Raw genomic sequence first — 60,936 nt, forward strand, 5'->3', positions numbered from 1 at the left:
ATACTGCAGTCGTGCTTCTCTGATATCTGCAAAATTCAAACGAGTAAGAACAACGGATTGCAGTCCTAAACACCTTTAGATAAAGAAAGTACGTCCCATGTTAACTTACACACAGCAAAGGGAATGAACCAACTCCTGTAGATCATCAACTGAAAAGCCAATCTGATCTAACAGAACATGGTAGTGAGTCTGCCTTGTTGTTCCCTGACAAGTTACATCCAAAGGCAGTCAGATCTAGCATGCGGCGGCAATCCTATAGATACTTGGGCAAAGATGCTCATAAGGTTCAAAGAACTGTTATGGTAGTAATTGAATGTCTTCGCTGTCTCAGGCAATCTTATATATCCCAAGAGCAGTCAATAAGGGGATCGGAAATCCACAATGTAGTAGAAAAGGAATATGAATATCTCTTTGACTTGGTGCACAAGAAACAAAAGCAACCCCCCGCCCCTTCAGCAAAGCTTCTCGTGCAACTAGATTAACCCACCCAGTTCAAATGAATAAACGGAAAGAAGTATATTGAAATTACTTCAAAACAGAGGACGAAATGGATGCTAAAAAGAGATTTTGTCGAATAGCAGAAGATTTGTTTCTATTTTAATCACGTCTATTCTCTCTCCCGATGACCCAAACAAGAGCTAGGGCAGCAGAAGGCTTCTGTGGCAATTTGGCCTTCTTTCCCGTTACAAAGGCAAAAACATTCTCCAAAGGAAAAATCCAAAGAACTTTGCAGTGTGTTACAAGTCTGCTGTTCAAATATTTTTAAAGCCACATTTTCATATTTAATTGAATCTATTGGCATCCAAAATGTTGAGACTTACTATCATCGCAGCATGTGCACACATGTAGAAGTCATAGTTTGTGGGGTGACAAACGCTCTTATCAACAACGGTTCCTGCAGAGAGAAAACCAAAATGTCTGGACGAGAAAGAAACAGATCAACTTCCATGTTCCGCCATCACAGAATATGAGAATGCCAACCTGGGGGAACATTATCAGGAGATCCTGCTCGGAAAAACTTCCGTGCGGTTTCTTTTCTGTGCAACAATCACGGTGAACTTAGGAGACCAACTTGCGTCAAGGTACTTGCAGGCCTGTTTAACATAGTGAAGAGAAACTTTGTTTGAAACTTCTACTTCTGAGAAACAATCAAAACTTAGAAAAAGCTTAATGTCTATGAAAGGTATCATTATAGAATAAAGGAGAAAAGAAAAAACCTCAATGATTTGTTCCAGCTCGATGTTGAGAACTTGATTAAACTGTGACTCGCTGACTCCATCCCTTGTTTACACCCAAAAAAAAAAAAGGCAATACCAAAAAAATCCAGCCAGAATATAAGACAAGATGGCACTCTAAAAGATAAGAACAATATATTCGAATAAGCTCACAATCAAGTTATTAGGTTTGTTCAGATTGAAACTGGGAGGTATAAACAGCCGCAAATTATAACTTCATCCAAATTCCTGATGAAAGAGGGATGTTTCCGGTTCCAGTTACAAGTAAACTGTGATCAGCAAAAGCTCCGTATAAAAAAATTGTTATGCAGGCATCCCAATATAAACTTAGTATGAGCCAATAAATTACTCATGGCAACTGAAAAAAAATGTCTTTTGGGATAACTGGAATACTGCAGTCCTAACGCTTTCTCAATTGCACAAACCCTAGAGACTCAAATCAACCTCCTTCTTCCTTCGTGACTTGCGCTCACAGAAACAAATCAGGGGCGCCGGTGTTTTTTCCAGCGAAAACCCTCCGATGCTTAAGTCAGTACGTGGGGTTTCGGGAAAAACATTGTGTTTTAGACTTGTGCAAACTAGTAGCAATTGACTGAAAGAAAAGTGTTTATAAGGAAATTCTGGAATCAAATTGGCAGAGTTTTCCCCTTTTTTCCTTTTTTTCCTTTTTTTTTTCTTTACCTTTTTTCCGGGTTTTATAGGCAGTCATTCAATATCTCTAGAATATTTCCCACGCCCGTCATACTCGGGCGATTAAGGGTCCTTTCGGATCTCAACAATCGAACGTGGGCAATCGTGGGTTGTCGTGTTTTTCCGCAGTTTGGGGCGTGGTGAAACTGTTGCATTCACGTGGGATCGTGCCCTCTTTTTGGATGTCTGGTTTCTGGTCGGTACATGTCTCTGGTTGGTCATCAATTATACCACAGAGAAATACTTCAACCTGGAGTCTGCTCATACTCCTTAGCCGAGGAGACCTGTCCTCACTCCTCAGAGTATTGAGGAAATAGGGACATGCCTAGCTGGTGATCCTTTACTACCCAAACAATTACCTTTTCAAATATTTGCTAATAAATCGGTAGAGAAATTAGGAAAACTTTTTTTGTCAAAATTAATTAATTCTTGTCACAACTCATCAAAATACTCATGTGTTAAATACTTATAAAGACGTAAATTATTAATTTACTGAAATAATAGGGGATTTTGATTAATTATCTTCCCTAAATCAATGTATCAAATCAAATGTGGATTAAAAAAAACCTTAATAAAAGATACAAATTAACTACTTTAGCACAAGCTTGATGTTTTTTACTAATACAAAAGCTTCTACTGATCATTAGAATCATAATCTTGTCACGTTAAGAACTATATATAAGAGAGATATGCACGTAGATAAACAATATATAACAGTAAAAGGAATTTGGAATCACGCTTGGAAAATTTTAATTCCTCTACACCTAGCAGGCTAGCTAGCTAAATTTTGAAGTAGTTGTTGGTTGATTGCTCCAAAGGTTTGAACAAAAGATTTAATTCCATAATTGTTTGGAGCATGCTCCAGGTATATTCCAAAATTTCACAATTTTCTTTTGAAGCCTCTTGTTATAAGAAGAAGAACAAAAGCGCACATATTAAAACTCAAGTGTCCAAATGGGTGTGGCAGTACTCCCAAGACAAATGATCTTGAGTTCTTTCTTTTCCTTGACCGCATTGGCGGCCTTTATCTTAATGCTTTTCATACATTTATGATTTAAAAGAAACAATCGACAAGCATATACATGTGATGGATTAAGAATATGATATGAGCACACAATCAAAAGCTATATTATTGAATGAAATCCAACTTTAATGAGAAGAGATATTGAGTATATATTTTAATCTACAAAAATCTTAAAATATAAGTGGAATCTCTCTGTAAAATGTCTTGGATGAAATTTAAAAACAAAAATTTAAACTTCTTTACTTACAATACTGGCAGTTGATGTTATTCTGTCGAAGAGAAGTTGTTATAATGAGCTTGAAACCAATTCAAGATGTTGCAGAAAGAGGGCCTCAAAATTTCATGGTAAAGCCAACGACAAGCATCCATAAACTTTCTGTTATATTGATACACAACAATGATAATAACAGCACAACTCCATGCATTGTAAAAAATGATTTCACCAACTGATCGTGTGAAAAATGTGGAGACCGGTGAGACTGCAGAAAGAGATCATACGAAAACAGCAATAAGGCTGCATAACGGTGAAGAATTTGCTTGATTGTGTTGAGACTTATAATCATGGCCTCAAGGGCTACACATGCAATGCCATAGAAGATTATGGCCTGTAGAAAATCCCACAAGCTTAATGTATGAGTTTCCTAGAACGGCTTAGTTATGCACGGTACATTCATGTCCACAGTAACAACAAGAGTTCCAATGAGATAATGGAGAATTTTCGAATGCATAATCGATGAGAAGAAATTGCAACCATTATAAACCCATCAGAACTTATATATGTACATGTTAGTATTTTCAAATTTTCTTTTACTTGGTGTACATGTCCCCTTAGACGTAGAGATAGTTTGACTCGTGATTAATGCATTTACATCTACAGTCAACTAAGTTCAAATAAAATAGAAGGCAGAGTTTTTGAGGGCAAGGTACACTCAAAATTAATTATAAAATAATTGTCACTACGCACTACCTTATTATGTAAGTATAAACAAAGTTACAAGAAACAAATGTTCCCAATCTTACAAATTCATGAATATATTACAGCGTCCCATGTTTAAGGAAAACTATTACAATATTCACAATTCACTACTAGTCGGATTGTACGTCACTACGTACTAAATATATCAAAGAATTCATACTGTCACTCAACGCAAGTTTTAAGTTATTTAGATCAAAAGCTTTGACTTTAGTTGACCAGAGCTGAGATCATAAGCAGCTGGCCTAACAGAACTATTTTCAAAACTTGTAACTCGATCAAATTGGGGAGTTAGAGAGTGACTAATGACTCGTTGCAAAGCTTCTAAACAAAAAGTAATGAAACCTAGCTATAATCAGGAAGACCATTAGCATCTTTTGGGAGAAGCTGCCCAATATCACCTAGAGGCTGACTCTGCCAAGTAAACTCTTGAAAGGAAAAAAAAACTCGATACCTCTAAATTAATTATTGATTTAATTTAGATTGGAGCAAAGAGTGCAGATAGACATCCTTGGAATATATACTAAAATTCAGTTTTAACAATCTAGCTAAATGTCTTTAGTCTTAATGAAGTAATTTAATCATCTTCTTTTGAATCCCAACAATCTAGCTACATCAGGAGTAAAAATTTTATATATCATGGTGGAGGTTTTTGAAGTTTTAATATTGATGAATGAGCCCAACTTGATATATTTGTTGTGACCAAGATGAATGAGCTGAAGCAAGTAGTATCTGTTATGTTTAGTAGTGAGATTTTGGTTTCTTGTGGACCAAGAAATCTATTGCTCTGTCCTTGCAGCTGATATCAAGTCTCTATTTGAACAAGGAACTTTATTTTGATATATATCAAGTATCGTAAATATGGCAGGCCATCTATGAAAGCTTGTCATTAACTTTGTTGCGACGACACAATGAAGCCATTTTCCACCAACATTTGGAATTGATTAACAACATCATCTTCTGCATTGAGCCACGAGGATCGCAAGTAAAAATGTGTAACATTATCAAAACTATATTATTGAATGAACATAAACTTCTAATGAGATCAAATATAGAGTATACATTTTGATCTTATTGAAATCTGAAATATAAGTGGAATCTCCCTGCTGTTACCCTTCTTCAATTATATCGTCGACTGGCCTTTGCTGTTGTTCTGTGAAATAATTATTGATAGCTTGAAACCATTTCAAAATGTCATCGTAGATCCGACGACAAGCATTGATGAACATGCTGCCATATTGATAGACAACAATGATAATAGCAGCGCAACCTAATGCAATGTAGCAAATTATTTCAGCAACTGAGTGAGTGAAAAATGCGGCGATCAATGACACCGTAGAAAGAGACCCACAAATAACAGCAATAAGACCCCAAAAGTGTGAATGATTTGCATGATTTCGTTGGGCTACAAATGCAATACACTGGACGATTATAGCCACAAGAAACACGTACAAGCATACTCTATGAGTCTCCTTCAACGGCTGAGCTATGCCTTCTACACTTGCACCCAGAACAGCAGCAATGGTTGCAATCAGATATCCAAAAACTTTTAGGTGCGGAATCGTGGAAAAGAAATTTCCGTTTCTGCCAAAAAATCAATAGACATTCATGCTAAGGGTTATTTTTTCGGGTTCGAAATTGGAGGATTGAAAAATTGTGAACACTGCAAAACCATCCAAATTTATTTATGCCCTGCACATTTCCCTCTGGAACAATGGTGGAGAGCCATGTTTGTTAAAGTCAGAAGCTTGTTTTGCGTTCTCTTGAATGCGTTTTCTGCAATTGATCGTTTGTTGTGTTTAATCTTGATTAATTTTTTTGTGTTATTTCTTGATTAAATGGTGTTGATTTATCACCTATCAATCAATCATCCTGGGGTGTATCTGAATCTGATATTACTTCATATTATTATCACTATAATGGCTAAATAATGTTATCCGAAGAAACAGAGCAGGAACAACAACAGCAACAGCATAAGCAAACAAGCCAAACAAACCTCATATATATTACTGGGCTAAAAAAAACTCCTATATATTCATCATACTCTGCCAAAGCAGAGAGAACAGAATAAAAGGAAAGGAGAAAATTATTAATTCTACAAAACCCCAAAGAAGAGAAATTAAACTGATGGCCTTTGTTACGGAAAAAACGAAATTAAGAATGTAATTTAGCTTCTTTCATTCATTCTCAGATGACTGCAACTTAACATGATTCATGTACAGCTCTGAAAAACAACTCAAAACAGAGATACTAAACGAACCAAAGTATAGATGCACAGTAGCAGAAGCAAGCAGCGGTATACAAACCTCATGTATATTCATCGTACTCTGCCAAAACAGACTCAAAACAGACATACTAAACAAACCAAAGTGAAAAAAATGCAAGGAAAGTTTCCGTACCTTGAAGGATTAACGTGCTGTTGAATGGGAAGATCCATCATATTGATTTGAAAGAGAGAAATTTATATAATGTGAATAACCATTCAAATTTTAATGTCCATGGTTTTGCAGTGAATGGCGATTCACAATTTTATATTTATGAAAAACTTATATATTACACTGTAGTCTCCGGGTTTATTGTAAATGATGGATTGATTACGCACACAAGAGATGCCATGACGCAAGGCCGCTTTTATTGTAGAAAGTGATGCCGGTGCGAATGACTATTCAAGTCGATCCCAGTCAACGCGATTAATGAAAAATGTCCACATTATCTTTCCCTTCAAATTAAATTTATTTATTTATTTTTATTTTTTTGAAGAGCCCTTCAAATTAAATTAACACTTTATCTTTCCACTTTTATTCATTGTGAAAGAGGAACCTAGCTTGATTTAGGGTTATTACATGGTGAATCTCACTTAAAGGGCTAATTCATGTTTAGCTATCAGCGCTGGCTATTTAGTCCAAATATTAATCTAAAATTAATAATCCTCTTTTCAACATGAGTTTAAGATAAAATACTCTTTATTTAATCTAACATTTTATTATTTACCAAATTTAAAAAATTAATTGCGCAATTTATTTAAACTAGACGTTTGTATTATATTAAATATCAAAATTTATTCATTTAACTTATTTTAACATGTATTTTATTTAAGATTAAATCAAAATTTTAATTCAACAATTTATTTAAAATAGTACTAAATATAAAGATCAGACATAAAAAAAATTTATTCACTAAAATATATTTAATCAATATTGAATATTAAACATAAAAATTATTCAATTATTAATTTACAATAATAAATTATTCAATTATTAATTTACAATAATAAATTATTCAATTATTAATCATATATTAAATATTAAATTCAACGTATAATAGTATAATTTAAAGGTAATTATACTATTGTATTTAAATAGTTATTTTATCTTTATCGGATTAAGCTTACATAATCATGTTCAACATTTGCAATAAACAAAAGACAACATTCTTTATTATTCAATCAAGTATAATCTAATTTTTATGTAAAAAAAAAAAAAAAAAAAAAGGAGGCTGTATTCCAGCTTTCCTATTTTTCAGATCAATAAGTCAAATAACCCTTTATCGGCAAATTATGAAACGAATGCTAACTAATTTGGGCCAGCAGGCTTGGGCTCTATTCACCAATTCAACCGATCCAATTTGCATGCGCAACGCCAACACTTAGGTTGCGCCATTTTGCACAAATTTGAAAGAAGACGGATAGGCCGTTTACAAACAAACGACGAACTAGCGAGCCCTACGCACGACAAACGACACTGTGGCTCGGCCTCAAATTTGAGACCACAATTCAACACTTGACCTCAAATATATACTTCATAATCCCCGTTAAACCGGTGCCCGTGGCTGCTCTGTCCAAAGGAATTTTTTTTTTTTTTGTTTTTTTTGAATAGCATGAGATTTTTTTTTTATTATTAGTTCAAAACCAATTCAAGATGCTTTAGAAAATTGACTTCAAGATCTTTTGATAAAGCCGACGACAAGCATCTATAAAAGATCTCCCATTTTGACACACAGTCAGCAATGATAATAGCGGCGCAAACCCATGCAACTTATAAAGTAGTATCACCAATTGAATGAGGAATAAATGTGGAGGCTAATGAGATAGTAAAAGGAAATCTAAAGATAACAGCAATAATAATTTCTTCTTTCATAATTTGACTTATTGATGAGCAATAGATTAATCACATTCCCGTAAAGTGAAGATATGTAAGTTATATTGTATTTAACATTTCATATTACTTAGGTGGCGTTTGTTTTTTAACTTAATGATTTAAAGTGACTTAACTTAATTAATTAAGTTAATTAGAAGTGCTTGTTTTTATAACTTAATGAGACTTTTTAGATAATTTTGACTTAATAAAATAAGCCAATTTTTTTGGCTTTTTACTTAATGGAGAAATCTGAATTAAGTCAATTATTTGCTAATGTCAAAAATATCCTTACTTTATAATTTATTTTTCATGTCTATCCCAAACTCACCCATAGACATTTACCCCACATAAAAATATCCTTATTTTTTTCTTTCTTATATTATATACGATAAAATTTAAAATTTATGGTATTTTATATATTAAAATTCTAAAATAATTATGTATTCACTTGAATATAGCTTTACTTATAAATGTTAAAATATTGTGGTATTTAATATATTATTTATTTAACATTCAAATTTAATAAGGATACAAATATAAAAATATATATTTTTAGCTTTTTAAGTTGAAAAAAACAAACAACTTAATACTTATTTTTTTAGATTCAGACGAAAAAACAAACATATTATTCAGATTCAGACATTCAGATCTATTCAGAATTCAGACTAATTCAGGTCTATTCAGATTTCAGATAAAAAAACAAACGCCACCTTAGTATTAAAATACTATTATTATACAAATTCACGTTTAGCAGTTAAGCAGATTAGTAAATTTGTGATCCGTAACTCGTTAATGAAACTCTATTCTCATATCTTGTATAACCGGGCAATTATATTAAACTATATATATTCTCCTTCAATCCTTTCTCATCAAAACAAACTCTTCTAGCTCCTTCCACATGTGAAGAATTTATATTATTTATTTTGCGGTGACGGAAATCTATCATTTCGTGGATGGTCTACCAAGTCAATTTTACATAATCTGATTCCAGTCCTCATTGGTATATATCCTGGGAGCCAATGCTCAGGGTCCAATTGAGCCTTTGCTCAAAAACCGTACAACAAAAATGTAGATTTTTTTTTTTTTTGGTCCAATTAATCTATTGCTTCGCCCTTGTGGCTGATATCAAGTCTCTAATTCAACAAGAAAATTCTATCTTTTTAGGTATCATAAAAATGGCATATCGTTTATGGATGCTTCTCGTCAGCCAACATTTGGAATTGGCTTCAAACCAACAACATCATCTACCCGACACATCGCAGCAAAGGGCCGCAAGCAAAAGCGTATAACAACAATTAATCAACAATTTAACATCTTTATACATCAACGGGATATGCCTAAGAAATTAATTTCATTTTTAATTGTACGCAGCTTGTAGAGAAAATTAGATTTGATTCTTTATTTATATTCGTTAAAATATATGCAACTGTTTCTAAACTGATTTCTTATGACGCAAATCTGATTTCTTCGTCCGTGTTTCAAGGTTTGAACATTAAGTAGAGAACCAATTGAAAAGGAATAATAAAATTTCGAATGTAAATCCTTATTGATCGATCAATCAAGATGATTATTTTTTCTACTTCACCTCCTTTTCTTCTTCTTCTTCTTCTTTTTTTTTTTTTTTTTGAGGAGTTCTTCTTTTTATTTAATTTAACTTAGTGGCCAATGTTTTTCCCTGACCCCACACGTATATAACATCGAGAAATGCTAAACGTAGAGAACGGGGAGAGAATGCCGAGAGAAACGGTAGCTTGTGATGTCGTTTCGAGTGCTCTCTCGCCATTCCCCACATGACCCACACTTTTCTTTTCTCTTTTCACTTTGGCCCCCACATAAACTCCACTCCACTTCTCCTTTTGCTCTCTCCTCACCTGAACTCCACTTTCCCTTTTGCTCATCCTTTTCCCCCACGTGAACTGTTTTGTTCATTGCTAAAGCAGAAGTAGTTCATCACAAGAGAAAGGAAACGACATCAGCATGAGTAGTTCATCACAAGCCATTACTTCAGCTCAACTCGAGGCCGAGTTTCCTCTCACTCCTCTCCCCCTCTCGCTCCGTTTTTCCTCTCACGTCAGCAGCAGCAGCTTTACTAGGTCTTCGTCTCCCCTCTCGCTTCGTTTTTCCTCTCACTCCAGCAGCAGCTTCGTCTCCGTCTCCCCAGCTTCGTCTCCGTCTTCCATCTCGCTCCAGCTGCAGCTTCGTCTCCATCTCCCCTCTCGCTCGCTACTCCTCTCCCTCGCTCGCTACTACTCCATATCTACTCGGTGGTCGCTGCTCGGTGGTGCTGCTTGCTGGTCCTCGTCTCCCTCGTCTCTCTCCATCTCACTCTCTCCGTTTGGTTTGTAATTATTTTTTGATAATTAATTTTTTATAATTGTTGGTAATTTTATTTGGCAATTATTTTGTTCAGTGATTATTTTGTTGGGAATTATTTTGGTAATTTTATTGTTGATAATTATTTTTTGATAATTATTTTAATAATTAATTTATGATAATTGTTGGTAATTATTTTGTTGAGTGATTATTTTGTTGGGAATTATTTTGGTAATTGTATTGTTGATAATTATTTTTTGATAATTATTTTGATAATTACTTTTTGATAATTATTTTTGGATAATTGTTGGTAATTTTGTAAGTAATTATTTTGTTGAATGATTATTTTGTTGGGAATAATTTTGGTAATTGTATTGTTGGTAATTATTTTTTGATAATTGTTGGTAATTTTGTAAGTAATTATTTGGTAAAAATTATCGATTGGTGAAAATTGTCGGATTAAGTTTTAAAATAATTTTGTTGGTAATAATTTGTTGTTTTTTGTGGCAGTTAAAGTAGTGTAATATTGACAATGTCATCTAGCACAAATGAAAGTCGAAATTCACTGTTAATATATAATGAATGTGGTGGCCAAATGGAGCTATTAACATCAAGTGCTATAAAGAATTCAAATCGCAAATCGCAAAATTTAGAAATGTAAAGTATGCATAAACTTTCAATTGTTGTCTTCATTACGTTGTTGATGTAGCAAATGTTGGAAACTTCTACTTCCAGATCATTTGTACGTCATCAAATAAGAAGGATAATGTGGTTGCAAAGCATACGGAGTAGTTGTTGTAATACACAAATAATTAAAATATAATATGAGATTTTAGAAATTAAAAAATATAAGCATACACTAACAAATTGTATTTTTCAAAGCTTATTTGATGTCAATTATAAAGAAATGACTGATAAATATAGTGCACAGTATATAAATACCTACACAAATAATATATATATATATGATTGATAAATATTTAATAATACTTTTAGTTTTGTATATTCAAAATAAAAGAAAAGTTTAACATAAAAATACATAAACTTACCACTCCTGCTGATGCCGTTTCCTTTGCACTTGTGATGAACTATTTTTGCTTGAGCAATGAGCAAATCAGTTCACGTGGGGGAGAGAGCAAAATGAAAAGTGGAGTGGAGTTTACGTGGGGGCCAAAGTGAAAAGATAAAAGAAAAGTGTGGGTCATGTGGGGAATGGCGAGAGAGCACTCGAAACGGCAGTACAAGCCACCATTTCTTTCGGCATTCTCTCGTCGTTCTCTACGTTTAGCATTTCTCACAACCCAAAGTCGATTGGATTATTTATCCTCTTTTTAGTATGAATTTAGAATAAAATCCTCTTTATCCGTCTTTCACTTTTTATTTAATCTAATATTTATTATAAATTAAATTTAAAAAATTAATTGCCTAATTTTTTAAACCATAATTTTTTATTTATATTAAGTATCAAAATTTAGTCATTAACTTATTTTAACACGAATTTTATTTAAGATATGAGTCGTTAGCTATTTAGTCCAAATATTAATACAAAATTAAAAATCCTCTTTTCAACATGAGTTTAGGATAAAATGCTCTTTACCTATCTTTCCCTTTTTATTTAATCTAACATTTATTATTAATTAAAATTAAAAATTAAAAATTAATTGCCTAATTTATTTAAATTAGAATTTTAATTATATTAAATATCAAAATTTATTCATTAACTTATTTTAACAAAATTTATTCATTAACTTAGTTTAGCATGTATTTTATTTAATATTAGTATCAAAATTTTAATTCAATAATTTATTTACACAAGTATTTAATATAAAGATCAAATATAAAAAAAATCTTGAATAATATATCTTTAGGTCAGTATTGAATATTAAACATAAAAATTATTCAATTATTAATTTACAATAACATTGAATATTAAATATTAAATTAAAAAAATTAGTAGTATAATTTAAAAATAATTATACTTCTGTATTTAAATAGTTATTTTAGCTTTATTAAATTAAGTTCAACACATTCATGTACGATATTTGTAACAAACAAAAGACAATTTTATTTATTATTCAGTCTAATATAATATAATCCTAAAAACTTGTAATGTAAGCACAAAACCAATGCCGGTTGTATCTCATGATTGAAGCTAGCAATCATTATATCTTCAATTTCAAAACCAATCTTAGAAGTTTTTCACTTTCCTCTAATTAGCGTTTTGGTTTTTTTTTTTTTGTTTTTTCATAATTGTTTATATATTTTTTATTATACCACAATATAAAATTATTAATTTTCTCTTTTTTCTGTGGGACCTACTGTAGTGTTATGTGGTTGGCTCACTTATGCTTTTGAGTAACCAATAATAAGAGAACTAAGCACGAATCATTAGTCGCGGTGAACACCAAAACTGACATTTAAATTTTTCCTTAAACGACCGTTACATGAAACTGTATGCCCCCATTAAAGAAATTAAAAAGAGACAGTTATGATATCTTTACCTGACTATGGCAGCATCATCCTTGTTTGGAAGTGGCTTAAACAAGGAATCTATCATCTCAAGCTTTGCTGACTGGCTGCGTACAGAAGCTCTGTAACGGGAAAGTATTGGCCAATTTCTGGAGCTAATAACCCAAGAATCAAATTAAAAATAAGAAAAGAAACAAAATTTTCCGATATTATGAATTCTTGCTTGATATACTGCCAATGGGGGGTACTATCACTTTCTGCAAGCTAAACAAACTATTACATCCTACCGTAGCTACGGATGGCACGTTAGAGTGTCCAGGGGAGCCATGTGACACATCCATCCCAAAAATTATCGTAGGAACCTTTGAAACCAAAGAGAGATTTTTTGACTGCTCAATAGCCAACAAAGTATTCAAACCACCAAGCTGCATAAAAGCACCAACAATGAGAAGGATAACAGAAACAGAAAAGCAAACCATGACAAAATTAAAGAGGAAAAGAGATAAAGGTACAAGCTAAAAACACATGACAATTAAGCGAAAATAACTGAGAACAAGAATAAGCGGATCAGTTAGCTCCCTTTGGCAATTGGCATTTATCTTCAAAAGGACATTCATAAGATCATGTTCATTGACCTTAGTTGGTGCAAGGCATTGATTGAAAATTCCAAATTCTGAAAGAGTCTTTCTTTTCCACGAACCTTGGAGATTAAATTATCAGGGAAATAAGTAATAGACATCTCTGCATGGATTAGATAAAAATGAGTTAATAATAAAATGCCTAACCGTATAGGTCAGAGTCCTTTTTGTCGGGTAGGAGACAGAGAAGGAAGCAAGGACATTTTTCAAACTTTTGCTTCATTTCTACAAACATCCTGTCCACTCGAACAGGAGCTGGTGCCCGTCAGCCCGTCGAAACTGAGGATTCTCTTCAAAAACATCCAGTGGGGGACTTGTGGACTACAAAATGAAAATTGCTTATTCCCCGTAATAAGATTTTACGTAATGCAGCACACATGTATGCATGAAACTTACAATTCCCTTCATTTCTCCAAATCTAATCAAATCTCTGCACAGGCTACGTATATCACAACGAGCAGAAAATTTTACCACTGCCCAGTGATCAATTTTCGCTGCTTGAACAAATATCTATGAAGAAGACAAATAAAAAAATTGCAGCAACATTAAGAGTTATCCATGTGAGCATGGCAGAATCTAGAAGCACCACCTTATTGTGGAAGCTCCACCGCCCATTTTTAGGATGATAAGCTCCCTGTTTTCTGCCATCAACTACTTTTCAAGAAATAGAACAGCTTCAGTAATACGCAGCCAGAATAAGGCTAATAAAGATTTTCAGAGAGTGGCCAACAAAACATAAAAGTAACTGAGATAGATACTATACCCTTGGGGCAGATAAAATGCGTCCTTCAACTTTAGCAAAACGGCTGTTGATTGAAATGATGAAACAAAAACAAATGTTATGCCTTTAATCGTGCATTTCCAAATAAACACATATTTTTAGTAATTCCAAAATTTACCATGATCTCCCATAAATCCGACCTTGGAAACTTGTTATGGAGCTTTACCGAGTTGTTACAAGCTTGATCTAGCTTCTGAATTCAGTTTCCCTTGCTTCAGCTCAAGGATCGGCTTGCTTCAAAATTTACTGTACATACACACACGGGAGACGAGAGGGAGAGGGAGAGAGAGAGAGGTGCACTGCACACATGCCACTGATTTTTCAACAGTTAACTTCCAATGGGCTGAAGTTACTTAAATACAGCGGTTGAGCACAGGGACCCCTCATGTGTTAGTATAAAATTGCCCATCCCATTATGGGCGAAAATAACACAATTAAGGATATACTTGTCCATAATATACTACTGTACAGGGTATGTCAAAATTGCTCAACAATATTTGACTTTAGTCACGTATTAATTCGGTAAAATATAGAAAATAATTAGAATGATTTATGTCAGTCCACATAATGTGAGAAATAAATCTAACATGAAATGGCACAAGAACGCAACATTGGCTAAGAGTCATATTTGTTGCTTCTCATTACCTGCGCATAATGCTCCATTGAATCCTAAATAAGCAACAGTTTGAGGAGGGGACAGAAATGCTAACGTAAACAAATGGGAAAAGAAACCTACGTCAGTTATGATCTTCATCTTCTCCTGTGGCTTCTGTTGTGATTTTTCCACTAGTGCAGACCTTTGGAAAACAGTCAATGCTTTTGTATAGCGTTGTAAGGAAAGCAGGGAACAGGGCTACAGTGGAGGAGAAGAAAAGATGCAAGCTTATTGCTATATTAACCAACAAGAAAGTTCTTGGACAATCTAAGCTGCAAAATCAATTTTTTCCAATAAGAATAGATCAGGTCACCTCAATGGGAATGTAGGTAGGTTTTCTTGGCTTGCCAACATCAATACATGGAAAGTCTCCCGAAAAGCATAAATTGATGCGGCCATGGTTAACAAAATAATCGAAAACGGTTACATCAACACATTTCACATCACCATTTCTATCTTTAACCCCTGATTTCCACGAGAACCTACAAAAAGAGGAGCAAAAAGGAAATCTTGCAGCATAATGCTTGAAATAAAATGTCATATTAACAAAGTATAGGCATAGCAAATAAGATTGGAAATAAATCAGAGCAGTGATGACTTACATCTGCCGTTTGCATGTGCTGTCACTCAATCCAGTGATCCTATATTCTCGATTAAAGGGATGGACTCTTATCCTCAAATTTTTTAGTGTACGTTTAGCCTGTTAATGAAAATATGCGGCATGTTTTAAAAAATGGTTTGCCAACACAAAAATAAAGCTTGAGCTCTGTACCTTTGCCCAGTGAAGCTGATAACAATCACGCACATTTTGGTTGGCAATGAGAAAATCAACGAGTGGTCCAGGCTTTATAATTGTTGTAGTCGATCCATCTGTCATCAACTCAAAGGATAAGCAAATATAAACAGAACACTCAGTCCAGTTCCTGAAAATTACAAGGGAAAGAACAATTTGCTAAAACCTTGAAAAGTGTTGAGTGAAAGTGTTAACTTACCAATATTCAGAGACAGTCCTCCTTGTGTGGCTTGAAAACTTGAGTGGAAGCCCCAGCAACCAAGAACACCACCTCCAAGGTCAAAGAAACTCCTAGGTTCATTCTGAAAGAACGATTGACGTACAAGGAAGCAGCCCCTGTAGGAAGTGGCCAAGAATATTGAGATACTACGATGATCAATCATGCTAAAAAGGGAAGCAATTACATTAAGAGTCACTGTTTGGCAGCATGCTGCCTTAAAATGATGTCTAATACTCTAAAGGCCTCTCGAGAATTCTGTGATTCCTGACCATGCAGAGCAGCAGCAATCGCCGGCAAAGGAATTTTGGCGGGAAAGCTGATCTCTACTTTAAATGTTTTAGATTGGGATACCCGCCTTCTCTTTATCTCTCTCATTATTGCTACCATGGCCATCAGGGCTGTCATTACTAGTAGTTCTGGACAAAATAATCTCACCAAGTTAATATACGATGACATACTGTGAGAGATCTAGTGTAAATCTTGACAAGAAGTAAATTCATGCTAGTTACCTATATGATAAGAGATTATCAAGCAAAACCAGGAACTCCATTTTTTTTGTGGGGGAGGGCACCGATTGTAAATAAGCTCTTTTCTCCATCATAAGCAATGTCTTTCTCGTGCCAATTGCGCCCGGTACACCTCCATACTTCAAAAATTATCTCAATACCCTAAAATCTGTTTTTACCAAAATTTTCATCGATACCCTTTAAAAATTGATAGGAAATTACTAAGTTATCCTCATTTTAAAACATTTCAACTCAACAGACATCACCTCTCCCTTCTCTACTAAAGCAAAAAAACACTCATCTGCTGCAATTCCCTCCATTATCAAACTCAAACAAACAAACACTGCAATTCCTTCACCGGCATCACCTCTACCGAAACAAACATTCATTCTCCATACATGGTAAATCGAACTTCAACACGAGCAAACTAAGCCTGAGAAGGGGAAGCTGCCACAACTGAGAAAGCGAAGCATAGTTCGTCACTACATAATCGCCGGAGAGAGTTGATCATTTACTACAAAATTGTCAGAATGTAACTAGTTGAGACAAGTAATTCCATGTAATTACTTTTCTTGTTAATATTCAAGGGAAAAAAAACAAAAAGCTAGGGTTTTATATTGAAAAAATAGAGTAATTAGTTGTGGGTCTCTCATAACATGTTCGAAAATAAATTTCTAGTTGTTTTGCTGCATGCAAATTGTGAAAAATTAATGGATTGTGCTGATTATAATTTTGTTATGTAACACAAGATTTGGTCGTGTAAGGTTATGTAAGATTCAAGGTTGTGTATTACACGACATTTATGTATTGCACGATTACACGACCTTCATGTATTGCATGATTACACGACCTTCATGTATTACACGTTTACACGACCTTCATGTATTGCATGTTTACACGACCTTCATGTATTGCATGTTTATACGACCTTCATGTATTATACAATTACACGATCTTCTTGTATTACACAATTACACGACCTTTACCTTGTGAAATGTCATTAGTTAGAGAGATTCTTAATTTCCAATTATAAGCCATGGTAAGTCATGATATGTCTAGTTATGAGTGGAAATATTTTATCACTGCGAATGGTGTTCTTATGTGTATAACATTACATTAATTTCCTATAGTTGATATTTTTTTTTCTTAATTAATTTCATGGATTAATTATATGCAGGCATTCCTCATGTATGCTTGTATGCTTGGCCAGAGGAAGAAAGCACTTTGAAGATAAAAAAAAAAAAAAAAAAAACTTTTTAAATGGTTGTAATATGTTTAATTGCGACTTTAAAATTACACGAATTTTTCCATTAATCATTAGATTAATTTAGTTCTTTAAAGACTTAATTTGTGCTAAGAATTTATATTTGCTGCTATGCAGAAAATGTCAACAAAAATTATTAAAAAAAAGAAGTGAAATTAAATTGGAATCTAAAAAAATTCCACATCATCATTGGTTTGAATTGTAACTGGTGGCATAGGATCAGATGTCTTAAGTTTGAACTTCATTGTGATTTCGAATTCCGAAGTATCTATATCAATAACTTCAACTATCTTCTCCACCAATTCGGCATATGTTGTCGATCGTGGTATCATTATCCCTTTAGCCTTTGAACATTTGAACTTATACTCGTCATTTTGCTCAATCCATTCACCATTGAAGAGAATAGGCACACGTACCAAAACCATATCTGATGATACAATAAAAACAATAATATTAAATTTCATATACAAGTAACTACACGACCTACATGACCTACACGACTATATTACTTACACGACTATATTACTTACACGACTTACACGACTATATTTCTTACATGACCTACACGACTTACACGACTATATTACTTACACGACCTACATGACTAACTATATGACGTACACGGTATCAAAAGAATGCATGACTCGAAACATTTTCGCCATAAATAAGTTATATTGCTGAAAAAAATAATTAAATAACCTACATTGCATATATTTCTACGTATAAGAAAAAATGGTAAAAATAAAACATTGTAATGTGAGGAAAATTTCTAAATTTTCCTAAAAATTAAAAAATTTAAAACCCAACAACATTAACATACCTTATTGGGTTGTTTAATAAGCAATGCACCTTTAAAGAAAGAGTGGGTGTTAAAGAAATGAATACATAATTGTATTTGTGTAAGAAGTTATGAGAGATTTTGAGAGATTCTAAGAGATTTTGAAAGAATCGGCAGCAAAAATAGATTTTGGTGAAAGAAATGAGGAAAGAAATATGAAGACAATTCATTGAGTGAATTTGATGCATTCATTAAGGGTATTCCTGATTTTACTCACATTTGTTAGGGTATCCATGAAAACCAAAAAGAGAGGGGGTATTTAAATAATTTTGAAACTATTAAAGGGTATTTAATTAAAAACCCCGTCTTTCTCAGCAAGATCAGCACTATTAGTCTCACAAACTTTATCAATTATCTTTCTTCAGATTCCCTTTGTTTCAACGGGACAGCCATCCTCATAGAACAAGGCAGCCTTTTTCAGTGAAAAAGAAAGTGTTCAGCATCCCGAATCTAGAGGGAGCTATCGAAACAAGGACAGAGGAAACTTACACTATAATGAAAAATGTGGCCACTAGCACCGGTGATGCTGACTTTGAAATGATTCGAGAGAAGAGATGTTATTTCTCCTTTTGAACCAGAAGGCTTTGATATTTTTTTAGTCACCTCAGGACCAGTTACCGATTTAATCTGTGAAGATTCTACATTTGGTGGGATTTCAGAGGGAGACGGACCGTGAGCTTCTGAATCTTTAGGAAATTTCATTATAATACCTAACATGAAAAAGATGAAATATATTGGGACATGAAACATAAATAATGTCATTGTATAAATTGCCATTGTACAAATTGAGGTCAAAATACAATTAAGCTAAGAAAGCAACAATCTAAAGACATGACTTACACCAGAAATCAAATTGAAAGTTGTAAGGTGGGTAAGGCATTATATTGGTCAAAGAAAAAAAAAACCAGTATTGTAAACCATTTCCAGAATCAAGCTTCATATTGCCAATTGAAAAAGACAACCGCAAGGCATGTAGCTGGCTAAGTATGAAAAATGTCCAACACATGAAGCATCTGCAGTGAATTTGATATACATGTACATGGGAGAGTAAAATGGTGTAACAGGTACCATTTAGAGACACAGTGTTTACAATCCGAGCTCATTATACAGCTGGGCAATGCCTGATAGAAAGTTCTGTAAACTATCGTGGAATTGAACACGCACTACAATAACAAAATCAAATCTAACCGCTTGATGAGAGGAAGGACATTATAGAAAGTGTCATTTCGAGGCTCTTTCCGCACCAGAACACTTAAAAATGACCAATTACCTTAGCAATTGAAATAGTAGGATTGTCAAAATGACACAGTTTTTATCCAAAATGGTTATATCAATACCACAATAGATAATAAAAACAACTCTAGTCAATGGGATGTAACACTGGAACAGAGCATGAAACTGTTGCAGAAATCGACATAGCAGCTATATTTAACTTAAGAAACATAACTCAAGAAACAGATCACACATCAAAAGAGGCCTTAATTTCTTGAATTATTCTTAGGATGTATAAAACAATTGGGTTGAAAGCTAATTGAATAACTGAGAAGTAGAACAAGGTTAGTTATGATGCACAGAATGTGTGTTCTTTGTGACAAATAAACAATTAACACACCAGAGATGCTTCCCTTTTGTACTTTCTTCAAGATTTTGTACGTTCAGATAAATCAAAACTGAAACACTAGCGTTCAAGTTTGAAATAAACAAAACAAATGGACGAAAACGTTCCTCATTCCACAAGAAATATAAGGGTATTCGAGTAGCTTCAAAGTTCTGCCTCTGAAGAAATGACAGAGATGCTGCAGCACTTTCAGTTTCACTTTCACTTTATTTAAAAAAAAATGAAGAAAAAGAGGTGCTATGCTGGTCATAAGACATGCAAAGTACACCAAAAATGGAAAGCAATACATTATGCATGGGAACAAAAAAAACGTACAGAAATGAACCGAAATGCAGAACAGTGAAGAAGCAGCTAAGTTTTTTTATGTTGAGATGAATAAGCAGAAGGACTAAAATGTAAAATGGACAAAGCGAATTGAACAAAACTAGCTAAAAGATGAGAAAGGAAACCTAATGCTTAGCAGATGCTCTGAGGGATGAGGCATTGACCATTTTCATTGAATATAAAGAGAAGGAGACGCACAGAGCGTCGCAGTCAGAATGTAACAATCATTTTTTGTCTTTTAACATCAAACTTTCATATTGTCTTTTAACAGTCAGAATAGAAGATTCGGCCCGCAGTTGATAGAGGAAAGACTCGATAGATTTCTCGGGAGTAAAGACTGGGAACAAAGCCCCTATAATCTGATTGTTTCCAACCTTGATACTTGGTGCTCAGACCACAGCCCTGTCATGCTAGAAATGCAAGAAAGGAATAAGTTTGCCTGGTACAAAAAGAATTCCAGCCCAAGAGTCTTTTATGAGGATATGTGGAGCCATTATGAAGTTTGCAAGAACATAGTGAAAGAAGAATGGTTGAAGGGTGGCAGCTGGAGTCAAGGGGATCCGGTTACAATCTTTAAAAAAACATCCAACAACTGTCTGGCCCAGCTGCGGATATGGAGTCAGAAAGAGTTCGATGGGCAAAAAGAAAAGTTGAAGCAACTGAAGAAAAAACTTTCAGAAATGAAGCACAATTTCACGCAGAGGGAAGAAGTGAGTGAGATCAAAAGCACGGAGGAGCAAATTGAAAAAATGCTGCTGGATGAGGAAGTGTACTGGAAGCAAAGATCCCGAGCAGACTGGCTGAAGGAAGGAGACAAGAACACGAAGTATTTCCACTCAAAAGCTTCATCTAGGAAAAGGAAGAACCGAATATGGGGGGTCATGGACCAGCATGATGTATGGGTTGATGATAGAGAGGGGGTCGAAAAACAGTTCTGTGAGTACTTTGCAAGTTTATTTACAACGTCCAGCCCATCAGAAAAGCAAATAGAGGCTGCTCTAGCAGGATTAAAGCCAAGGGTCACCTTAGAAATGAACAACCAATTGGATTCGCCTTTCACGGAGGAGGAAGTCTCCACAGCTCTTTCCCAAATGTGTCCAACCAAAGCTCCCGGACCTGATGGACTGCCAGCAGCCTTCTTCCAAAAGCACTGGGACTCGGTAAAGCTTGGTGTTATCTCCACTTGCCTCCACATTTTGAACGGTAGAGGTACAATTACTCCCCTTAATCACACTCATATTGTATTGATCCCGAAAATTCTTAAACCCCAGAGAGTGACAGATTTTAGGCCAATAAGCTTATGTAATGTGATCTATAGGATTGTCACCAAAACAATTGCAAATAGGCTGAAACAAATTCTTTACGAGGTTATATCCCCAACTCAAGGGGCATTTATTCCGAATCGTCTAATTACTGATAACATCATAGTCGGTTATGAATGCCTACACAAAATCCGACATAGTAAGGGGAAAAAACATGGGCTGGTGGCCCTTAAGTTAGATGTTAGCAAGGCCTACAATAGAGTGGAGTGGAACTTTTTGAAACAAACAATGTTAAAGCTAGGTTTTTCAATCAAATGGGTGGATTTAATTATGCATTGTATCACAACAACATCTTTCTCTGTTGTTATCAATGGAATGGCTATAGGATTAATCCACCCACAAAGAGGGCTTCGACAGGGCTGTCCCCTCTCCCCTTATCTTTTTTTAATGTGTGCAGAGGCTTTCTCCAACCTCCTGGTACAGGCAGAACAGCAAAGGCACATTCATGGAATTCATTTCGGCAAAGATGCAAAAGTCTCCCATTTATTATTTGCCGATGACAGCTTAATCTTCACCCGAGCAGCAGTAGAAGATTGTAAACACTTGAAGGCTTTATTTGAATGCTATGGGAAAGCTTCCGGGCAAATCTTCAACTTCGAGAAATCTTCGATGTTCTTCAGTAAAGGCACAAGGAATGATCAAATTACAGCCATAAGCGAGATTTTCCAGCTTAAGGTGGTCTCTCGGCACGAAAAATACTTGGGACTGCCCTCAATGATAGGAAGGAAGACAAAGAGTTTCTTTAACGAAGTTAAGTTAAGGGTGCTGAATAAAATCTCAAGCTGGCAACATAAGTTCTTTACAAGTGGAGGAAAAGAGGTGTTGATTAAAGCTGTTGCACAGGCTATTCCAACTTATGCCATGAGTGTTTTTAAAATTCCTCTAGGGCTGTGTGAGGATATCCAAAAAGCAATGGCAAGGTTTTGGTGGGGAACAAAACAGGACAGAAAAGGTATCCACTGGGCGTGGTGGGAAAGAATTAGTCACTCGAAAGCTAGAGGCGGAATGGGTTTCAGAGATCTCTCAAGCTTCAACCAAGCACTTGTAGCAAAGCAAGGGTGGAGAATTATGCAATTTCCAAGCTCGCTGGTGGCAAGAGTCTTAAAGGCTAGATATTTTAAACATACGGGTTTTATGAATGCTGGCCTGGGATCAAAACCGTCGTTTGTTTGGAGAAGCATAGTTTGGGGAAGACAGGTGCTTCACAAAGGAGCGAGATGGCGAATTGGGAATGGACAGAATGTGCTGGTTTATGGAAACAATTGGATCCCCAGACCTACAACCTTTAAGCCAATATCAGCTCCTTCGATGGGGGCTGACACCACAATAGCGGAGTTAATAGACGAGAAGCAACAATGGAGGGAAGATTTGATCCTTCAGCATTTTAGGCCAGAAGATGCAGAAGCCATAATGCAGATTCCACTTCCAAAAAGACCAAAAGAGGATCAGTTGATATGGCACTACGATAAGAAAGGGTACCAAGTTGCTATGAGAATAAAGTTCCCTGAGGACCCAAGCTGCTCAAATCATGATCAAAACCTATGGCGTTTTATCTGGAAGCTTGCAATTCCAGAAAAAGTGAAAATTTTTTTATGGAGAGCAGCTCACGATTTATTGCCCACAGCAAAAAACTTATGGAAAAAAAAGGTTTTGCAGGAACCAATGTGCCAAAGTTGTCACTGTCTTGTAGAAACGGTGTCCCATGCCTTGGTAGAGTGCAATAGGGCAAGGAAGATCTTGAGGTACTCTAATCTGGCAGAGGAATTGCGTGGACTTCACAGGTGTGACATTGTTTGGATGCTGCAATTTTGGCCACGACAGCATGCTAAAGTTGAGGGAGCTGAAGTAGCAGCTTTACTATGGGCTATCTGGAAGGCAAGAAACAAATGGCTTTTTGAAGGGAAAAAAGAAAACCCTCTCAGAGTAGTAGCAAATGCAGAGGCGATAGTGGAGTCTTTTAAAAAGATTAGACAACCGGAGATGGTTTATAAGACAAAGGGGAATGCTGAGAGGCAAAAGCAATAGAGTCCTCCTCCAAATGGATGGCAAAAAGTTAACGTTGATGCGGCTGTGGATGTTGAGAATCAAATGGCAGGGTTGGGGGTTGTGGTGAGAGACTCATATGGAAACTGCAGAGCAGCTGCAATTAAAAGTCTAAGGCTTCCTGGTAGTGTGGCAATGGCGGAGGCAACAGCTATGGAATGGGGCCTACAAGTGGCTAAAAAAGCTCATATTACTTTTGGAATTTTTGAATCAGATTCATTAGAAGTTATTGACTAAATCAACAAGAAGTCCAGTAGCTTAACTGAAATTGGATGGTTGATCTCTGACATTCAGGAAAATCTGCAGAATTTCCAGAATTTCAAAGCTCAACATTCCCCTAGAGATTGTAACTATGCAGCTCATTCATTAGCAAAGTTAGCTTTGCAAAAGAAGGAAATTGTAATTTGGTTGGATGAAATTCCACCGGAGATTATGTACTTGTTCTTAAGCTAATCAATCGAAAGGCATACTTTCTTTTCACAAAAAAAAAACAATCATTTTTTGGAAATACAAAAAGCTGATAATTGAACTATGCTGGTGTAGGCTACTATAGGTGGCGTTTTGTGACAGAAAAAGCGAAAAAAGCTTATGGTATTGTTTCAAAATATTAAACCATAAGTAAGTTAACATATCAAGCACAGAAAATAATCAAATAGACTGCGGATCTTCTAACCTACTCCTTGAATCTTGATAGCTTTATTCATGTAAATATATAGGCAAAATTCTTAATGCTATTCTTGGACCTATTATTTAATGGATTATCACTTCCTTCCATTAAGAAAGTGAATAAATTCCTTTTTATCTTAATCTTTTCAATTTGTGAACACTAATTATATCATTATTGAATCCTTCAGAAACATGTGAGTATTTATAATCAGCTTAGCTATGAATTAAAACTTAATACACATATGCGAAATCTAGTTAAATCTTGAAACATGTAGGTGAGCTACATCTGAAAAAGAGGGTTCCAACATTTAGTGCTTCTCTGGGTTCTTATTCTTAATGCTAGTTTCACGGAATGGTTAAATTCCTACAACAAATGTGTATTAACTTGGGTCATTTTAAGGGTTGGACTCTGTAAATGTGTAGAGATGGGTTACCTTCCCACCTATATTATATGAATTGCGAGGTTGGTTTTTATTAATATAGCTTATTATATATGAGTGAAGCTAGACATCCTAACATTTAAATCTTAATTTGAGTCTCACCTAATTTATCATTCAACTATTGAATAGTGACTAATAAATTTATAAGTTATGAAATTCATAATCTGATATAAAAGTGACATAAAATATTAGACTCAAATTGAGACTCAAATATTAGAATAATAAAAAATATGTGTATAAATTAAAATTCTATTTTCAAAATTTATGAATGGATTTGTTGAATAATTGAGTGTAGAGAAAAAAATATATGGGTTTAAATAATTCTATCCTTTGAGAAAACTTATGTGAGATCAGTCCTGTTACGGTGGCATGTAATATGGTCTCATTATAGGATCTATTGATTTTTTAATATTAAATTTAAAAATAATAATATATGACCCCTCAACTTATTTCTTTAACCCACATTATTTTTATTTTAACTTGAAATATCTAAAATATTCTTCTCTCTCAATCTCCTTCACCCTCCATTTTTATCCTTGCCAAACATTCATTACAAGTTCACAACAATAGATATTTTAGACTAAAGTTTAGTACACTTTTGTTTATTTTATTGCTTGCTAGCTACACCAACACCAACAATTGGCAATCCTCCTCCAAGGTCTCTAATATTTTATTTCTTTTTTTAAAGATTGTATTGAATTAGATTGAACATATTTATTTAATTGGGTTGGATTGATTTTATTTAAACTCATTCAATAATTAGTTGGGTTGCATTTTCAAAAATCTTGTTCAACCCAACCCATCTCCATTCTCCAGCCAGAACCGACAGGGTTATGAAGGGAATAATTTTAAAAGGTTTGGGCATAAGTTGATGTTTTCCAAAATAGGGTGGTGGTAATTTGAAATTATCCAGGAAAAACCTCACCACTTCCACTTGACCTTTCTCGGCCCTTAAACCCGTAATCAAAACACAAAGCCGAACGAAAACTCGACAGCTCAAGCTCCTCACGCCGCAACGCTCGTCGCTCTCCACAAGAACGCCGCAAGCTCGCCGCTCACCTCCGACTGTGAGTTCGTAATAAATTTTTAGGCATTATTTTGGCTTGAATTAAAATTATCGAAAAAGAAATCTCACTGGCTGTGTTTGTTCATTTATTAGTACAATAATGTTTCTTTTTAATAGTCTAATTTCGTTTCTAGAATTTATTAGCTCTTTTCAATTTTATCAAGTTTAGAGTTAATATCACAGAGTTGTTTCAAATTGTTTATCAAAAATATGAAAGTTTGATGTTAAAAGACAAAGACAATACAGTGAAGAAAATTATTTCAGTAGTGAATAATTGATTCTTTTAGGGGAAAAATAACCAAAAAAACTTATAAGATGTTTATAAAAGATATGGATTTTAATTTGGTAAATTACTATATCTGTATCTTTATGATTGATTTACTATTTATCATAATGAACCTAAACCTGTACTCTCTTATTTACAATCTTATGTTTTTGTTGTGCTGGTTTCAATTTTGCAGCAACTAAGATACCAAAATTTTGTACGGTCGTTAGTGAAGCATCAATTTTGGAATACATTGACAGCGTGATCTCAAAATGTCTTCTCTTAGGAATGCACTTCCTAGAAGGGCTCATAAGGAGCGAGCTCAACCGTAAGTGACACTATTTCCTTTTCAAAATCTTTCGTTTTGGGAAGTTATTTGGAAACCCTTTTGAGATGAAATATCTTTGGTCCATGTTAGGCAATCGAGGAAGAAATTTGGGCTTCTTGAAAAGCACAAGGACTATGTTATTCGTGCAAAAGCATATCACAAGAAGGAGGAGTCTATACGGGTAACATTCCTACTGCCACAATTATGTCTTAATTCCTGCATTGTCATTCTTCTTTGCTTCTATTTACCTGTTAGATATTGTCCATGCTTGCACATGGCTGTGTTTTATTCTGTGTGGTTGCTTACAGAGACTCAAAGAGAAGGCAGCATTTAGGAACCCGGATGAATTTTACTTTAAAATGATCAAAACGAAAACTGTTGATGGAGTACATAGACTAGAGTAAGTTTACCATCGCATTGCTTTTCTTCATAATAATTTCTTCTTCTTGTTTACAAATTGTGATTGACTGCCTGGTCTTATTCTTTTAGGGGTGAGGCAAACAAGTACACACAGGAAGAACTAATGCTGATGAAGACCCAGGATATAGGATATGTCCTTCAGAAACTGCAGAGCGAAAGAAATGTTAGTGATTGCTTCTACATTGTGTTTATGGTGCATATAAGGATTGCCTTTTCAATTACATTTGCCATAGTTATTTAAAAAACTATCTTTTGGTGCAGAAAATCGAAAAGTTAACTACTATGTTGCATTCTCTTGATAATAATCCATCAAGCAGACATGTTTACTTTGCTGAAGACAGGTTTGTGTTATCAAAACTCTCATTTTTATGTGAAGATGATAATATTCTTGACTTGTGTTAATCTTTTATATGGAGAATATATAGATTCTCAATAAAGATAAGAGTGCTTGAATGATTTTTACTTTAACTTCTGAATTGTTATGTGGTGATCCCCTCCCCCTTTTGTTCTTAATTTTAATACTGAGTTGGAATACCTGAGTCATGGAATATTTTTCAATGAAATATTGTTACACTGCGTTTGTTGTAAAGTCTGGAGTATTTTTCGATGTTTTGAGTTGTCTGGTACAATTAGTGGTCCCATTTTAGCTTGAATTTGCTACAATATGTTAAACAATCTGTAGATCCTTGCAATATATTATTTGAAGTTGGAATGAATATTTGGATTGCTTTTACCCTGTACTTATTGTATTTTGTGCAGGGAAGAGGCAAAAGAAATAAAATCTCAATCTGGACGAAAAGATGCATTGCCTGATTTTGACGACATTCCTGATCACATTAAGAGGTAGGTGCTGAATGTTTAATGCATTGTGTTGGACAAAAGTACTTTCCACAACCTGAGCTTATTCTTGTCTGATGATGCTCAACCAGAGTTGTTTTCAAGTTCTTCACAGACTATGTTGCATATTTTCTGTTTGCAGGAAGACTGCAGCTTCCTATAGAGAACTAGAAGGGAGGAAAAAGAGAGTACAGGAGTTGGAAAAACTGTATATGGATATGTCATTGCATAAGGAATTACAGGTATAAAATGATCTCTTACTCCCTTTCTCTATCCGTCTATTGTGTTGGACTTGGACATAGACATTGCTGAGAATATTTCTCCTTTTCTTTAATGATTAGAAAAAGGGCCGAAAACGCAAACTACGTGAAGAGGAGATTGTTTGCCCAACCTCCAAGGCTGTATATAAGTGGCGGTCTGAGCGGAAGCGGTAAAGAGGCTACATTTTGAGGGAATTTGGTCAAATTAGCCCCGTCCACTTGTTTTGTTATGAGAGGGATTTGTTCCGTAGACTGATAGCCATGTGCTGGAGGCTGAATTAGGACCAAGGAGTTTGCATGAGTATTCGAGCTGATGAATGATGATGATGGGAGTGGAAACTGGAAGGGAGTACTGAATAATTTCAAAAATGTAATTCTAATAATTTCCAAGCGTAGACTGACAACCTAATGAAATTTTTTAGTGATGTTTCGGCTGTAGTTTTTGTCGTATGGTTTGACTTCAATGAATTGTACCTTGAAAGTAATACAGGATATTTTTCGTTAGCGCTGTATTTTAATTGAATTTGGATTGAACTTATGGGTAATGTGTACTTATGGAACTTATTTTAACGTGGCGGTTGCTGCTGGTTATTCACGGTTTGGATAGTTCTTCGCGCGCAACACGCTGTTTCATTCACAATTCATCACATTATGTCCATTTCATTTACAACACCTGACACATGAAATGCAGGTGGCAGCAAGACACGTGGCTAAAGATACAGTGGTGAAATAATATCTCTTTTGTTATACGAACGCCAATGGAAATTTTAAATTACAAGGAAAATAGAAATGAAGCAGCGGCCACCGAGTTGCATCATATCAAGCTGTATTAAATATAACAATCATCATGATAGTACCTAGCTATTGTTTAATATCACTACAAATTTTTCATCGAAAGCAGGCGCAGAGTCTTCAAGTATGATATTGTTTCGAGTCATATGTCCTCACAAACAAAGGAAATATGAAGACCACCTTATGTTTTTAATCCAACTTGAAGAATACCTAGTATAAAGTGTGGTTCTATATCATCTCAAGAATTTGGCAGCTACATATTCTGCAATTGCCATGCTTGAAGTTAGACCCGGTGACTCAATACCAAAAAGGTTTACAAGACCAGGCACCCCATGAGTGTCTTCTCCCTGTATAATGCAAAAGTAATTGTTTCGTTGTTACTAGTTAAAGAACAAAGACAAAAAATCCAACTTCCTTAATAAAAATGAATTATATATATATGTGCCGGTCATTCTATGTACTTAGTTCAATAGTTCACATATAAGGTAATATGCAAGAAATAACCTGGATTACAAAATCGATGGGAGACTGTCTAGGTCCTGAAAGTTTTGGTCGAATCCCTGCATAACTGGGCTGTAAAGATCCATCTCGCAGGTCGGGGTAGTACTTTCTTATCTCTGGATAAAATCTTTCAGCACGATTTGCATTTACAGAGTAGTCAAACCTGGAATAAAGACTTTAACGAGTTAAATTATAAGCAAGCAAAGCATCATTGAATTATATGAACACGCCACAAAAAAGAACATTGAATTATACGAACACGCCACAAAAAAGAACATTGAATTATATGAACACGCCACAAAAAAGAACAGCATTCTGAGATCCTCTGTAACAGTTGAATCCAATTCTATTACATGGTAAAGTATAAGGATTACATCTTTTGTAGATGGTTAAATTTGTTTATTGTCTCCAATTTGATAAGAAACATATAAATCAGCAGACAGATAAACGAAACGCCTCTTGCATACTCAAAAAGTTATAAACTTAGCCACTTATTAATCACCACGCCTTCTCCAATTTCAACACATCAGCACAATTGCATATGAACTACATGAGACCCTCCAAATAGGTAATCACAAGTGTATTTCAAGCATTTACTAAAGAGGCAAAACAAAAGTGCTTGTTCCACATGGACCTCACTACACATAAGATCCATACATGAGGCTGATGAAAAAATGGGCAAACAATGCATTGAGCACTTCAAAGAATTGTTGCTTATTCAAAGTCCAAACCACAAGATATCTGCAGCCAATTCTCTCCCATATAACATTGCAAGAGAACTTAATCACGCTACAAGCAATAAATGATGGAGAGAAGGAATAAGAGACTAGAAAGTAAGAGTACCTATTCAAGAAACTTAATGTATCATCTATGCCATCGATCCACTCAACATCTGGGCCGAACTTGATCTGGCCATCCAAATCCAGAGTAACATGTACGCCAAGGCCGCCGTCCTCAGGTATAGGATATATCAAATGTTTGAAAGGAGCAACTTTAGTATTTGCAAGGGAAAAGTAGCAACCACGGGCATAATAAGCAGGCGGAATAAAAACATTATCTAGACCAATAAATCTCTTCACAAGAGCTGGGGCACTTAAGCCTGCAGAGTTCACTACAAGCTTAGGAATAAGTGTAAGCTCCGGCTGCAACGGAGATACACCATCCCAGTTTTGAAGATTTTTGCTTTCAGATATATAAACGTTCATACAATTTCCTTCAAGATGGCCACCAATGACTGATGTATTATAAGAGAAAGTTGTTCCATGATTTTCGGCTTCCCCCTGGACCCACATTGGGTTGTTATCCCTGTCAATACGCAGTCATAACTTATACAGAAAATGTAACTCAAAATTGTATTCGAGCATGCATGTAATTAAGCAACTTCTAACTAGTATTCAAGCATGTATGTAATTAAGTAACTTCTAACTATCATGGGAAAACGCATACCACTAGGGATAGCATTAGGGAATGACTATCAACAATCCCAGACGCAGGTGACAGTAAGGCCTTCACACATTGCAATTCAGGTTCCATTTTCATGGCTTCGAAACCCTCCAACATCCTGAGGCCGTGAACACCGTTTGCAGTTCCGCGCTTCATCAGATCATTCAACTTTGGAATCTCTAATGGTCTAGTAGCAACTATTAGTTTTCCAATCTGGTTATGAGGGACCTCATGTTCAGAGCAATACTTGTACAGTAATTCTCTTCCTCTCACGCAGAAAATTGCCTGCAATACACACTATCTGAAAGCTAAGCTGCTAACAACCCAAAAGAAAATGAGGCTAAAATTCAAAGTAGCGAGCAAAAACCTTGACCTTGAGGGAATTGAGAGGATAGTAAATGCCGGCGTGAATGACTTCGCTGTTGCGAGAGCTAGTGCCGGTGCCGAAGGTGGGACCCGAATCGAGGACCAGCACCTCTCTGCCCTTCAACGCCAGCTCTCTTGCAACCGCGATGCCCACAACGCCGGCTCCAATCACTACACAATCAACTTTCTCTTTCGCGGCCGGGGCAGCGGCGGTGGTTGTTGACATCCTCCTCAGGCTTTTCAACGTGTGTTTCAGCATTTTCTTCTGATTACCAGTACAAGCCTCAGTTGGGATTATGATTTAGGATTTGTGATTTGAGTTAAAACTTATGTCATCCGCTCTTTCGGTTATTCAGTTCAGCTGGAGCTTTTATTTGCACATCACAAAACACTATAAAATTTTGCATCAGATACGACCGGTCGTATAAAAGTTAAAGACATTGCATTCAATAGTTGCGAGAATTTCCGACATTACGTCTAACTGAATTTTATATAACCGACAGGCGTAAAAACTTTGCCCGACGGATATTATAGATGACGCGTCGTTTATATATTTTCTAAATTGACATGTCAATTATTTATTTAACATAAAACCGATCTGTCATAAAATAGTTTACCAGACAAACGACTTAACTACTATCATCCACCGTTACAGTTGGCGCCAACAGAAGCGAATGTCTAAATCCTTCTCCTTCATTTACAATTGACACACATATACATACGCAAGCTCTCCGAAATGAAGCCAATTTAAAAACTGGGTTTGGGTGTTTCAAACAGCGTCTAATTTCTTGTTTGGATTTGTTTAAGTTGAAGGGATGTGTCAGCTAATTATGAATGGGTATATTAAGAACCAAGCTGATCACAATTTGGGCAAGACAACCTGCCAGTGTTTCATTTAATTGTGAAATATTCTGGTTACATTATAACAGATGCTAATCATGGCAGAGCTTTAGTTATTCTATTACTTTGTTGAAGCTCAATAAGCTGATCATAAGGTTCTGCAATTTTCTCTTACGTATCGTGCAAACATTATGGTATAAAAGTTTGATTTACGCTAGAAATCTTAGCACTTGCCAGGAGAAAATGAAAACATTTATGTTTTACATCGAGTCACTAACTGGCGCTGGATTTTGATACTCATAACACAGGCTCGAATTACATTTTATGGGATGACACCAATACTGGTAGGCATTTGCTTGTAGATAATTAGCAAAGATTCTATGTTAATTTAGCCAATGAATGGGTTTCGATAATGGAGTCTTGATTTGGGATATTGCAGCTGAGTTTCATTTGAGATTCATTGTAAACTGGTGAAAGCTATGCAGGTAATAATTAATGAAGAAGTTTTTTATTCATCCAACTGTTGCGTCTTTGATGGAGAGGTACTTGTTAGATTATTCTTTTCAGGTCACTGAGTTCCACAGCTTGCAATACCAGCTAATTGATAATGGTGTACAACAAGTAGCCTAATACTAAACCCATCAAGCTCAAATCAACTGCTGTAATGACTAATCGATCACTAGTTATGCAATTTTCATACTGAACGATGAAAAAACAGGTCTATGAACTAGGTGATTCTATAGCGGCAGTGGCTTGCGGGCTCGGTGGAGGTTCACTTAGTCGTCAATGCTGGAGTGAATGTGATGCTGCGGGCAGTAACTACCCTCTTGAAAAGATTATTTGCTCTCTTTCAAACTTGTGACAGTATAAAGGATGCAAATTGCTGCTGCTCTGTAGCTTCACTTGTTCTAGAACCTGCATTGCGGTACACTGCTTATTGGTGCATTTGAAGTGTTCTATGAAATAAATTAGCTAAATATTCTCGATTTAGATCTACTCGAATCAAACTTTTGGCAGCATATGAAGGCCTTGATATATTTTTCCGAAAAAATCTTTATGTTGTCGATTTAATTTCCTGAAGTAGGTCCTATATGGAGACGATACTACAATATTGATGTATGCGTACTTCATCTTACATGAGTACATGCCATGATTTAATGCTTAAATGATATTCTCTTAAGTTACAGAATATGGTGAAGCATGATTCCCTTCTATATAGCTCAATTGTAGAGAATATTTTTTTTTTTTCACGTAATCCCATGGCCACGGGCAGTCATATTTCTCGTGAATTTGGCTAGCATAGGCAAAGCTGCACAAAATTTTGAGGAATCTTTAATTTGAAGTGAAATTTGCTTAAAAGTGCTGCACCTTGAAGAGCATTAACCCCATTCTTGATATTTTGGCTTAGACATTAATGTTCCATACATATTTGACGTCGAAGAGAAAAGTGAAGCAAGTAAATCTATGGAGGATGGAGCATGAAAAGTAATTAATTAAAAAAAGAATTAGGAATTAAGAAAAATAAAAAATAAAAAGTGGGAAGTATGAAAAGACAAAAGTTACTAGAAACTAAGAATTAAAAATCAAGAAAAGTCAAAAGTGAAAAGTAGGAAGCATGAAAAGACAAAAATCACTCGGAACCATAAACCAAGAATAAGTCAAAAGTGAAAAGTGGGAATGATGAAAAGACAAAAGTTACACGGAATCAGAAACTAGTAAAGCAAAAAATAAAAGAAAACATGGTATGCAGTACACAATGGAAGCAAAGTGTAATAAAAATTCGAATTAATCTAGAAGTTTGGGAACCTACTTTAGGAAGGAGACAAAAATAGACTCTAAGTAAAATTCTAGTTAATTAGGAAAAGTCGACGAAGTAAGGAATTATGAAGACTTAGGATACTCAAAAAATGTATTATAAATAGATAGCTCTAGAGGTATAGAAGACAAGCCAAAATAAATAAATAAATAAATCAAAAGGCAAGTAGCAAGAAAGAAAAACTCCACGATAATCATTATTCAATAGTGAAATTTGCTCTCTTAACTCCTCAGGACATAGGCTAAGCGCTGAATCACATAAATCCTTAGTGTTTTGCTATTTATATCGTCCCATTTATTCAATTTTTTCGGTTGACCAAAAATTAGCGTCAACAATATAAATGGCACTTCGCCCCTGCCCGTCAAGTTTACAAATATCGAAGGGGGGGGGGGGAGTTTGAAAATTTATTAAGAAAACTGATTAATAAAAGAATACTACAATCTTTAGGAACAAGAATAATAATACTGAGCACATTCGTCTGATATATTAGATGGTATGAAAGTTAAATAACTAAAGTTTTTAAATAACAAGAATTTACCATTAAAAAGTGTAATATTTGATAATGCATAACTAGATATGGTTTCAACAAAAAAATATTGAGTTGGCGCAACATGAGAGTCTAAACGCATACATGTCGAGCTAACCGGGAATGCGGACCCAATAAAAACAGGAAAAAATAAAAAATCGATATTATGTATAAACATTAAATTGAGATATATTTTAATAATTAATAAAAAATAGTAATAAACTAATGGGCCATGTTGACTGATCTTTTAGAAATTGGGCAAAATCAGGCCCAGTCGAAATGGGCCTAAATTGCAGCCCCGCAACTGACAAAGTAAAATTAGTAAAAGAACCAAACGGAAAGGAGGAAGACACGGAGACGGACACAGATTGGATTAGACCTACCTGCAGTGACAGTGAGTGAGAATGAGAATTCCAAACCCTAGAAGAGGTTCCTTCTCAAACACACAACAAAACCCAGATAATCCATTCAACGTTCAAAATTTGTCTACAGTTTCAATTATTTTGAACTTTTTGAAGAGACCCCAAGCGTTCCCCTTTTTGCTCTCAATCTTTGTTTTGCTGACATGGCTCTCTCTCAGATTACAACACTCTTCTTCCCAGTTTGAATTGAACAAAAATAACCATGAGAAATGGAGCAGCACCAAGGATGATGATGTGAAGGCTAATTTGGTCAGATTCAAATCTGACCATCTACCTTCTTTGATTCTCAAAGACAGGCGCGGTTGGTTACTGAATCCTATCTCTCTTGCCATTGATGCTGGCGTTAAAGGTATTATTGTGTTTTTATTCATGGTAATTATTATATGTCCGGGATTTTTCTCTGCTAATCTAGTAATTGATGGATTTGATAATTTTGGAGTAAAATGGAAGTTTGAGATACGTTTGTAATGTAATGAGCTTGCATTGTTTTGTTTCCTCTCAGGGGGAGCGGTGTCTTGCGTTTCTTTACATGTTGGCGAAATTCAACCGGGTGCTTTGAGGGGGAATCACAGGCATTATACTCTAAATGAGACGTTTGTTATTTGGGGAGCTAAAACAAAATTCAGGGTATGCTTCTCTTTGTTAGAAGGGTAAAAATTTCTATTTGAATAAGGATTTCTAGAAAAATGTTTAGTGTTTACCAAATGCTTTAGCGCACTCAAAATTAAGCTGGGCTCTCAAGTTGAATAAAGTTTTTGTATATTGAATTTTGAATTCAATATTGGGTGATATTATTATTCCCTGACTCATTTAAGAGTTTTATATCCCATCATTATGGTGATTGACTTGACTTTACCATCTTAGTTGCTATGGTTCATCAACCACTCAATAATGTCAAGTTAATTGCTATAGCATTGGGATACAGAAGTTGTAATAAGTTGAGACACTAGTGAATATTTGATCTTAACATGGTATTTCAATGAAATCAAATCCCTTTTAAATAAATACAGTTTGCTGGTCTTACAAGTTAACTTTTTGGTGATATTGAGGTTCGGGGGGTGTTAGGTAACATGTTAATGCACGTAAACATTGTAAAAATATCTGTTGGAAGTTTTTTCTATGAACCTTTTTCCAATATTTAAGTTCACTTTATACTTGTTGCTCCTGGGATGAACAGCTTTAGTATCAGTTGCTTTTCTTTCACCAAAGAAAGAAAGAGAACTCAGTGCCTCTGCAAGACTAAAATTCAAATTTTTGTGATGGTTTGCTGTTGTATCTTAATTGGCGATCTTTCATTTGTGCATCTCTGAACATGCTTGTCACATGAGTTTACAGTTTTATCGGGTGGAGTAACATGACCTGAAATTGGAAAACCGATGCGGGTCTTCTGTAATTTTCTTATAACAACAGGCTTTATTTATCTTTTATGTTTTGTTTGTTTCTTTTTCACCCAAATAATACTAGGAGAAAATGAAACTTTCTGGTAAAAATTAGCATATAAATGTATGAATTTAGGTGTTTCACATAAAAATGATATTATATTATATTATGATACATGTCCTAGTTTCATATTTTTCTCGCGGTTCTGCAGCTGGAGAATAATCAGATAGATGATAAAGGTTATGCTGAAGTGATAGTTGGTGCAGATGAGGTTGCTATTGCAGCTAGCCCACAGGGAACAGCCCATGCTTTAGCGAATGCTGATTTGATTCATAGTACATTCTTTATTGGGTGCCAAGACGGTGTGATAAACAATAACGCCTCAACTTCTGATTTTAATGTTTGGAAAGATCTCTAATTGTTGCTTTTTGTCATTAATACCTGTCTCTTCCCTAGTTCATGATTTGTAAATAATATGTTAAGTTGATTTGTTCAGTATGAAACCACAATGTAGGCTATTTTGAGATGAAGATAATATGATGAGGTGAGTTTATGTAGCATATATGGACACAAGTTACTGTTGTTGTTGCCCAAAACAATTCTTTTAGTTGCCATCATTTTTGCACAGCACTTGCCGACTTGATCTGTTACTGGCTGAATCTTGATCCCCTTGGCGCTCGAGTCTTTTCAATGTTTCAGGCATTTTAGTTATGCACTGCTCGTGCTGCGCATCCTTGCTTAAAAGCGAAATCTCATTGCTCATGTGGATAATCTTTGACGACAGTTTCTTGGAAGCGACACAGCAAGCTTCCTAGATCGTACACGCAATGCTGTTATAGGGCCCTGGAAAGCTGGAACTATAGCTCATTTTCTTCCTTTGTTATTTACTATTTAGTTTATAGTATTATACTATATGGCTAGCTTGTGCGTAGAAGTATTGAATTTCTTTGAACCATACGAAAGCAGAGTTTCCCACAAACAATCTTTGTTAATATATAAAAAGAAACCTAAAAGCAGTTGGGTTATATAACTTTGAATTCGTAAATTACATTAATTAAACATTGTCTCAAAAAAATAAAATAGAATAAAAATATGTAACCTTCGATTCCGAAGCTTAAAAGCCAATTAACGTAATACAGAGGATTGCTTGACCCAACATGCAAGTGAAATAAGGCAGGCACCTGATTTCAGCGACTATAAACTCTACATGAAACCAAGCAATGAGAGATATATATCCCACTTTGTAAATTAAGAGGTAACAAATTGTGTTCGTATTAACTTGCAAACAATGGAGACCAAGGGAAGCAAGAGAATCGCTGTTCTAGTTGGATGTAATTACCCCAACACCAAGAATGAGTTGCATGGGTGCATAAACGACGTGCTGGCGATGAGGGATGTGATAATCAACAGGTTCGGCTTTGATCCGAACCATATCGAGCTTTTGACCGATGCGCCGGGCTCGTCGGTGATGCCTACGGGGGCTAATATTAAGGCAGCTCTTGATCGGATGGTGAGTAAGGCTGAAGCAGGTGATGTGCTGTTTTTCCATTATAGTGGACATGGTACAAGGATTCCTTCTTTGAGGCCTATTTGGCCTTTTAGGCAGCAGGATGAAGCTATTGTGCCTTGTGATTTCAATCTCATCACTGGTATGTCTTTATATGTACGTGTTTCTTCATATGTTCAAAAATTTATCACAATTATTTTTTTTTTTAATTTTTGACGGAGCTAGGTTTTGGGGAGTACTGGATAATAACCAAAAATAAAAAATAAATAACGAATGCTCATGCATGTATCTACACTTTGTTATGCAGATTTGGACTTCAGGCAACTAGTGAATCGGCTGCCAAAGGGGGCGAGCTTCACAGTCTTTTCGGATTCGTGCCACAGCGGGGGTCTTATTGACAAGGCAAAGGAGCAAATTGGACCTTCTTCTAATATTGATCAGCTGAGAAGCAAACAATTACCTGCCTTTAGGCCCAAGACAATTCCTTTCCAATCAATACTCGAACATCTCTCATCTGTGACAAAAATAAACACATCTGACATCGGCACCCACTTGTTAGAATTCTTTGGAGTCGATGCCAGCCTCCGATTTCGGCTGGCACCAAATGAAGTGATGGACTTATTTGAGTCGTGGTCGTTGAAGCCAGATGATGGAATTCTACTAAGTGGGTGCCAAGCTAATGAAACTTCTGCTGACATGAGCCCCATGGAGAAGGGAGGCAAGGCGTATGGGGCATTTAGCAATGCGGTGCAAAGAGTGCTGAAGGAGAATTCTGGTCCATTGAGCAATAAAGAAGTTGTGTTAATGGCTAGGAAGATTTTGAAAGAGCAGCGATTTGAGCAACATCCTTGTTTGTATTGCAGTGATGAGAATGCCGCGGCTACTTTCTTGTTGCAGCCGGCTGAAAGCTGATCGCATCCGGACTGAGATGCTATTGAGTGTTGTGTTTATTGTTTTACTGCTCTACCAGCGAAACAGATAAAATTTGTTGTATATTTTCTATATGTAATAAAAGGGAAAACTAAGTGGTGTGCTACAATAATGTGCGAAAGATAATTCTTCAGCAAACGGCTATGAGAAAAAACCGTCCTACCAAAGTCAAACTACAAGTGCTTATCAAATATTTTGATATGATAGATAGCTCAAAAACTAAGACAAACGGAGCTAAAATCATTTTTCCAAGCTCTTTGACTCTTGTTCTTTTATCTTCTCTTCAATCATTAGCCTGCCATCAGCAGCCATAGCTTTACATCGTCCTTCTTCACCAGTACGCCGACATTCTCTATAAGCGGCCATGTAATCATGGCCACTCCAGCGCTGAGGATGTGATGGTATTAGTTACTAATTACGGAGCACAACCGCAAATCAAAAGACCTCTTCTTTCTTCATGCTCTAAAAAAATCCATTTCTCTAGCGTTTCTAGTCTATTTTCTCCTTCTCTTATAACCCAGTAGGTCTTTCAATCCATTTCAACGTAGGAATTACATTATATAGGCCTCCAAGAGAAGCATAAACTACAGAGCTTGTCTATCCTGGGAAACAAGCCATTTCAAGCATTCATATCCATCGATTGATGACTTGATGGAAAAGTTTTTCTGTAAAGGTTTTAGTTATTATCGAAGGATTAATTTAAGTAAATGAAATTATTTGTAAGTGTAATGAAAGAGGAAAAATAACTAAAACTCCTCTTGTTCGACAAAGAAAAATTAACATTTTTATTTTAAAATAAAAAAAGGTGGAGGGGTGGGCAAATTCGACCTTTTTGAAGTAAAATGAAATGAATGAATTTTATGCTAATTTTGATGGAATATTATTATGGTTATGAGAATTATTGTTTGATTTAAAACATCATCTATTTAAAATGGTTAATTTTGTTAAACAAAAAAGTTGGGGGAACGTCCAAGGATCCAACTCGCCTTTGGAGTAGCAGTGGGCAATTAAGGGCCCCGTTGGGAGAGTTGGGCTGCCACAGCCCACTTCCACTCTCTCCCTCAACTCAAATCTATTTAAAATGCGTTTGAAAATTGCGATTGTGCTACCCTACCTGTTTGGGAAAAATCTCAAATTGCCCCCAAGTTATATATACATATATAGTGCTTGTCTATTGAAGAGTATAAAAACAAAGATTTTGTGTGTTAGTGAAAACTGTATTTTTTTATTTATTAGTGTATTAAAATATGTGTTTTTTTTATTTTTTATTAGCATCTTCATTTTATTAGAGAATATATATATAAGAAAATTCTTTTGAAACATTCTTTAGTTTCCTGTTCATTTTCTTTTATTCCTAAGAAAATAATTAAGAGAAATAGTGCAGAGGATTCTAGATCCTTCAATGATGTAAATGATAAGATTGCTGGAATGTAACGTGTCTTGGGTTCCATCCAACAAGATGTAACAATGTCTTATATACATGTACAAACTGTAGAGCAAGTTGACGATCGAGAACAAGAGAATTGATTAATTAAGACAGTTTAATTTGGAAATGAAGAAAATTAGACAAAAGCGATAGCTAGTAAGCCAAGTGATGTGCTAGAGCAATAACACTTGGTGATGAAATTGTCTCTTCTGACTTGTCTATCAGGATTACGTAGTGTGTTGAAACCAGGAACTGTATATAAGATATTATCTGAAGAGCCAATTACTTGCATATATACATAATATGATTAGGGGCAAAAGGGATGTAACATTTCTTAATTCTTTTTTTTTCTTTTTCTTTTTTCACACGCATTTGTTTCCTAGAGCAGAAGATCATCATATTCCTACATAATTTATTTATTTGGTGGTGGAATGAACTTTTTGAAGGGGCAGTGACATGAGCTCCTTAAAGCGAAGGTAGTGCCCTGAAAAGCTGAGGTATATGCAGTTTTGCACCATGCATGCTCGATCATGAGATCGATACAGTTGCATCAGCTCAGTCATATTGACATTGCACGAGTATTGACTAATGCACAGTTTGGTATCCCAAGAAAAAAATATTAACATGCACTAAAAATCTTTTGGATAACGGACATGCACAATTGCATCACCTGCTGAGTTATCTTTTCAAGAATATTATTGGTCCCAACAAGATTGGCCACCTCGGCATCTTGAATATATGAAGAGCACATGTATTGTTTAAAGTCGAGCAAATATTTTTACAGATAGCAGCTACAGCTGCTTCAAATTTAAAGCTATAGCTGTCTTACTTTGTATGAACAATGAAGCATGCAGCCCAAAGTTGGAGCTCACCACAGTAAATTACAGTGGCATCTAATGATAATAAAGGCACGTACACACGGAATAATTTTTTTGCTACTGAGGCAGGGCCCGGCCCCCTCTAGAGCCATGGCTAGCTTTGCCTCTGCCTAGCTATTTGCTGGAGCTTCGGTAGCCGAACAAATGCAGATAGAGTGGGGGAAAATTTCTACCACATATGGATTGTTGATTAATACATGGTATGGATCCACATACGCAACGAAACCCTCTTTTCTATTTTTATTATTTAGCTTAATGATATAATCTGAGTTCCTCTCCACCACCCATGTGAGTAGGATTTAAATCTGTTATATTCAACATAATAACTTTTAAAATCTCAAGGAGATGGCACCCACCAACAATCCTCTCTTTAATTATATATAGTACAAGTTAGAATCAATTATGAAAGATTTTCAAGTATTGGATATGAAACAATAATATCTTGACAGGGAGCGAATTAATCACCGCGAGGCTTGAATTGAACAAAAATTTAGTAAAGAGAAATGTTCTAATTTTAAATTTAGCTCACGTTTATGTAATTTTGTATTTGACCCCCTCAAAATCATAATTATTGCGTTATGACCTATCAATTTTACAATTTATCCATAGTAACTCCATCGTCGAACCAAAATCCTAAATAAAACATTTAAGCGGGAAGGAAGGAAACAGTTATATAATAAGATCACTGAGATCTCGTGCCATCTTTTATTATCAAAAACAAAAATACTCAAATTTGATAATTGATTAAAGCCCCCTCACTGTCCATCCAATCCAACGACCCACCCCCATGTCAATGTAAAAAGCACCCGTTGCAAAAACAAAACTCACGTGCATAGTGCGTTGCTGATGCTTTAAGTTTTTAAAACGTCTCTCTCTCTCTCTTTTTTTTTTTGGCTCAAATGTTTTCATTTACTTGTGTCTGTCTTTGAGACAGTACAACACAAGTAGTCCTAGTCCTAATCCTAGTCCGAGACACCGCATTGTCTCTTTCTGCTTTCGATTTTACTGCCGTTTTACCTCACTCACTCTTCCCCAGCCCATTCACATTCCCCAAATATTCTCCGCGCACACACTCCGTAAACTAAGATTAAGATGAAGAAACAAGATGGATCATCACTTCGATCATCATCTTACCGCCAAGAAAATTCTCCAAAAAATCTCCAAGCCAAGAGCATCGGTTGCATGTCCGGCATTTTCCACCTCATTTACAGACACAACAATCGCCGTGGCAAATTCATCACTTCCGGTCAGTTTCTTTCTGTGTCTCATGCACGTCATTTCTCCACAAATTAATTCATTTGTAGTCATTAATTAATGTTGCTCATGATGTGTTAATAATTAGGGAAAAAGCAGGAAAAGAACACGGTATCTTCGTCATCAAAGCAGCGGCAAGAAAGCGATAATGATGATCATGAATTCGTCAACAATAATAATAACAACAACGACGACGGCAACAACTTCATCACGAGACTCACGTCGTGCGATGTGCAGAGGAGTCCGACGCTGCCGGCGGAGATCCGTCTCCGGGGGAACAACGTGAAGACGGTGGAGATTTGTTTGGAGGAGGCCGCGGAGAAGAGGAGGAAGTTGATTGAAGCGTTGGAGAAATGCGATGAGGACTTGAAAGAGCTCAAGAAAATTATTGATGTTGTCAAGAGTAGCAGCGGTACCGTTACCGTTGATCGCGAAGACAATGATAATAATAATAATAATAAGATCAACGGTGATCTGCAACCGAGTCCAGTGTCCGTGCTTGATGATTTCACTCCTTTGTCGTCGACTCTCAGCAGCAGCAGCTACCCCAGACGTTACGCAAATGGTGAGTTTCAGACTTTCACTTGAACTCTTTTTGTTTTATTATAAAATTTATTAATTTTCTTTGTCTTTTGTTTTGTTTTATCTATTGCATGCATGAAAATGAAAGTATGATTTTATTTTTTTTTGTCTTTATATGTTAGTAGCAATTATAAAATAACACAAAATAACATTTAAGAAATTAAAAGAGAACACCAATGTGGTATATTTTGAATATTATACAGCTTAAATAGAATAAAATTATATATATTGTCATATATTTATCTAATTACAGTTGTTTTTCATTTTTACGTTCTTCTTATGATTATTGTTTTCAGCCAATTCACTTGCTCACATAGAATGAAGGTGGTTTAGAGATGTTATAAATTTTATAAACACTTTATTTCGGGCATTTAGGGATTTCATGCCCTTTAAGAAGAAGAGACTCAATGCTTTTCCACGTAAACCGGCAGCAACACATGCCAAAGGTTTAGGATTCCAAGTTTGTAAATGATTTCACCTTGTGTGCAGATCATTATGACAAATTGTGTAGTGGGAGACAAACAATAATGGCAATTACCCAATTCATCAGCAGATAAAAAAATGTTAATCATGAGTGACAGCTGTTTCAATTAGTTAACAACTCTTCTCTTTTGTTTTACATAGTCAAGAAAATTAATGTCTTAATAATAAATATTAACATCCTTGAATTCATGCATAGTTTCTTGAGGATCCAATTAAGAATCAAAGTCGAGGACAAATTAGATTGAAAAGTACCTATATAGATGAAACCTTAGGCTCTACTTCATTAGTGTGGCCCATATAAGCAATTCTTTGCAAGCAAACTCTTCAATGATGCAGTCAAAGATGACATTAAGAAAAAGAAAAAGGAGACAAACAGAAAGAAAAGAAGCATCAACTTTAGGTTTAGGTCCCCCAGACGAGAGCACTCGAATAGGTCCAACGGCAACGCACTGTCGTCACTACTACTTACTACAGATGACACAAAAGTGGTTTTCGGATGAAAAATGTTTTACCCATTCATCCAAACAACAATAATTTTCCAGCTTCATATTTGCTTTCCCCTTTTCCTTTTCATTTTGACTTTAATTAGTATGAATGATGATACTTATCTCATTACCATGATTGTTTGCGATGATGTGACTGGTTCATGGAATAATTAAAAATCAAATCATATTGGATAGATCTACAATTAAATATGTTGAAAAAAGAAAAACCTCAAGTTTTTAAATGTTTTTTTCTTAGTCTCTCAAATTTTCGTTGCCAATATTCCTAAACTTATTATATTATTTGACACCTCAAGTTTCCATTATGCTCCAAATTTTTATTGCCGACACTCCAAATTTTACCGTTTAAACATAATAAACTACCAGGGCAAAAAGTCATAGAGACACAATATTAGAGCTAAAATCTAAAAGGAGTATTTAAAATATATTTAATAATAAAAACTGCGTTGTAGTAATTGTATTCATTCTCAATGCAAAGAGTACATTATGTTAACTAACTTGTTTATATTGTACATTGTGTTGCAGGACGAGCAGCGGCAATACACCAACAGAAGCAGAAACAAAAGAGAAAACCAGGAGAGGAGGACACTGCTGTGAGCAACATATGTTTGGTGGAAAAGATGAGAAGTGAAACGGCAGTAAAGAGCTGCAGCGAGAACGTGGCAGCAGTACAAGTAATATCGCCCGTGTGGGGAAGCAAGGCCATGATAGATAGTTTAAACGAAGTGTGTAGAGATATCGCATGGGGTGAGAGAAGGGAGGTTGGGAGAATTGGATTGGCTTTACAAGATTATATCTGCCGTGATTTGATTGAGGAGTTCGTTAAGGACCTACTTGGATCCTTTTGCATGTTTAAGTATTCATTTCCATTTGAAGCGTGCAGGAGAAGTCTCCGTTTTTAGTCATTTAACTATTAACGAATGTGCATCTCACCTATGTTAATTACACAGGAGGAACCATCCGCCTTCATTTTTCTTTTTATATTTTCTTTTTTTAAATTTCCAACCTTCCATTTGAAGTTAAAATGAAATAGTTCTGACATGAGTTGGCGGAAGGAGAGGCAAGAATTAACCATAGAGAGGAGGTTCTTGATCTTGAGTTGCAGAGTTATTTTGCAAATTCGCTTAGTAGAAGGTAAGAGACATAAACATATTGGAAATCTGTAGTTTACTCTTATATATTAAAATAATATACAATTCTAATACTGGGGCTAAACTATGTTATATATAATGTACGTATTCATAAGTTGTCATCTATCATAATTCAATTATTTCACATGCTACAATTTCTTTTTTTTTTTTTTTTTTAACTTTTAGGCGACAACTTAAGGGTTATTGTATGCTCCATATGATCCTATTATTGGCAACATTAATTGAAAGGATTATGTTAACATGTGATGCAAGAACACGCCTAAAGAAATTAAAAATTACATAAAAAAATTCTCTTTATTTGAAAAATACCAATGGTATTTACTTTTAAAATAATTTTTTTCTTAGCCAATGGACTCATAACTCATTGGCAACTCATACACCCAATAACCTTGGGCGTATCACCGTTCTTATAGGGATTTATTTGACTCTTTGTTTTGATAATAAAATAGATTTTTCTCTAATATTAAGTGAGAGTTGTTGTTCGGACTGTGTCATACTAAAATTATAAAAGAAAATCCTGATTACTATCTAATTATAAATATCAATAGAGTTTTGATTTAATACATCAATATTTCAAAAAAAAAATTAATTTTCCTCTCAGATGTTGCTTTTGAATTGGGCTTTAAATCTGATCATATGAAAGCCCAATTCGAGTCATAACGATAAGATTTCAATGTTTCAATATATGCTTAGCCATAACAAGGGACAGTTGATTCGATAAGGCCGCCTGGGAATAGTGCGAGAGCGACGGACCCATGACGTGGCAGTCAACGTGAGATTCTGATCTCACTCACCGCGTAGAAACCGCGTAAACGCGTTCTCCTGATTTTTATTATATTCCATTTATTTGTTTTTCTTTTTTCCCTCAATACTTTTACGACAGACTCTTTCAAAAGATAATAAAGGCAAAAAGAAAAAGAATATAAGATCAAAGAGAATTACTATCCACCCATTATTAAAAAAAATCAAAATTTCAAGAGGGAAAAAAAAAAAGGCTCAGAGAGATATTCATAACAAATCAAACAACTACGCGTAAAGTAAATAAATCTCCGCAGAATTCAACACAGTATACAGCTAAGGTACATATGTCGTTATAAAGCCGATGATAACGGTCCTGCCACGTGTAGAATCTTTCTTCTTCTGTCACGTGTAATCATGAATGATGATCTTTTCTAAAAACGTCACCTGCTAACTATGTTCCCTCGGGCAGTTTAGCCAAGCTCTTTCTTTTTCTATTCTATGGTTCGACATGTGTGCTTACCGTTATACCCCTAAGAAGTGAGACTTCTTGTGGGTGTGCGTGAGTGCATGTCTCTAATCTGGAGGAATTTTAAAAATTTTGATGACTTAAATACCCTTTTAGACAGTCTCTGGCAGCTTTATTAATTAGACCAAAAAATTAGAAATAACTATTGTAATCTCGAAATACATGGGTAATATTTTTCTTTTAGCTTTTACTTCGTTTTATTTAACGGTGCAATTAATATGCAATTTTGAAACTTATATTCTATAGTTATATTCATCAGCACTGGTAACAAACTAATATAAAAAATCATGAAGAATAATATCAAGGTAAAAATTCTTTATAATCTTTAAAACAAATTCATTATAAAAATTTTATGTAAAATTTGATGTGACATAATCATAAAAACATATTCATTTATTAAAAAATTAATTATTTAAAATAATTATGTGGACTATGTGATAATTTTATGCAAATAATATGTTCAATTGACATAGCTTTTATGTAATAGTGATTAAAAAATTTCATACCTATAACATTAATTATAGTTATTATGAAAATGTTGATTGATTCAACTAATAAAATTTTTTGTGGTGTTATAAAAATTTCAAAAATTAAATTGGTCCCACCTAGATTTAAAAAAAAAAGTAGATAACATCTTAATCATTTAAAAAAAAGTTATAAAAACTTAACAAAATTCATGTGAGAGGGCATTACGGTCATGATAACTATTATTTTAATATATATTTTAATGATTTCTTCGAATATTTCATGCTATTATTAAAATGTATGAAGTTAATCGAGTGAGCGATGTAGCGAAATAAAAGAAAATATCCAAAGGGTAAAATGGGAAATTAAAAGTTAGGCAGATTTGATAATTCGGTTACGTCCGGATGGAAGTAAAATGATGTTGGATCGTATAAATGCGACCATCGTTTTCTCTCTCTCTCAAGTTGTGGGTAGCTCTTGGATTTTTGTAACGAAAAAAAAAATAAATACCTATTTCTGAGTTGAAAAAACAAACGGAAGAAGAAAAATGGCGGATCAGCTCACGGACGATCAGATCTCTGAGTTCAAAGAGGCCTTCAGCTTGTTTGACAAGGATGGCGACGGTCCGATTTTTCTCTCTATATATGATTTATTTAGCTATTAATTTCCTTATAGATCTAGTATAAGATTCTTGAATATTTGCTTGATTATTGTTTTGATCCCTAATTATTTCTGTTTGATTTTCTATCTGTGATGTTATTTTTGTTTCATTTTTCGAACTGGCGCTAAATCGATGTTAGATTACATAGCTTCTGTATAGGTTATGTGACCTACTAGTTGACCGGTGTTATATTTTTGCGTTTTTTCTTTTATTCTGTAAATGGAAGCAGTCGATTTTCATTCAAATCCAGCGGGTGGATTTTAGGCTTTTGCTTTTTCTTTTTTCATTTGCATATATTAGGAATAATTCTTTTATGATTTGCTTTGCTGAGACTGTTGGTATGAGTTTTGATTTTCCTTTTAAATGATCCTAGCTGACTCCAAAATATATATGTTTTACACATCAACCTTTGTAATTCTTGTTGAATACTTTTTTTTTGTAATTCTTGTTGAATACTTGAATCTGCTTCTTAACAAAGTCTTGCGTATGAGGGGCCTCTTCAGTACTGTGTTCTGAATGGTGTTTCTGGAAACCGAATGTCAAATTAAGCTGTTTCCGACCTTGTATTTTTATAGGATGCGTTTCCTATGAATATTTAAAAATAATATATTAGTTAACATGAATTTGATAATAATGTTTTATTTTATTATTATTTTTAAGTAAATTGTTATCATATAACTAAATATTTCGCCTGAGTTTTTGTTTTTAATTAAATAATTGAATAAATTTATTTTAATTCAATTAATAATTTTATCCTCCTTTCAATTCTATCAAACGTCTCTTTCTTTCCCTACTATCATCTACAATTATCCAAATAATTTTTAAGATTTATGCAATGTTAGGTAATTATACGTCAGACTTTGAAAAATGCTTACCATGCTAAATGCTGCTGCTATCTTGAGTTTAAAGCCACCACTTTTTCTTTGTAACAGTTGACATCTTCATACTCAGATTGAGTTTGTTTCAGATTTAATTTGTTCTTGCTTGAAGAGTCGTTTGTTGTTAGTTTGTAGTTTCTTGGGTTGGTAGTTCTTTGATGTGAAAAGAAGAGCGAGGAAGTTTATTGTTTCCGATAAGATTTAGTGTAAAAAGTGCTGGAAACATGAAATTGATGTTTTATGCATTTTCAGTTGTCTTCCAAGAAGTTGAAAAAGGACTGTGCGGTGGTTAATGATTGTTTTGCAAAACTCATTACCATTTGTGTTTTCAAGCTATTCTTAGCAGTTCAAATGAAAGGGCATTGAAGATAGAGTTGCTCATTCTAATAAAATATCTCAAGTTATTTGTGGTATATGCTTGCCTTGAGATTTTGGCTCATTCTAATAAAATCTCTCAAGGTATTTGTGGCATACTGTAAGTTTTTTAATTTTTATTTTGGGCTCGGGTTGTGTATATTTAAATTGATTCTGATTTTATTGACGAATTTTAGCAGCTATGTGGCCAACTAAACCTCCATGTGCACTGCTGCTTGGTTTGCTTGTTTGTTTTGCGTGATAATCATACAAGAAATTTTGTGTTTTCCTTTTTGCCAGTATTGTTCTGTCAGTCTTTCATGGCTTATATATTGGATTTGCAGGTTGCATTACCACCAAGGAGCTTGGCACTGTTATGAGGTCACTGGGTCAGAACCCCACTGAGGCTGAGCTCCAGGACATGATCAATGAAGTGGATGCTGATGGCAATGGAACTATTGATTTTCCTGAATTCCTAAACCTCATGGCCAGGAAGATGAAGGATACCGACTCTGAGGAGGAGCTGAAAGAGGCCTTCCGGGTTTTCGACAAGGATCAGAATGGTTTCATCTCAGCTGCTGAGCTGCGCCATGTGATGACAAACCTAGGAGAGAAACTTACTGATGAAGAAGTTGATGAGATGATAAGGGAAGCTGATGTTGATGGTGATGGCCAGATAAATTATGAGGAATTTGTCAAGGTTATGATGGCCAAGTAATGACCCCAACCCACCAATACTTATAAAATGGGTTGACTAAATTATAAAGGGATTCCTAGTTTTCTCTTTTACAATTTTTAATTTGATAGTCATGAGGGTCAGGCTAAAGGAAGCAATGGTCTTTTAATGGTGATGGGCCTGATGGTGTAGGAAGAATGTTGTCTCCCTCGTCAATATGTCTTGTGACTCGCAAAACTTTTCGGTTTTTATTATTTTAGTTGTTCTGCTGTTCTATGAATGTTGTTGTCTGTTTAATGTGTTTCATTAATTTCTGCCCTTGCGATGTTTATTTTTCTTTTGGTCGAAATATGTATCCTATTTTATGTATCAGGCTATCAGCTTAGGTTTCTTGGCCTATAATTTTATTTCTTTGGTTATGATGAATGAATTTGCTATGGGCTTTTGCTGCAGTGGTCGGTTTTGGTCTTGTAATAGAAATTACCCCAGGGACTGAACGGTCTATATGGCATTACTCACAAACTCGAATTTTCTTTTCAATGGAATGAATCTGGATTACCAAACACGGCAATGCCCTTGTTTCTCGTTGAGAAAGAAGAAAATACAGAAGTAAATTGAACGTCTGTAAATCCTCTGCTAGATCCGTTTTGACTTTTATGCAAGGGGCTTTGTGTTAGTGCTGTCTGGTTCGTTTCAACAATCTAAAACAATTTCAAGATCTAATCTATTTTCAAAACTAATTTTAATGAATGAACGAACATTTCCAAAACTTCATCTCACGGGGAACGTACATTTCTAAAAATTCCATTTCTTTGGGGACGTTAAACACGATGTTTCAATATTTGAGTTCTCATGATGTGGCATCTATTTATTGTAGGAAAGAATGGAGTAATAATAATATTTTATGGGTACACATTAATTATATATGTTATTATATGAATTATAATATTTCTTCTTACTTAAATGAAGTTAAATCCCGTTGGATTTAAGCGTCTTCTTTGATATATATAAATCTATATTAGTCATCAACCGCGGAACTATGTTTGGGCCTCAAGGGCCTAGCTCCAGTTCGGAAATAATTGGACAAAAATAAGGTTGAACTTTTATAATCTAACGTATAATTTATACTTTGGTTTTCTTATTTTTAGATTTTTATATATATTATGACCCCATAAAATCAAAATTATAGTTGTACCACTGGTAACATTGTGATGTTCTATCTTATGAAGTAGTGAGATTTTTTTTTTAATTATTTTATTAAAATAGTACAACACTTCAAAATATATTGTTTTTATACCTGAAGTTTCTAAAGATACAAATTTTATACTTTGTCTTTTTGAATCTTCATGAAATACATTCTTCAGCAAGGGCGAGATAAGGTAAATAATGTTAGGCTTGGGTATTATTTCGAAGTTCTTGACGAGAAGAATAAAAGTCATAGTAAATGTTTTACAAATTTTGTTGTTCAAAATTTGGCACTAAATTGCAGAATTTTCCAAAATATCTGCCATGAGTTTTTTGATTTCGAAGGTCGAAAGCTTTAAAATGATATTATATACAAAACTTGATACTATTTACACTATTTAGTAGTTGTAAAAAAAAAGAAAATTGTCTTGCATCTAGCATAAATTATATTACAAGGGCAAAATAATATTTTAGTATAAATTCATTAACATATTCTACAACAAGATGTAAAATGGTATTTTAAAAACCATTGAATATAAGAATGGTAGATTTTAAAATGTTTTAATAATTTTGGCTTTTTTTTTGGTTTACACGAAGGAAAATAGTTCTCTATTTTATTTTACCAACAAGGAAATCAGGTGAAAAAATTTAGAATACATAAATAAATAAATAATATTATATCATGTATTATTACATGTCACGCGTGTAATAATTATTTGTATCACCTCAAATGTCGCAAGGGACTTTAGGAATGGAAAGCAGGAAGTGATAAATGACCGGCAAATTAAAAATGAAGGGTAAAAAGGGAAAATCAAAGATTATGGAGATTTGATGATTCATTTACGTCCGGAAGCAAGGAATTTGACGCGAGAAGATTGGGCCATATAAAAGGCAACCATCGTGTTGTCTGGAGTAACAAAACCATTTCTCTCTCTCGTTATTTGATTTTGCGGGGAAAAAAAAAACCTAGTTTTCGGTGTAAAAAAAGAAGAAAATGGCGGATCAGCTCACCGACGATCAGATCTCCGAGTTTAAAGAAGCCTTCAGCTTGTTCGACAAGGACGGCGACGGTCTGATTTTCTCTCTTCATAATCTCTTTGCTTTTAGCTTTGGATTTTCTTATAGATCTATTTTTTTTCCCTCTATTCACGAAGCTGTTGATTTTTGGAACGTTTTTGATTAATTACAGCTCTGATCTCTCATATTTTCAATTGATTTTCGATGTGTGATGTGATTTTGTTGATTCTCTAATTGATGTTCGATTAATTGGATTATATAATTGACTGAACATTAGGCTGATGCGTTTCGTATTTAAAAAGCTGCACATTGTTTTTGTGGGCTTTGTTTGTTATGCTTTAATATTGTTTTGTACATGAAAGCAGTCGATTCCGAATCAGACCCGTGGATGTTCAAGCTCTATCGTAGTGTTCTTTCATTATTAAATGAAAAATCCTTCTGATTCACTTTGCCTAGAACAAGTTCTTATTCTGATCGAATGATGCTTGCCAACCGCACAACATAATGGGCTTTACATTAAATTCTGTAATACTTATTGAATCTGCTTCTTACTAAATTTCTGGATAGTTCGGCACATTCTAATTCAATTATGTTTTGGGATTTGCGTCCTTTATGCTCGTTTTGAGAATTTGCTACTTGTATTGTTTTATCTATTGTGCTTGTTACGTTTTATTGTCTGCTGTTATGCTTAGTGTTGTTTTTAGACTGATTGGGTATACTTATCGTTTGCCAAAATCTAGTCAGAACACTTGTCTCATGTTGACACTGTATTGTATTTTGATAAATCAGCAATGTTTAGCAAGTTATGTTGCCTAGCTGTCAGCAACTTCACCACCGAGAGCTGTACTGCTTAGCATTTTTGTTTTACGTGAGTATCTAAAAATTCTGACAGCTTTGTCGTGGTTCATATAATATTGGATTTGCAGGTTGCATTACCACCAAGGAGCTTGGCACTGTTATGAGGTCACTGGGTCAGAACCCCACTGAGGCTGAGCTCCAGGACATGATCAATGAAGTGGATGCTGATGGTAATGGAACTATTGATTTTCCTGAATTCCTAAACCTCATGGCCAGGAAGATGAAGGATACCGACTCTGAGGAGGAGCTGAAAGAGGCCTTCCGGGTTTTCGACAAGGATCAGAATGGTTTCATCTCAGCTGCTGAACTGCGTCATGTGATGACAAACCTTGGGGAGAAGCTTACTGATGAGGAAGTCGATGAGATGATAAGGGAAGCTGATGTCGATGGTGATGGCCAGATAAATTATGAGGAATTTGTCAAGGTTATGATGGCTAAGTAAGTGACTCCACCCAACCAAAACTTCCTGGAAAAAGAAGAAATTGGTTGATTAATATAATTGGTTCCCTAGTTTCCTTTTTTATAAATTTTAATTTGATAACTCTGAGGTCAAGCTAAAGGAAGCATGTTGTCTCCTGCTTCAATTTGTCTTGTGACTGGAGCAACTTTTCAGTTTTTTAATGTTTTAGTTTTTTTCCGCTCTTCTGTGAACATTGTTTCTGTTAAATGAGTGACTCGTTGATCTGCCTTATTTCTTATTTCGAGATTTTGTGCATAAGAAATTGATATGTGATGACTTAATGTTGTTTCCTCTACCTTTTGGGTTTGTTGTGGTCAAATTATAAGTCGGTTTTCCAAGTGATCAGCGTATGTGCATTTGATCTAGTGTGCGCCGTCTTGCATGTTATGATGTGCGATGGCAGCCTGTGGAACCCAGCGCCTCCCAATGAGTGTGTGCCATGTGTATTGTTGTGCACCATAATGTGCTTGCGCACTCCTGCTTATATTCCTCATCCTAGAATTTTATTTGCACGCAATTATGAATTGATTTGTGTCTGTGATCTGTTTTCTGAATGATATTTTGCCACAAACGGGGGTGGCTTTGTTCCTATATGATAGTAATTTCTTTCGAAGGGTTTGTATGATGCAAATTGGGTGTAGAAGAATTTAATCACGAATCTTGATCGTTTACACCTCGTTTCCCGCATCTGTAAATCTTGTTCTATGACCTTTTGATTCTAATAATATTGTATGATCTGTCATCTTGGACAAGTGGAATGTATTCTTGACAAAAGAAGGGAAAACATGTAGAATTTAAAGGTAATGGCGCAATTTTGTGCGAATGAAAGTTTATAGACACAATCTTTAAAATTAGGAACAACCACCTTCATGTTCCATCATTAAAAACATTACCTTTAAATTCACAACAGGACATTTTTCTATTAAATATTCACCCTATTACCTTTAAATGGGCACTATTACCCTCAAATTAAACTTTTTTTTTTTGTTTTAGTGTGAATATCTACTATCAAATTCTATAACATATTCGCTAGAACGTTTTTCGCCTCTGTTATATTATTTTTCTAAAAGATTATTTATAAGCTAATAAACTTCATCCAACCGCCACTTCGGCCTTGGTCGAAGTGGTGGGCTGTTGCCCTCACAAGCATTGTGGGGGCAGGGGCTAAATGCTTTTAATATTTATAAATCATTCTCCCTTGCGAAATGCGAGTGGAGTATGGACATCTCTCTTGTGTGAGGGGTTATTTGCCTAGGCATGTACTTCACATAATTCAGTATAATAATGTTGTAAGTCTCAATCATGTATATCTAATTGTAAATATCAGTGTAATATGTCTGTTATAATAGCAAATATCAGTGTAATATGTCTGTTATAATAGTAGTTGTTGTAAATATCTGTGTAATACAGTAATCTGATTACTATAATCAGTATTCAAAAAAAAAAAACTTCATCCAACCTATCTTCATGTTCCTTCTATAAAAAGAAAAAAAAGAAGAAAAAAAACTTTCTTACATACATAATACCTATGTGAGTACGGCTGTACGGCTATTAAGATTTATGTATTTAACAAGCGAAGCTGATGACATTGGGAAAGAGATTTCAGACATTTTAATGCTAATTAAACATGCCAACGGTGTGTTTGGCTGGACGAAATGCAGTCTACTCTGTATCACAAGCCTTCAAATTTCAATATTACCCTAGGACATCATTGTTATTTGTTAAGAAAATAATAATATAATTAATTAATTAATTAATTCTTCATTTTAGAAAATGGTTTGGTTGTTAAAAAAAAATTAGTAGGTAAGTTTTTTAAAGTAATATTATAAAATGAATGAAATAAGATTGTTAAATAAATAAATAATATTTTATATATTTTTACATTTAAAAAAAATCAACTTCTATTTCTAAAAGTTTAAAATTTAAGTTTTTGATAAATCATTTAATCTTTAAAATTCTACTAAAAAACAATTAAACATCATCAAAAAAATATGTAAAGAACTTATAGTATTAAATAAACACTTATGATCTTGTAAGTAAATTATATCAAACAAACACTTAATATTTTAAAATTTTCTTTCATTTAAATTATAAGATAACATGGTGCATGCATAAACTAAAATACAAACAATTTAAAGAAGCATGGCCTTTTAAAATTACGATTGCTGCAGTTTTTTGTCTCTAATTTTTTGTTCGGTTCTTTACAATTGGAATCAAATCAGACTAAAATTTAAAACTAAATCGAATTTGACATATTTTAAGTTCTGTTTGATATTAAAGTGCAATCATATAAACATAACTTTTAAGATATAATAACTAATGTTTACTAAACAATTTAGGATGTGTTTTGGATTGAGGTGCTGTAGCTTTTAAGCTACAGCTGCTGTAAAAAAAAAAAACTATAATTATGAAATAAAAATTAATAATATATAGTAAATATAAATTTTAAATAATAATTTTATCAAAATTATTAAAAATATAATAAATTTTATATTATACAAGTGAAAAATTATATCAGCATAACTTAAAAGCAGCTAGTATTTACCAAACACTTTAGTGCTGTAACTTTTAAGCTACAGCTACCCAACCTCAATCCCAAACGCACTCTTAGTACTGTAACTTTTAAGCTGTAAAATACAACTGTACTTCCTCAATCTCAAATGCACTCAGACTTGCATTTATTTTCATTTCTTGATTATCCTGTTCTTATTTATTTATTTGAAATCCCACATCAAAGATTGGATCACTAAGTACCAAGGTGCGCCACCCTAAGCCCCCTTCCTTTTTTGTAGTATTCATAAAACAAAGGCTTCAAAGGATGTTAATGAAATCAAAGAGAACAGCCCAATTGAACTTTTCCCAACATAATCGCATTACACCAGGCACGACCAATCCTTTTCAGACCGTCACTTTCAACAATTTCAACCAAAAAAACAAAAAAAAAAAAATCCCCCATAACTATAATCTCTTCAAACTCTTCTTCCTAGCATCTATTTTCTTCCTGTCAGCCTGGACTTTTGCCAGCCCAACTTCTTTCTTCTGTGTAGTGGCAGAAGCGGGTGTTGTAGCAGACCCGCTGATTCCTATCTCCACTGTTGGAACAGCAGTGGCTGGCTGATCCTGATTATTTCCTCCTCTAGTGGCTGTTGCGGAAGGAGCTAGTGGTTGCGCCAATGGCAATGGTATTGCGCCACCAGATGGTGTGTTGTTCTTCTGGTCCATGTTGGTGATAGTCTGGTCAACATTCAGTGCCGTTGTTGATTCAGAAATAGCTCCTGACTTGAATTTTGGTTTTGGCTTTGCATGAATCCCAGTGTAAATCCTGCAGAAAACTAACAATCTTCAGTGAACTGCGTAAAACGAGACTTACTTGATAAGAGGCATGTAAAATGCTTTTTAATTTTATCATCCCATTTCCTTTGCATAAGGTAGCACAGCAACAGTTAGCATTAAGAGGGAACATTTACAACAGAGGGCACATGAATTAAACCAACAATCCAGAGCACTAAAGGAGTTTGTTCCCTATCAGCTCTTAAAAGAACTTGACATCTCAGAAGTTTGTTCCCTATCAGCTCTTAAAGAACTTGACATCTCAGAAGTACTCTCAAAAGGTACTGCAGGCCCCACAACACGTGCAGCATTATTTCATCTGTAGGCAAATGACAGTGTAGGACATGGATGTGTGCTAACACCTAGATATTCACACATGTAACGTTCCAGAGTTGCCAAGAACCACCACATAAAAAAGCAGATTACACAATGACTAGACATACCTGGCATGTCTGGCATACTCCTCATAATTTTCGAGCAGCATCTTACCAGCCTGTTCATTCAATGCTGATTCCGGAAATGGTTCAATCAATAAACACCGGACTACCTGTTATCACAAATCTCAGAACAATGAAAAAAAAAAAAATTCTCAAAGTAAAGTTCTCATCAAACAAACAGGGAAGAACAGATAGCTAAAGGAAACATTAATAAAAATTGCCATCAGAACTTACGATGAGAACATGTCTCAATCCAAGACTTGGATTCCAATCTTTTTTTAGTGTATTCACACAAATTTCACCATTTGTTGCAATATTTGGATGGAATATCTTCGTCAGGAAGTAACCTACAACATCCACGTTGTGAATAATCCCAAGTTGCGTAAGCAATCAACAGATTTTAGGAGAAAATAATAATATCCATACAATATAACCAACAAACCTTTTGGAGGGGAGTGCGGGAAGTCATGAGATAATAACAATTTCATGCGGAAAACACCATTCTCATAAGGAGTTCCAGCTGCATGGAGAGGAAATCTTATTCCACTATTGCAATATGTCTCAAAAGACATAAAATTTTGACGGACTGAAAATTGCATACCTGGGCCTTCAATATCAGCAAATATGGTTGAAAAATCATCATCATTAACGCCTACTTTAATGCCCTCAGGAGGAGATTCATCAAGACTCTTCAATTCCTTAGCAAGTTGCTTTATTACATTCGGTGGAAGATTTTCATTAGTAGCCTAAACCAACACAACAACAAAAACCAAAATAAGTCAAACTATTCATAAGTGATAAAAAGAAATTACAATACGAGCTTAATGCACAAACTTGATGCATCTCCATCTTCTGAAAACAAAAAAGACAACGTGCTTAATGGCGAAATAAAGCTACAAAATACCGTTTATGAACTAACCATGCATATAAAATGAACATATCATGAAATTTTTAACTTTATTTTCCATCAGCAACTGCTGAAAGTTTGCATCGCACACCATAATTCTCATTCTGTTTATCTGTATGTTTCTTGGCATATGAATTAAAGTATGCATCCCTGAACTGGTTTTAATATAATGTAAAGGTTTTAATATAATGTAAATTTCCACATTGATGGTGTCATACAAAGTCTGTAGCTTTACCATGGCAACAAAAGATGACAGGATCCTTGTAATAGCTCTTCTTTTGCGCTGTCACTGGCAGGAAATTAGAACCTTGGCAAAGAATGTTCCGATGCTTTTTGAACTTAAAGGCTTAGTGATAAAAAATTTGTAAGCAGAATGCCGAAAGCACCTAAAAGATATTAAATTGAACTTTCAGATTAGAACTAACAAGGAGGTAACAATATCATTTGATCATTTGTCTTGACTGAACTAGACTAAATATTAACAACCAACATCATTTTTTCTCAGGAATCAAAGAAAATTAGCTAACATTGGAAGGGTACTTGCAACTCATAAAACAGAGAGATGCACCACGATAGACTAGCCAAAATAAAAGCAAAGAAACTCGCTAAAAAGTTGACAAACTTGATTAAAATGCAAACTGAAAATAACATTGGGAGCATATCATACGGTCTGATTGTTAAAAAGACTGTTAAATACTTGGTTTCTGTAGAAACCAAACAGAATGTAAGCTACCATCAATCACGGGTGGACACCCTTATAATTATCATACAAAACTAATAATTTATCAAAATATAAGAACCAGCATTTTCACCTACCTACGACTGAGTTGAGTGGGTAAAATTCCTCAAAAAGTTACCATCCCGTGAAACCTCCTATCTTCAGTATAATGAATCTATCAAAGTTCGAGATTAGGAGTCCCATTATTCCAAAAGGGCAACAATATTCATTATCCTTAATTTTGGGACAAATAATTCATCCAATTACATCACTTCATTAATACATAAAGCAAAGACTAAAAACTTACAGTGAAAGGAAAAAGAAACAAATAATTCCTCAAATCAAATGAACCCATTTGTCAAAACCCTAATTTTTACCCAACTAATTGTCCAGGAATGAAGAAAGGAACCTTATTTTCAAAAATACCCACATCAGAACCAACAAGCTGAAGCAAGAAAAGCATATACAATTTCTATATAGTTGCAAGAAAGCAATCTATCATACACACTGATATATTAAGATGAAACAAGTGAAGAATCAGCACACAAACAAACATAAAAATCCACGCTTTACATCAAATCAATTGATTTCGACTCAGATTGATCAATAATCGACCAAAAAATTCAAAAACCCAGATGAAAAATTACCTTGTCTGATTCAATTAATCTCTTGAGAAAGAGAAAGAGAAAGAGAAAGAGAAAGAGAGTGGGAGAGCGAGTGGGAGAGAGAGGAGAGAGATGTAAAAATAAACGTTGAAAATACAGACTGCGAAAGCGATCTCTTCTTGGAATGATTGATTGGTTGATTATGAGGAGATAAATTATGTTATTTTATTTTTATTTATTTATGACTAAGCAACACACACAGTATATTTAAAAATTGAAATATTATTTGATTCCACATGACGTGTCGCTGTGTGAGATTGCTCGAGATTGCTCAGGATTTCTAGTCGTTGGATTCTTTATATTTAGTTCAGGACACAGTTTCCACGCTCTTTCGATGAGCGTTTCTCTACACCGCCTCAGAAAATGAGCGTATTCTCGAAGAGTTTATAACTTTTAGACCATGGTATACGGATCACGCTCTGTAGATGCGCGTGGCATTAATATTTTATTTATCTGTTTTGAAATCTTTTTAGCATTAATTAAGCAACCAGTTGAAACTCTCAAATGACTCTTTTAGCCCCGAATCCTCAGTCAACTAACTTAGTAAGCCTTCCACATTTCCACGTGCAAAATAAATAACAATCCTAACACAAATTTATTTTTTTATTCAATAATTAACTTAAATTTGACTTAATTTGCATAGGGTGGCAATTTTTACCCAACCTACAAAGATTTTCAAAATTTACACGGTTATTAGGTTTGAATCACCCATCAAATAGTTATTTTAAGTTTATGACATATGTATAGTGAACTTATTTAGAATGGCATAGTCAAAATTTTGATCTAACAAGAGTAAATTATTAAAAATATTGAGACAAAATATTAGATACATCAATTCTAATATAGATTATTAACATATGAAATTATAGACATTACAAGAGAATTTAGACTTAATTCCTTGTGTTTTAGTTGGTTTGGCAAATTAATAAGACCTCTATAATGTAATTATCCTACATTTAATATCGTAAGATATTTTTTTATTTTAGCAGGGGGTGAACTAACAAATACACTTTGATCTAGTATTGAAAGATAAATTCGATGTGTTTTGAATTGATCAGTGGTTCATTTATGTCATTATTAAATAGTTGATTAATCATGTTATACTGACATATTTTCTACCTAATATAATAATTAGGTCATGGTTGTCATTAACTAATTGTATCTAAATAAAATTGACTAGAGTTTGTGTAGGTAATACCACTAATACTCTACAAATATTTATATATAAACACGTGAAACGAATAAAATTTTTAAATAACATTATTAAAATTGTATTAAACATGTGACACGACCATATACGACTAATAAAACAGTTTGGTTGGTGTTTGAAACTTTTAATTATTAGGATGATATAAATAAATAAAGATTTGCCTTGGGAGGTAAGGTTAAAAGTGGAATTTGAACAGAGACTGATTGGATTAGTGAGGCGAAATAAGGGGCTTTTGCAAAGCAAGATTTAAATCAGGGTTAGGTGCAATGTGGGGGCGTTGAAGTCCGTAGTTTGTCGGAAGTAGGACAAAAGTCCCTCTTTTTGTACGTAACAGAATTATATTTTATTAGTTTTAAGAAAATTAAAATTTGAATTAGCCGACGCTCATGCTGCGCTGGTGACCGTTAGAGGGTCAATCCACACTGTCCTTGCCCAACTAGCCGTTAGCCGGTGTCAGCTGCATGCATACAAATCAGAAACTTGTAATTACTGCCTGATACTGGGTTGAGTTTTAGACTTCTACAGTGGTTGGTTTGATGAAAATTAAGGAAATGAGAGGAGAGGAGAAAGTGGAAGAAAGGAGAGGAGAGTATATTGAAATTCTTTTCTAATGTTTGATTTGTTATAAAATTATAGAAAGAAAGGAAATGTCTTAACTTTTATTTGGATAATTTCACCCTTTAGTGTTAAACTTTTAACATTTATCATAAATATAATTCAAAAATTAAAAAAAAACAATTTTATTTAATATACTATATAAATAACTAATAAAAAATTATTTTAAGTAATATAATTATATTTATAATTAAGCTCTATTCAAAAATTTTATTTTTAAATTAGTTTAATTTAATTTATTTCTAAATAAATTATGACATAATACAAATAATTTCTTAAATAATATATTATAGTTTTAAAATTTTATTT

At 34.5% G+C, this 60,936-nt stretch overlaps 9 protein-coding genes across 10 annotated transcripts; 6 read left to right on the plus strand and 3 right to left on the minus strand.

Moving 5' to 3' along the window:
• Nucleotides 1–17,879: 17,879 nt before the first annotated feature.
• On the minus strand, nucleotides 17,880–20,063 carry LOC112097447. The gene is made up of 3 exons (XM_024182823.1): nucleotides 19,376–20,063; nucleotides 19,025–19,245; nucleotides 17,880–18,124 (listed from the first exon to the last, which is right to left on the minus strand). Exons 1-3 carry the CDS (start codon nucleotides 19,539–19,541, stop codon nucleotides 18,029–18,031), a joined length of 483 nt encoding a protein of 160 aa, XP_024038591.1. The 5' UTR covers nucleotides 19,542–20,063; the 3' UTR covers nucleotides 17,880–18,028.
• Nucleotides 20,064–25,710: 5,647 nt separating this feature from the next.
• On the plus strand, nucleotides 25,711–28,628 carry LOC18038808 (probable U3 small nucleolar RNA-associated protein 11). Its single transcript, XM_006430361.2, has 9 exons — nucleotides 25,711–26,015; nucleotides 26,476–26,607; nucleotides 26,698–26,788; nucleotides 26,916–27,007; nucleotides 27,097–27,190; nucleotides 27,289–27,368; nucleotides 27,787–27,870; nucleotides 28,007–28,106; nucleotides 28,206–28,628. The coding sequence occupies exons 2-9, from the start codon at nucleotides 26,552–26,554 to the stop codon at nucleotides 28,296–28,298; spliced, it is 690 nt and encodes a 229-aa protein (XP_006430424.1). The 5' UTR covers nucleotides 25,711–26,015; nucleotides 26,476–26,551; the 3' UTR covers nucleotides 28,299–28,628.
• An 81-nt stretch (nucleotides 28,629–28,709) lies between these two features.
• Nucleotides 28,710–31,568, minus strand: LOC18038173 (L-2-hydroxyglutarate dehydrogenase, mitochondrial). The gene is made up of 5 exons (XM_006430365.2): nucleotides 31,234–31,568; nucleotides 30,864–31,145; nucleotides 30,261–30,697; nucleotides 29,421–29,580; nucleotides 28,710–29,263 (listed from the first exon to the last, which is right to left on the minus strand). Exons 1-5 carry the CDS (start codon nucleotides 31,483–31,485, stop codon nucleotides 29,150–29,152), a joined length of 1,245 nt encoding a protein of 414 aa, XP_006430428.1. The 5' UTR covers nucleotides 31,486–31,568; the 3' UTR covers nucleotides 28,710–29,149.
• Nucleotides 31,569–34,766: 3,198 nt separating this feature from the next.
• On the plus strand, nucleotides 34,767–36,770 carry LOC18039212. Its single transcript, XM_006430367.2, has 3 exons — nucleotides 34,767–35,179; nucleotides 35,333–35,457; nucleotides 36,422–36,770. Exons 1-3 carry the CDS (start codon nucleotides 34,813–34,815, stop codon nucleotides 36,626–36,628), a joined length of 699 nt encoding a protein of 232 aa, XP_006430430.1. The 5' UTR covers nucleotides 34,767–34,812; the 3' UTR covers nucleotides 36,629–36,770.
• A 691-nt stretch (nucleotides 36,771–37,461) lies between these two features.
• On the plus strand, nucleotides 37,462–38,798 carry LOC18039213 (metacaspase-9). Its single transcript, XM_006430368.2, has 2 exons — nucleotides 37,462–37,859; nucleotides 38,025–38,798. Exons 1-2 carry the CDS (start codon nucleotides 37,499–37,501, stop codon nucleotides 38,627–38,629), a joined length of 966 nt encoding a protein of 321 aa, XP_006430431.1. The 5' UTR covers nucleotides 37,462–37,498; the 3' UTR covers nucleotides 38,630–38,798.
• A 3,060-nt stretch (nucleotides 38,799–41,858) lies between these two features.
• On the plus strand, nucleotides 41,859–44,732 carry LOC18038521 (rhoGEF domain-containing protein gxcJ). Its single transcript, XM_006430369.2, has 3 exons — nucleotides 41,859–42,197; nucleotides 42,294–42,770; nucleotides 44,299–44,732. Exons 1-3 carry the CDS (start codon nucleotides 42,044–42,046, stop codon nucleotides 44,673–44,675), a joined length of 1,008 nt encoding a protein of 335 aa, XP_006430432.1. The 5' UTR covers nucleotides 41,859–42,043; the 3' UTR covers nucleotides 44,676–44,732.
• A 2,365-nt stretch (nucleotides 44,733–47,097) lies between these two features.
• LOC18038959 (calmodulin-7) lies at nucleotides 47,098–49,677 on the plus strand. The gene is made up of 2 exons (XM_006430370.2): nucleotides 47,098–47,279; nucleotides 48,894–49,677. Exons 1-2 carry the CDS (start codon nucleotides 47,204–47,206, stop codon nucleotides 49,265–49,267), a joined length of 450 nt encoding a protein of 149 aa, XP_006430433.1. The 5' UTR covers nucleotides 47,098–47,203; the 3' UTR covers nucleotides 49,268–49,677.
• A 1,629-nt stretch (nucleotides 49,678–51,306) lies between these two features.
• Nucleotides 51,307–53,033, plus strand: LOC18038960 (calmodulin-7). The gene is made up of 2 exons (XM_006430371.2): nucleotides 51,307–51,480; nucleotides 52,354–53,033. The coding sequence occupies exons 1-2, from the start codon at nucleotides 51,405–51,407 to the stop codon at nucleotides 52,725–52,727; spliced, it is 450 nt and encodes a 149-aa protein (XP_006430434.1). The 5' UTR covers nucleotides 51,307–51,404; the 3' UTR covers nucleotides 52,728–53,033.
• Nucleotides 53,034–55,570: 2,537 nt separating this feature from the next.
• LOC18038961 (ubiquitin-conjugating enzyme E2 22) lies at nucleotides 55,571–58,970 on the minus strand. Of its 2 annotated transcripts, XM_024182733.1 has the most exons (8): nucleotides 58,785–58,970; nucleotides 58,236–58,312; nucleotides 57,655–57,805; nucleotides 57,114–57,258; nucleotides 56,955–57,032; nucleotides 56,747–56,859; nucleotides 56,519–56,622; nucleotides 55,571–56,067 (listed from the first exon to the last, which is right to left on the minus strand). In XM_024182733.1, exons 3-8 carry the CDS (start codon nucleotides 57,655–57,657, stop codon nucleotides 55,704–55,706), a joined length of 807 nt encoding a protein of 268 aa, XP_024038501.1. In that variant the 5' UTR covers nucleotides 57,658–57,805; nucleotides 58,236–58,312; nucleotides 58,785–58,970; the 3' UTR covers nucleotides 55,571–55,703. The 2 variants fall into 2 exon arrangements, with proteins under 2 accessions (XP_024038501.1, XP_006430436.1); XM_006430373.2 differs by lacking the exon at nucleotides 58,236–58,312.
• Nucleotides 58,971–60,936: the final 1,966 nt, after the last annotated feature.

The sequence above is a fragment of the Citrus clementina genome, unplaced genomic scaffold (genome assembly GCF_000493195.1).
Source record: "Citrus clementina cultivar Clemenules unplaced genomic scaffold, Citrus_clementina_v1.0 scaffold_6, whole genome shotgun sequence".
In the NCBI taxonomy this organism is placed as follows: Eukaryota; Viridiplantae; Streptophyta; class Magnoliopsida; order Sapindales; family Rutaceae; genus Citrus; species Citrus x clementina.

Excerpts from the sequence above, each read along its gene's own strand:
- LOC18038521 (XM_006430369.2), top strand. The coding sequence starts at position 42,044 with ATGAAGAAACAAGATGGATCATCACTTCGATCATCATCTTACCGCCAA. Across the intron at positions 42,198-42,293 it reads TGGCAAATTCATCACTTCCG|GGAAAAAGCAGGAAAAGAAC; the intron begins GTCAGTTTCTTT and ends GTTAATAATTAG. Across the intron at positions 42,771-44,298 it reads CCCCAGACGTTACGCAAATG|GACGAGCAGCGGCAATACAC; the intron begins GTGAGTTTCAGA and ends ATTGTGTTGCAG.
- LOC18038959 (XM_006430370.2), top strand. The coding sequence starts at position 47,204 with ATGGCGGATCAGCTCACGGACGATCAGATCTCTGAGTTCAAAGAGGCC. Across the intron at positions 47,280-48,893 it reads GTTTGACAAGGATGGCGACG|GTTGCATTACCACCAAGGAG; the intron begins GTCCGATTTTTC and ends TTGGATTTGCAG.
- LOC18038960 (XM_006430371.2), top strand. The coding sequence starts at position 51,405 with ATGGCGGATCAGCTCACCGACGATCAGATCTCCGAGTTTAAAGAAGCC. Across the intron at positions 51,481-52,353 it reads GTTCGACAAGGACGGCGACG|GTTGCATTACCACCAAGGAG; the intron begins GTCTGATTTTCT and ends TTGGATTTGCAG.
- LOC18039213 (XM_006430368.2), top strand. The coding sequence starts at position 37,499 with ATGGAGACCAAGGGAAGCAAGAGAATCGCTGTTCTAGTTGGATGTAAT. Across the intron at positions 37,860-38,024 it reads TGATTTCAATCTCATCACTG|ATTTGGACTTCAGGCAACTA; the intron begins GTATGTCTTTAT and ends TTTGTTATGCAG.
- LOC18038808 (XM_006430361.2), top strand. The coding sequence starts at position 26,552 with ATGTCTTCTCTTAGGAATGCACTTCCTAGAAGGGCTCATAAGGAGCGA. Across the intron at positions 27,191-27,288 it reads AACTGCAGAGCGAAAGAAAT|AAAATCGAAAAGTTAACTAC; the intron begins GTTAGTGATTGC and ends CTTTTGGTGCAG. Across the intron at positions 28,107-28,205 it reads CATTGCATAAGGAATTACAG|AAAAAGGGCCGAAAACGCAA; the intron begins GTATAAAATGAT and ends TTTAATGATTAG.
- LOC18038961 (XM_006430373.2), bottom strand. Across the intron at positions 56,860-56,954 it reads CCCGCACTCCCCTCCAAAAG|GTTACTTCCTGACGAAGATA; the intron begins GTTTGTTGGTTA and ends TGGATGTTGTAG. Across the intron at positions 56,068-56,518 it reads GAGTATGCCAGACATGCCAG|GATTTACACTGGGATTCATG; the intron begins GTATGTCTAGTC and ends AGTTTTCTGCAG.
- LOC112097447 (XM_024182823.1), bottom strand. The coding sequence starts at position 19,541 with ATGTGTTGGACATTTTTCATACTTAGCCAGCTACATGCCTTGCGGTTG. Across the intron at positions 19,246-19,375 it reads CTTTCAATTTGATTTCTGGT|GTATTATAATGAAATTTCCT; the intron begins GTAAGTCATGTC and ends TTTTCATGTTAG. Across the intron at positions 18,125-19,024 it reads GCCACATTTTTCATTATAGT|ATATGGTTTTGGTACGTGTG; the intron begins GTAAGTTTCCTC and ends TTGTATCATCAG.
- LOC18038173 (XM_006430365.2), bottom strand. The coding sequence starts at position 31,485 with ATGCTGAAACACACGTTGAAAAGCCTGAGGAGGATGTCAACAACCACC. Across the intron at positions 31,146-31,233 it reads ATCCTCTCAATTCCCTCAAG|GCAATTTTCTGCGTGAGAGG; the intron begins GTCAAGGTTTTT and ends TGTGTATTGCAG. Across the intron at positions 30,698-30,863 it reads CCCTAATGCTATCCCTAGTG|GGGGAAGCCGAAAATCATGG; the intron begins GTATGCGTTTTC and ends ATGTGGGTCCAG.
- LOC18039212 (XM_006430367.2), top strand. The coding sequence starts at position 34,813 with ATGAGAATTCCAAACCCTAGAAGAGGTTCCTTCTCAAACACACAACAA. Across the intron at positions 35,180-35,332 it reads CATTGATGCTGGCGTTAAAG|GGGGAGCGGTGTCTTGCGTT; the intron begins GTATTATTGTGT and ends GTTTCCTCTCAG. Across the intron at positions 35,458-36,421 it reads GAGCTAAAACAAAATTCAGG|CTGGAGAATAATCAGATAGA; the intron begins GTATGCTTCTCT and ends GCGGTTCTGCAG.